The sequence below is a fragment of the Papaver somniferum genome, chromosome 6, assembly GCF_003573695.1.
Source record: "Papaver somniferum cultivar HN1 chromosome 6, ASM357369v1, whole genome shotgun sequence".
NCBI lineage: Eukaryota > Viridiplantae > Streptophyta > Magnoliopsida > Ranunculales > Papaveraceae > Papaver > Papaver somniferum.
The window spans coordinates 14,703,840-14,775,928 of NC_039363.1; the positions used below are offsets into that span (position 1 = coordinate 14,703,840).

General features: G+C 36.3%; 4 protein-coding genes across 4 annotated transcripts in view; 3 read left to right on the forward strand and 1 right to left on the reverse strand.

The window, feature by feature from the left end:
• Nucleotides 1-13,227: 13,227 nt before the first annotated feature.
• Nucleotides 13,228-17,036, forward strand: LOC113287003 (cellulose synthase-like protein G2). Its single transcript, XM_026535660.1, has 5 exons — nucleotides 13,228-13,882; nucleotides 14,977-15,126; nucleotides 15,218-15,343; nucleotides 15,433-16,230; nucleotides 16,360-17,036. The coding sequence occupies exons 1-5, from the start codon at nucleotides 13,280-13,282 to the stop codon at nucleotides 16,915-16,917; spliced, it is 2,235 nt and encodes a 744-aa protein (XP_026391445.1). The 5' UTR covers nucleotides 13,228-13,279; the 3' UTR covers nucleotides 16,918-17,036.
• Nucleotides 17,037-29,691: 12,655 nt separating this feature from the next.
• On the forward strand, nucleotides 29,692-32,195 carry LOC113290526 (O-acyltransferase WSD1-like). Its single transcript, XM_026540120.1, has 5 exons — nucleotides 29,692-30,429; nucleotides 30,528-30,606; nucleotides 30,988-31,205; nucleotides 31,293-31,430; nucleotides 32,181-32,195. The coding sequence occupies exons 1-5, from the start codon at nucleotides 29,692-29,694 to the stop codon at nucleotides 32,193-32,195; spliced, it is 1,188 nt and encodes a 395-aa protein (XP_026395905.1).
• LOC113290527 (purine permease 3-like) lies at nucleotides 32,057-33,259 on the reverse strand. Its single transcript, XM_026540121.1, has 2 exons — nucleotides 32,555-33,259; nucleotides 32,057-32,452 (listed from the first exon to the last, which is right to left on the reverse strand). The coding sequence occupies exons 1-2, from the start codon at nucleotides 33,257-33,259 to the stop codon at nucleotides 32,237-32,239; spliced, it is 921 nt and encodes a 306-aa protein (XP_026395906.1). The 3' UTR covers nucleotides 32,057-32,236.
• A 36,697-nt stretch (nucleotides 33,260-69,956) lies between these two features.
• The window catches only part of LOC113290528 (cellulose synthase-like protein G3), a 2,488-nt gene continuing 355 nt past the window's right edge, over nucleotides 69,957-72,089 (forward strand). Inside the window, exons 1-4 of the mRNA XM_026540122.1 lie at nucleotides 69,957-70,565; nucleotides 71,079-71,231; nucleotides 71,337-71,462; nucleotides 71,594-72,049. Coding sequence (XP_026395907.1) covers nucleotides 69,957-70,565; nucleotides 71,079-71,231; nucleotides 71,337-71,462; nucleotides 71,594-72,049 — 1,344 coding nt within the window. The remainder of the gene's footprint in view (nucleotides 70,566-71,078; nucleotides 71,232-71,336; nucleotides 71,463-71,593; nucleotides 72,050-72,089) is intronic.

A 72,089-nucleotide genomic window follows, 5' to 3' on the forward strand; every position in this document is an offset into this window, starting at 1 on the left:
CTCATCCATCGGTTTGCAACTGAATGCCTAGCGCAAGAAAGAAAAAACAGGTGAAAGAATAATTACACAACACCAAGAAATAATAAACATAATCTGACACTATTTTAAATAAACTTAATTAATACATATGGTTTATTTAGTATATAATACGTACTTCTTACCAACGTGTTCCACTGAGTTAACCATTACAGAAGACATTATCAAAACGAATTGCTCGGTAGTTATCAGTGTGGCGAGTTACGATATGGAAAAAGATAATTCTCTTCAATTCTTGTATATTTTATTTAACTATTGTTGAATAGTTTTATGCATAAATTTTTGTAGTGTCTAACTTTGATTCCTATTTTGATTAGGACTTGGTCAAGTTAGAATAAACACATTTTTAGATAAACTTGGAATTTCTTGTACTGTCACATGGGAAAATTCCAGTAAAGCAAACATGCAACATAGAAATTTGTGATCATAACACAATGATTGTTGGTGACATACTCGAAGCATTCTATGTTACTTCTATAGATGATATCGGTGTTGAACTACTCACTATATGGGAATGTTATCAAATATGATTGGTTAAACTAGACGGGATGGATTGAGGAAGAATAACAGTTTCTCATAAAATGCATGGTTTTGATACTGCAACCAGAACGCTCGATAATGAGCTACTCTTAGCCACATGTGGGTGTTTATAGTACCGGCATCCGATGATGTAACCTCTAGAGGCTACAACTGGGTGTTTGCTTTTAGTGAGAAAAGTAAAGTCAACTAATGGCACAAAGTCTTTCACAAAAACCTAAGATGGATTACGAAGAAACATTTTCCATGTTATGGATGCAACTATCTCTTTGGTATTTTTCTAGCAGTCTTTTAAGGACTCGACGTACATCTAGCGGATGTGGTTGCTGCGAGTATGTATGAAAGACTAGATAGAGATAACTCCATAAAAATTCTTGAAGGTTTTTCACCTATCAGTAGAATTATCATGTTATAGGATTTTGCTCAATAAGGACGAAAGTGGTCAATCGTCTAAGTGAAAGCTTGTGTTATCCAGGAATGTGTGAACCATCTTATATGCCCATATATAATGCATTTAATAGATTTTATATATTCAACATCTACTTTGTTGGAATTTCTAAAGAGTCATCCAAAGCAAAAAAATGCTTAAAGAAGAAGTTGCACATTACCAATTTTTATTTTTCAGAGATATGCATTTAATTGCTGACAATTAAAAGCATGTAAAACTAAAAACCTTAATTAATTCTCAATTTATTTGGGTCCGGGATGTCCTTGAGTTATTAAGGAATATCTTTGAACAATAAAAGATAAGAGTTACTGATCATGTTAGAAGTATGTCTACATATTTTTTTTTGTAAATCCTTTTTCATATTTACAATCTTGAAACCGATTATACCACACTTCCATACGAGTTTAGAATTGGTTCACCTGTGTACACTTGTTACTGATTGACTGGTAACTCGTATGTAGGTCCACATGTTAGGCTCAGTAATTGGCCTTACACGTGAGGGGGCGTGTGGAGTGTACACAAATTCGAACGCCATAATTCTCCCATTCTAAAATACAATCCAGGTCTCTTCTCACCATAGCCAACTTCGTTTTATTAATTTCTCCCCGGGATATATATAGGCCTTCACTGTTGGGAAAATTTATAAACCAACCAAACTTCTTTTTATTAACTTATAACAGCAACTCCTATGGACCATGGATTTTTTAGGGACCATGGATTTCCCTTTTAATTTCCCTTATTCGTCGAGTTACTGATGGGCTAATCCAAATTTAGTACCTAGGCTATTTAATCGAATGATTTTTTTAGGGACCATGGATTTTTTTGAGGGAACCATGATTTTATCAGTCCACCTTTCCTATAGTTATAATGGGTGTTCTAAAGCGTTGAAATGACTAACCTATCCTTAACCTAACTTAATTTAAAACCAACTCAATAACCACCACCACCTCCCACCACCGCCGATTACCACCACCACCACCTCCGATTATCACCACCACCAACCACTTATTACCACCACCACCTCCTCCCATCACCGCCGATTACCACCACCACCTTCGATTATCACCACCACCAACCATCGATTACCACTACCAACCACCACCACCTCTATATATATAGCCTAATTTAAAACATTAACAAAGATATTCTCACAAACCCATTAATTGTCGTTCATTTTTGGTTGAATAAATGAGAAGTAATCATCAAAATGAGTTTAAAATGGAAGTTGCAGAGAGGTTTAATGGAGGTTTTTTTTTCAGAGAAAAGTTCGGTTATCACGAATTAATTTTTTCTTAACCGAACTCAGAGTTTGGTTGATTCGCAAAAATACTTTTAACCGAACTCCTTGTATTAGAACAACATAAGTCCATAAGTTCGGTTCCTTCGCAAAATAAGGATATCACCGAACTTTAGTTTACAAAAATAATGAGAAGTCCAAAAGTTCGGTTCGTTCACAAAAATGTTAAGTTTTCTTTGTAACCGAACTCTACCTTTGAAACTTCGTAACCAAACTCTGCATAATTCGCCAAGAAATAATTTTTGTAGTAACCGAACGTTTGCCAAATTGCATATATGCATATATAAGTCCAGTTCGGTTGATTCGCAAAATATGTTGAAGTTTGCGAACCAACCGAACTTCTAACACTAGGCTACTTTTTAACCTGCAGTTCGGTTGGGAACTTGGTTCCGTTGAAGTTTGCGAACTAACCCAACACACAAGATGTACCCAAATAAATTGTTAAGTTCGAAGTTCGGTTACCTAACATTTTATCCTAGGTAAACATTACAATGTACGACCAAAACCTCCATTAACGAGCGAGTTCGGTAACCTGTGTGTTTGGAAAATGTAACTGAACTACACTTTCAGGTGTGTTCGGTTACATGTTCTTGACATATGGTAACCGAACTGGCCCAAATCTACATAAAAAAATTCATTTTTTTGAAAGTTTGGAGCAATTAAACCAACATTATCCAAGTTTGAAGCATATCTGATAACCCAAATGCTCTTCCTCCTGTTGTGGTTGGTAAAATCCATCGTTTTCATCTTGAGATTGAGTTTGGGGAAGAATACAATCACCATCTAAGAAATAACTCATATCCGGATAATTGTGAAGATTAAAAAATACTCTATGAGAGGAAGGAGATAAAGATTCAGATGTGCTATCATCAATTGAATCATCACTTGAATACTCAAGATTAGTGAACTCAATTAGGAGGGTAGTTTAGGTATTAATATAAATATATAGATAAGGGGTGACCTAGATTTACTTCTAAATGTCTTACTAAAAATAGAACCATGACCCCCCCAAAAAAACTATGGTCCCAAAGAAACCGTTCTTTATTTTGCGCTAGCGATTACAAGGGCCCAAGAAAGCTTTTGTGGATTTTGGGGTGGGCTACAGCCTGTGTAAGCCACCCCCTCCCTCTGTCACTGCACGTTAGTTTCGTGGGCTGTGCTGGGTTAGCCTAATCGGCACAGTAGCACAACACAACACGCGACACGGATAAGCACGTGGCCCAACCCAGCATAACACGTTAAGAAATCACGTCATAGCATGCACAAATACATAATATAACAAGGTATAATACATCACATTTTGTCATTTTGTGTATATTTCACAAAAGTATCACTATTCTAGCTAGTTTTTGACATTTTATACTCCCGAAGAGAACCCATCAACGCAAAATGATGAATGGAAAGTTAGCCTAGTTAAGTGAGGCTAAAAAGACCTAACAATCCTCTGAGTCACAACTAGGCGAAGAAATGTGTACCACCACTTGAGTTGCAGCTACAATACCACTTCTATTGGCAGCAACCATCATCACCATCTCAGCTCTAAGTCTAGCCTGCAACCAATTGCAACCACAAACTCAGGCCAAATGGGCAAGTCACTAACACCCACAACTTACTCGTTGCAGCATAAAACAAACAGAACTGCTAACCATCGCACCTCCATCTTCAACTGCAACTGCATCACTTGCATAGATTCAACAACATGTAGTGTGTATTGATACAACTACAAGGAATGAAGAAGATAATTTCAGCAGCAAGCTGCCTTCTCTCTGTGATACAGAGCCTAACTTTCAAATTGAAAGCAAAAACTATTTCATTCATTGCCCAACTCAATTACAAATTGGTTTCTTTAATACCCAATCGAGTTTTCAGACACCAACGGCTAAGATACATCAATAAATGACTCTATTATAATAACGGAACTCGAGGAAATGAATAACCCTGTTACAAATAACGTCTAGTGACAACTATACCCCTGTGACCAACTTAGTTAACCATGGCTCGATGTGGCTCATGGCATGGACACATGACGTTACTCTCCCCTTCAAATATCATTGCCCTCAAGGATAAAATTTGGAAATTGAGCTTTGATGTGAGAGAGGTCTTCCCAAGAGGCATCTTCAATAGTGGAGTTGGACCATTGAATCAATAGTTGAGGTACTGATTTATTACCTTTGAGTATCAGGCGAGTGTTCAAAACTACAACTGGTTCCACCACATAATGTCCTTGATCATATACTACTGGCAGTTGTGGCATAGTAGAAGCTTTTAACCTAGTATGTTGTTTAAGTTGGGATACATGAAAGACAGGGTGAATGCGAGATCCAACAGGTATTTGTAACTTGTAAGCCACTTCTCCAATTTTGTGCAGCACTTTAAAAGGACCGAAGTATTTAGCTGACAACTTGAAATTCTTGTTAATAGCTACTGAAGATTGCCTGTATGGTTGTAGATTGAGAAATACTAAGTCACCCACTGCAAACTCTCTGTCACTGCGCTTCTTATCTGCAAAAAACTTCATCCTACTCTGAGCCTTAGCCAAGTCTTCTCTGAGAAGTTGTAGCATGAAATTCCTCTCTTGAAGATAGGACTCTACAAATGCCACTGAAGTTGTTGCAGGGATAAGAAAGATAGGGTGAGGTGGTTGGTACCCATAAAGAGCCTGAAATGGTGACATTTTCAAGGAAGTATGATAATTGGTGTTTAACCACATTCAGCTAAAGGTAACCACTGGGACCATTGTTTAGGGTTGGATTTGGTCATACATCTGAGGTACTACTCTACACAAGCATTGGTTCTCCCAGTCTGCCAATCTATTTGTGGATAGTAAGCAGTAATGAGTTTGAGAGTAGTGCCTAAGCATTTGAATAGAGCCTGCCAAAATTGACTGACAAATATTTTGTCTCGATCACTGACAATTGAGCCGGGAAGGCCATGCAATTTGAAAATGTGATTCAGGAATTCTTTGGCTACTATAATGGCATTGAAACTGTGGCTTAACCGAATGAAGTGGCTATATTTAGTGAGTCTGTCCACAACAACCAATATCACACTCTTGTGATTGGATAAGGGAAGACCTTCTATAAAATCCATGGATATATCTTTCCATGCTCTCTCAGGGATAAGTAAAGGTTGGAGGAGACCATTAGGAAAAGAAGAGCTTCCCTTGTTACACTGACAAACCTCACAGGTGGATACAAACTGTAGAACATCGTTCTTCATTTTTGGACAAAGAAATGGGACTTAGCCCTTTCGTAAGTTCCCAACATACCTGAGTGCCCTCCAATTGCATAAGAACGTAGAGACTGAAGAATGGAGAGTCTGGCATTGTTGGCTGAACCAATGTGCAATCTTCCTTTATATCTGAGGATGCCTTGAGTGTAAGAGAATGGGGACTGTGCTGCGGAAACAAGTAGGTGAGAGATATGTTGTTGGACAACGACATCATTCTCATAACTGGATATAATATCATGTGCCCATTGTGGTGTGCTGCAGGAGAGAGCCTGACATTCATCATTGTAAGTGGGTAATCTGGAGAGAGCATCAGCTGCAGTATTGTCCATCCCTTTTTTGATAACATAATCAAAACCCATGAGTTTAATGAGCCATTTTTGTTGAAGAGCGATGGAGATCCTTTGATCCATCAGATACTTGAGGCTTTGGTGGTCAGTGTGTATAACAAACTTACTATGAGAAAGATAGTATTTCCACTTCTGAACTGCCATGACAATGGCTAAGAATTCTTTTTCATAAGTGTACAATGCTAGTGCTTTAGGGCCAAGAGCTTTACCGAAAAATGAGATTGGTTTACCTTCTTGCATCAAAACTGCTCATACTCCTCTTGCACAAGCATCACTCTCTAAGGTGAATTGCTTGGAGAAGTCAGGAAAGGCCAGCACTGGTGCTCTTTTCATTGCATCCTTGAGTTTATTGAAAGATATATGAGCATCTGGAGTCCACTGAAAGGCATCCTTTTTAAGCATGTTTATGAGTGTCTTGGCAATAGTACCATATCCTTCACTACACCAAATTTAACGTTTAGCAACAACTTAAATTTGTTGCTGACTGGGCTTGCAACAGATTTCTTCCGTTTCTAAACACCCTGTCGCAGTTTTTCGCAACAGCTCTAGCTCTGTTGCTAATTCCGGTCAGCAACAACAGACGCAACAGAAACAAGCTGTTGCGAAACAAAAATTTAGCGACAGAAATAAACTGTTGCTACAATGTTGCTAATTTTAGAGTTATTCTGGGATAATTTTATGAGAACATGATATAGTTGTTCTGGTTCAGATTTAGCAACAGCTGTTTGCCGTTGCCAGATTTTTATAACAACAAAAAGAAAAGGTTAATTCTTCGTTGACCTAGTCAGAATCGATTTCCCCCAAATTGTCCTGAAATACCCTAGTTCCTTGTAAGTTCCCTAACTCTTCCTGTTCTGATAATTCAATCAACTAACCCTCACATTCAACATAAAATTATAATTGAACTATGAAACACAACACAACATCCATGACGCAGCAAAAATTGTCATTTGGATATATCTATTAACTTAACATTACATCAAGGAATCTTACAAAATGTTTTAAACAGAAAATGAACTCTTAATTGTTGGATTCTATAAGGGAAAAAAATGAAATACAAATACATGAAAAGGTCAATTCTTCGTTGACCTAGTCAGAGTCGATTTCCCCCAAATTGTCCTAAGATACCCTAGTTCCTTGTAAGTGCCCTAACTCTTCCCGTTCTGATAATTCAATCAACTAACCCTCACATTCAACATAAAATTATAATTGAACTATGAAACACAACACAACACAACATCCATGACGCAACAAAAACTGTCATTTGGATATATCTATTAACTTAACATCACATCACATCAAGGAATCTTACTAAATGTTTAAACGAAAAATGAACTCTTCATTGTTGGATTCTCTAAGTTCCCTAACTCTTCCTGTTCTGATAATTCAATCAACTAACCCTCACATTCAACATAAAATTATAATTGAACTATAAAACACAATACAACATCCATGACGTAACAAAATCTGTCATTTGGATATATCTCTTAACTTAACATTACATCAAGGAATCTTACAAAATGTTTTAAACGGAAAATTAACTCTTCATTGTTGGATTCTCTAACGAAAAAAAAAACTGAAATACAAATACATGAAGTACATGCCCATATTGTTTACTTAAGCTTAAATACATGAACTCTTTCATTGCACAGAAGAGGGAAAGTATGAATACCTCTGCTCCAGTTAACTTTAAGTTCTTCCATCCTAAGGACCCTTAGTACTGCAAGAGTAAAGTTTGAGGATAAGGCTATGAGGTCGTGAATTTGAGTCATGAAACAATTATTTAAGATTTTAAGGTCTAATATGTTTCATGAACTTCACAAACAACTTCAATTCTAGTTGAAATGATCAATCATTTAAAATTATCCTTGGATAAAATTACTAGTACGGAAATTTTTCAAACAACTTGTTTACAGATTTTTACCTTGTAAAATCATCCGACGTTTTACCCTCATCACCATCTTCCAAAAAATATCCAACAACTTATTCACATCACTTCTATATGAGTTCCTTAACGGGGCAGAAAGCTCTTTACTGGTGTTTTCACCCCATAAATCTGCATGACCAATAGTAGGCCAGAACGAAAGAAAGCACAACATTATTCACACTCTGAGTTGGATCTATAAAGGGTGCGCTGTTATATACACATGTAATTTGTGTCACATGTGTACAACAATGTACACTAATATTATAAGTGTACTAATATGTACACATGTAATTTCTGTAGTAACCAACGGTCAGTGATTCATAGCATCACTGATTCGACATCCAAGAACTGATTCAACATCCAAGAAATAAAAAAATCATTGTTGACTAAAATTTGATTAAGAGCCCTAGAGTGGAATAATATGCACGCATGTAATATCTGTTACATGTGTACAACAATGTACACTTATATCATAGGTGTATCAATATGTACACATCTAATTTATCAAAAAAAGAAGAATATGAATGATATCTATGAAAATAACAATAAGTCTCTCACACAAGTTCAGCTTGTTCATGAAGGATCATAGCTCTCTTTCATTGAAGGAACTCTAGGCATATTTCACTTATTCAAAAACAAGTCAACATCGTAAAAATGAAGGAAATCAGATTCCAAATGAGACAGTCTCACACATTAACAGTCAACAAGTGTACTAACTATGTGAACATTAAATATCAACAGGTATACAACTATGTACACATTAACGACCAATATGTGTAAAACTTTGTATACGTTAACAATTCAATAACAAAATATGCACAAACTGGAAAGGAAAGTGTTTAAATTATCACATCACATAGAAATCAAGACAACACGATAGCACTAACTTAGATCATTTTTCTTCAAAAAAAGTCCTCACCTGATTCCCAGAGACTCCTTTGTTCAAGTCATCAAAGTTAGTTCCGAAATGCACTTAATTATAATACCTTCATTAGCCAGGCATCTCACAACCTGATAGTAAAATTAGATATGAGAATCAGAACATGCTAGAGCAAAATCCAACTGGTATATGGTTTCAACTTGTCAAAATCCAGGCATGATAAACCCCTAAACACCAGTACGCTATCTTTACTTTAGTAGGGTCAATGATTCCAGCTGCCCTCAAATTTTCCTAACACCAGTACACTATCTTTACCTTAGTAGCGTCAATGTATCTAGCTGCCATCAAATTCTCCTATTTACCAGTTGCGGCGTTGTACCCAAACTTGAAATTTTGGAGAGTACTTGAAGTAGAAATATAACAGCCAGTCAGCAGATGGAATACCAATAACTATTATGCTGGGAGAAGCAACTATACATGTACATGTAATCACCTCACCAAAAACGATCGAAGGACAGTAGGAGCTACCTGGTCCCAGTTTTATTATACTGATTTGGACTCACAATAGTCAACACCATAAAAATGACAATACGAATTTCAACAATTCTCCTAAATGAGCTATCAGATGTATAAAGACGGCAAGCTACATTGGTTAAGCTGAACTAACAAAAAAGTGGACTATAATATTAGCTCCTTCTAACAAGAACTGAACCCTCCCATTTAGACATTTCATGCCGAAATTTATATTATTTTCCAATTAACTCTAACTTATTATGATAAAATTTAGACTGAAAGTTCATTTTTAAACTGAAATGCATGTTTGGAAGTGATTGGTACTGGGTGGGATTGAAAACCAAATGCATATATATTTATAACACTTGTGTACAACTATGTACACATCTACAAAAAGCATGAAAAGCCAACATCCATACTCGTAAAACATGGAACATATATCCACGAGAAAGGACAATGGTGTACAACTATGTATACATCTACAAAAATCCTGAAAATCCAACATTCATACCTATAAAACATGTTATGCATCAATGAGGAGGGACAATGGTGTACCAAGATGTACACATCTAATAAAATCCTGAGAAAAAAGATGTACACATCAATTGCGCATTGCTTCCCAAATGAACAAAGACTATAAAATGATACCAATAGCTTATCTCTATCACAAAGAAGTTCAAGAACTTCTGCTCCAGACGGCATAACTAGCTTCCTCTAGCGTACAGAATTATCAATAAAATGCAGAACAAGAAGTTTAATTATAAAGTAAAAAAAATAATCCAAACTAGCTCAATAAGTTACCAGAATAATTCATGGTCGAACATTCAATCTAGCCTAATTAAGCACTACGTAAGAATTGTGCATTTAATACAGTAAAATAAATAAAAAGTTGTTCAGATTCTTCTTAGTGTTTATCGTTTACACAGTTCAAAATGTAATTCAATATCTTCGAATCAAAATAAACTTCGATTAATTGATTCTAAACCACAAAACAAGATTGAAATCATACGAAATCTACTCACAAAATTGTTCTTCAAATTGAACCCGAAAAACACAAAAAGGCATAAACAAATCTAGAAAAATCTACCAAAATCATTTTTCTAATCTTCAAATTAAACCTAAAATAAAAAGTAAACAAAAGTAGATCACAGATCTATCACAAAATCTAAAGCCTAGAGAACAAATTAATCGGAAATAGTAAGAAAAATCAAATAATCATAAAAATGGAAAACAAGAAATAAGAAACCGATCAAAAAAGAAAAACGGATCAAATTAAAACGGTAACCAAAAGATCAAAAGAAAAACCGATCAAACCGATCAAATTAAAACGGTAACCAAAAGATCAAAAGAAAAACAAACATAATAAACAAGTAGATCAAAGATACCGAATCAATGAAAAATCAATTAAAGTAATCAAAGATCAACTACTAACCTGGAAAAAAAAGAGTCGTCTTCTTAAATTTCAAAACACGATGTCTCCCCCTCTGTTTCTCTATCCTGAAATTCTCAAATCTAAAAATGAAAATTTTTCCAAAATCGAATTTTATATATGAAACAGCTTAAAAGGTTATTAAAGATATTACGAAAAAGCTTATATTTTTTGAATCGGTAAAATTTGGAGTAACTCGTCCATGTTTGGACTAAACTGTTGCAAGCGGGGTTTATTTGGACTAGAGGGTACTGGGCTTCAGATAAGTGTACTAAAACGTCCAAAGTGCACAAATTTTGGGACTAAACGTCAATTTCTACTAAAAATTTCCCGATTGAGATGACAGGCGCGCTCATAGGACTCAAACGTGTTCGCACTTTAGTGTTAAATTACTTGCCGTTTCAAGTAAGCTGTCAAATTAACTAAGCGGCAAATAACATGATATGCTAAGGGAGGAACATGTACTTCAATTTTGGAGCGACAAAGAGTTGGGTGGATCCGTACACGGAAGACACTGTTGTGCTCTTATTTAGATGAGTCTATCGCAACATAACCAATTTTCTATGCAAAATCGCAACGTAACCTACTTTTCGACGTAAATGAGTTAGAAATCAAAGTCTCTAATCTGGAATTGACTATTGCAAGATTAATTATCTATCTATCTTGGATTCATCATCATAATCTCAAATACTGCCATTTCTGTTTGCAAAAGTATTACTTATCAAATTTTTTGTATTAACCTATTTTTAGATAAAATGAAAAAGTAATACAGTAAAACCTCCGTATATTGATACTCTATATATTTATATTAATAACTTCTATATAGTAATAAAAAATCATGGTTCAAATTTGGGCTAGTTGTAAATAGTAATAATCTCCATATTTTAATATTAACAGTTTTTTGGTCCCTTCTTAAGGAATTTACCTCTATATATTGATAATTAACGCTATATTAGAGAGATATAGAGCTTGTCTAGTCCAACTTTGTGCACCTCCACTAAACCGGGATGCACATTCCGGCTTCATTAAGTGGCTGAAAAAATCAACAAAGCCACCTTTCTTTATCGCTTTGGTTTTGGTAGTTTTTCTTTTTCACTTTTTTTCTCTTTCCGTAAATTACGTTAAAAAATAAAAATAAAAATAAAAATAAAATAAAGACTCTTTCCATGAATAACGGGATCTTCTTAATTTCCTCTGCTGGTGTAAGTTGCGACCTATTTCGTTTCAGAAATTTATTTTTTCCATTGCCATTTTGATATCAAGAGACACCTGCAAATGTTCTTAGACCTCATCCCATCCCAAACAAATAATTGAAAGTTGTGAAAAGATTAGAAGGAATTTCACATTTCAACTACTGAGTTTTTATTTATCCGAATAAAATTAAATTAAAACCCAGATTCAAAACTTCAGCATAAGAAAAAACCTAAGATTCAGAGTTTATAATGGGAAGGAGTTCAGGAGAAGTCGATAAATATTACAAAATAATCAGATGTAGTTGATTTTATGCCTCTAATCTTAAATTACTTTTAACATCGAGATTTTAAATGAGAAATCAATTATATCAATGTATCCGTATTCGGTGTTTCATGGATAGAATTTCTAATTGCTGTGATGAAGAAATACTTAAACAATCATGAGTTTGATTTAATCAACATACAGAACAAGGGAGCTGGATATGCTAATGAAGTTTGGGGAACGAAGTTGTTCTTGGAGAGACGATATACAGAGTTGATAGCCTGAAAAGTCGTGCAATATACATGAAGTTTAATTTCCAAATAAAAATAAAAAAAGCAATAAAAATAAAGTTGAAAAGTAAGGAGGTTTTGTAGTTTTTTTTCATCTAATTAATGAAGCCGGAATGTGCATCCCGGTTTAGTAGGAGTGCACAAAGATGGACTCGAACTTGTCGTGTTAAAATTTTATAATGAAAAAAGACCTATCTATAACTGTTTGAGAAAAAAAGATAGTTTTTTGGGTTGTTACCACAAGTTCCTAGATACTTACATGTGCTTCTGGAACTATAAATATGCATGTACATTACCCAATGGTACTTACATACATTGAACTATATGTGTTTTGCATTTCTAGGTATACCTCTTTATATTAATAATCTCCGTATATTAATAAATTTGTTAATCTCCAAATATATTAATATATATAGAGGTTTTACTTTAGTAACATTTTTTCCGAAACCAAAGGATGTTACGCACGGTACAAGAAACAAGATAAAAAAAACGAGCATCAGCTGGCCCTGGAATGGGCCAAAATCGCCACCTTCCAACTCCACGTTCCTATACTCTAATTCACTATTTAAACTCATTACTAAATAAGTTACTACATGGGTTCCCCTGTCGCCCAAAATATAAAAATGTACGTACCTACTGCAAATACCAGAAAATTGTTGTTCGGACATCATCATATATTAATAATTAATGGGACCTCGGTGCGCTCACATCGCCTGCAGCTAAAAGACGAATACAATTGCTTCATTTTCATTTTGGCCCACACCTACCGTATCCAAATCAATTTGAAATTCCTAAAGAGAGATTTCATAAATAAGCGTCAATCAATCGAGAGTGTGGGAGTAGATTTAGAAACAGAGGAGAGAAAAAAGAGAGCGCAGTGAGTGAGAGAATGGAAAACAGAGGAGATAAAAACTCTCTTTATCCTCTGAATAGTTTTGAAATTCATCCAAGAACTAAACCAACTCGTGTATTTATGTTCATCTACCTATGTGGAATCATAGCTCTTCTTTATCATCATCTTACTAAACTCATATTCCGTTCAAATCATCTGCTTCCGTCAATCTTACTGTTGATTGCCGATTTAGTTCTGTCTTTCATGTGGATTACATCTCAAGCTTTTCGATGGCGTCCGATTCGTAGAAAAGTATACCCGGAGAATCTATCAAAACTTGTAAAAGAAGAGGATCTTCCAGCTCTGGATGTATTCATCTGTACAGCCGATCCATACAAAGAACCTCCAATGGAAGTTGTGAACACAGCTTTATCTGTATTAGCATTTGATTATCCATCAGACAAGATATCCGTTTATGTTTCTGATGATGGAGGGTCACAAATGACTCTTTTTGCGTTGATGCAAGGAGCTAAGTTCGCCAAACACTGGTTGCCGTTTTGCAGGAAGCATAATCTCAGTAAGAGATGTCCTAAAGTGGTTTTCAACCAGCATCATTCTGCTCATCTTCAGCTTGATTCTCAAGAGTTCCAAAAAATGAAGGTCAAATCTCTCTCTATATTTCTCTCTATTGCAAATTTTATAAAGTGGTCATGATTTGTGTGAAAAGTAAACCTTTTCTTCATGATTCAGACAATCATACAAGGGGGTTGTTCCACCATAATAATTTTAAATATTAGTGATCAGCGTATATACAGTTGATAGGATTTGCTAGCTGTTGCCACTCGTCACTGCTCAGTGTGCCCTTTCCTTTAGGACGCTTATTTTGGGAGTTGGGACCTGGGACCATGATATTACTACGTAGGGTAAATTATCTATGTTAAAATATTGTAAAATCTTAAACTAGCGAGTTATGGCAATTGAACATTTTTGACCATATGTGAGCAATCGATCTAGTATGTACATAAGGGGCAATTAGTATACGAGAGGTTTATTCATCCAATCATGGATCATCATCAACACGTGGATGAAGAAAATTACACTATGGGGTAGAAAAACAAGTTTACAACTAAAGCAAATTCAGTGGAAAATCCTGGCGTGTGAAGATATTCCTCGGGATGAATCCAGTCCATCAGCTTCTTGGACCAATTCATTAAAATTGAGTCTTCAACGATACGATGAAATCAACCTCTCAATTTATGTGATCTCCAACTGGTCCTCCAAAGATCTGTGAGATAGTAAATTAACTAGCCGGTGTCAACCTCTTATGCATGATAGGTTTTGTTGTTCACAAATAAGAGTGATAATCCTTGTATTTGTGGATCTTTTTTATGAACCACACTAGAGGAATAGGAAGTACCTCAATGGGGACCTGACTAATGGTCGATTTAGTCCGAGTCCCTGCCTACATCCAAATTAGGGTCCCACACATACAACACAGGACATGATGTGGAAACGAACCATTTTGGTCCATGCAGGTACTGATTTTACTAGTCCATTTACTGTATTCATGGGCCTGAAATGGTGAAGAATATTGTTGCTCTTCTGCTTCTTACTTATCAAATTTGGTTCACTGCAAACTGTTCTAAATTCTAATCATACTTTTTTTGGTTTACCCTTCTAATTAAGAGAGCTACTACATTCATTTTTTTCATGTCCTAGGAGTTTTAAATTTCGGCCTTATCGTTTCTATGCAGAGGTTATACGAGGAAATGAGAAGGAAGGTAGAGCAAGTTATGGAGCAAGGATACGTAGATGATGATATCGTTAATGAGGAAGAGAGCCAAGTTTTCCATAAATGGAGAGTAAATGAATTTACTCGCCAACATCATCCTACGGTCATTCAGGTATTTTTCATTATGTATCCATAGTTTTTGAAGTCAGTTGCCGATATATATCTTGGACAGTAATTTTATGAAATTAAGATTTGATCATAAGGTGCTCATGGAAAGCTCTAAGGATGTTGATATCTCCGGGATATCTCTACCCAATTTAATCTACCTTTCTCGGGAGAAAAGTAAACATATTCACCACAATTTCAAGGCGGGTGCTCTGAATGCATTGGTAAGTAAATGAAACCATGCTTAAAGCAAAAACACCCTCTCATGTGTATATATTCTGGCTAATAAAATTCCTTGATTAATTTAATGCAGATACGTGTATCAGCGGTTATGAGTAGCGCACCAGTTGTTCTGAGCCTTGACTGTGACATGTACTGTAATAATCATCAAGCTCCGCGGTTGGCACTATGCCATCTGCTAGACCCTAATGAAGGCTCAAAAACTGCTTTTGTTCAGTTTCCACAACGATACAGAGGGATTAATCCAACTGATATCTATAACAATGAGGTTACAAGGCCGTTCATAATAAATCCCGAAGGGTTAGATGGGATTGGTACTACGAATTATGTTGGCACCGGTCCTTTCATCAATCGAAAAGCATTTTATGGTGGCCCAACTCAACCAAAAGTAAACATATTCCCTGGATTTAACAACGACGAAAGTGGTTTGGAGAGAAAAACAATAGATTCAAAACTAATTTTGGAAGCAGCTAATAAAGTTGCAGATTGCAACTATGAACAAGGAACAAACTGGGGAAGAACTTTGGGTTTCAGATACGGATCCCTGGTTGAAGACTTTTTTACGGGTTATCGCATGCAATGTGAAGGATGGCGATCAATATTTTGCAACCCGAAGACTCCAGCATTTCTTGGAGATTTCCCAATCAGCTTAAATGATTCATTAATTCAAGTAAAACGATGGTCAGTTGGATTGATTGAGGTTGGGTTCTCAAAGTATTGCCCATTCACATTTGGTACAAGAAATCGATCCCTACTTATGGGTATGGCGTATGGTTTTTATGCGTTTTGGCCTGTATGGGCTATCCCTATTATCATATATGGTCTTCTTCCGCAGCTTTTCCTTATACACGACATATATTTGTTTCCCAAGGTATTCATCTCTATCTAGAATTGGTTTATTGCATTATGTAAAAACAGTGCAACATTTTTCTACTACCATTACTAACTACATGTTATCTGTACTCTATTAATGGATTACTAATATGTATATTCGATGCAGGTCTCTGATCTATGGTTTTACGTATATGCCTACCTCTTTTCAGCAACATATATCCAAGACCTTATCGAGAGTTATTACGTATATAATATAAATTTCAAAAAATGGTGGAACGAGCAAAGAATGTGGTTGATTCGAGGAGCAACATGTTTCAGCTTTTCATTTATAGAATTCACATTAAACCAAATCGGTATCTCTGCTCCAGATTTCAGCCTTACAAGCAAAGTCATCGACAATGAACAACAAAAAAGATACGACCAAGAAATATTCGACTTTGGAGTAGAATCGCCATTTTTCGTGAGCCTATCAACATTTGCATTGATCAGTTTAGTTTCATTTAGTTTCGGGATTGTGAAGGTGATATTTATGGATGGAAAATTGGAAGAAATGTTGGTTCAGTTGTTTTTAAGCGGATTTGTATTGGTAAATTCTTTGCCTATTTATGAAGCTATGGTGCTGAGAAAAGATGGGGGAAGAATGCCTATAAGAGTAACTTTAATATCTGGTCTCATAGCAGTTCTTCTTTGTTACGCGGCAGGGTTCGCAATAAGAAGAAGTTGATCCGTGTCGTGCCACTTGGAAAGGATTTCTTAAGTTTATCAAATGATATTTCATAATGTACATTTCGATTAACAATAAGGTTACTGATTAGTGTTTAATTAGCTAGCTTTTCAGGGTAACATGTCTCACAAAAGGGTATAACATACTTGAAAAATGTTGTGTCTTACCCTTTTTTTTTTTGGAACAACAGTTGTGCCTTACCTTGGATAGGAAGACCATTTGATTTATGAAAAATGGGTGATTTGTCCAAATATTTTTAAAACATGGTTCAAATGGACGAGTAAAAATTATTATGGGTGAAATGGGCACCAAAAAAATACCGAGGATGAAACTGGATTCATCCTGAATTATACTTAAAAAAATATCAAGGATGAAACTGGATCCATCCTAATGTAAATTAAAAATAAGAAAATATATTTAAAAATGGGTAGAATAAAACTGTTTACATCCTGACTATTTTTACATTTTTGTCCATTTAAACATTATCAAAATCTAAATGTCCTTTTCATCCAAAAATTATTGATTTTGATCTATTAACCAATTTTGTGTTTGATTTACTCTTCTCTACGGAAATGAGACTATCATCACAACATAACCTACTTTTCTACGCAAATGAGAATTGTGAAGTTGAAAAATCAGATCTCATTTAGAAATGGCTCTTGTGAAATCAGTCACGAAATTGCGGGCAACTCTTAATTGGAAAGCACGAGTACAAAAACAAATAAATAAAATAGTTTGTTGCTGAGGTCTTCAATCTTTCGACTTCCCCGCCATTTGGAGTTAATTACAGCCGTTATTGTTAGTGACACCGGCGTTACAACATGCGCTTGCCCTTAGTAAGGACCCACAACGACACCTGGCGTTACTACTTGCGTTTGCGCATAGTAAGGATTAGGATCGACAACGACACGTGGCACACAGGGATAGGCAATTGGTTGAGGCTGGAATACTGGTTGAGGCTGGACTACTACATGCTACAACTGTCTCAATTCGTCTGAATATCAGTCTTTATAAGTCTTATACACCAGCTAGAGGCTTTAGACAAGGGGACCCATTGTATCCTTATCTCTTCATCATCTCAATGAAGTTCCTCACAAGGTCTCTTTTGAATGCACAAGCGGAAAATAAGTTGCGTGGAATCAGGTTTGCAAAGAACTTTATCTTCGTAAACCACTTACTTTTCGCAGATGACTGCATTTTGTTCTTTCAAGCTGGTAAGCAAAGTATAAATCAGATTAAGGTATGTCTGGAAAACTTTAGCAATCTATCAGGTCAGATGATCCATTTTTCAAAATCATCGGAATTTATAGCAGGAGACATATCTCAACAGGATAAGTAATCCATTTTAGACCAACTTGGAGTTAAGCAGCTTTGTACTTCAGACAAGTATTTATGCTTACCCATTCTCCTGGGAAAGTCTAAAGCACACTCTTTTAAATCTATTAAAGATGCTTACGAAATTTTTTTTCAAGGATGGTGTTCAAAGACTCTAAATCAAGCTGTAAGATCGACTTTGGTTAAGTCACTGCTGAATTCAATCCCTTCTCATTACATGAGTAGTTTTAAACTCCCTAAAAACCTTATAGGAAATTAGACTCAGCTCAGAGACAATTTTGGTGGGGTCACAAGACAAATAAAAGGCTCAATCTTACATCATGGAATTCTTTATGTACCTCTAAAGATGTTGGAGGTCTCTCTTTTAAGGATTTAGAGCAGTTTAACATTGCTTAATTACTAAACTTGCTTGGAGGCTATGTACTGAGAAGGATAAAGAGTGGGTTAAAATCATGAAATCTAAATACTCACCATATTGTAGTTTTATTCATCTTCAAGAATCTCCTAGCAATTCATCTTGGATTTGGAAGGGTATAGAAGTTGGTCTACAATATATCAAACAATTTCACAGGTGGGGTAAGAGATGGAAAACAAATTTTATTATGGTAAGATAAATGGGTAATAGGGTTGAATTCTCCTCCAACTTCTAGAGACTCTTATCAGGAACCTGCTAGAATAGTATATGTCTCTGATCTCATTCTAGACAATCCTAGAAGATGGAATGAAGAGCTAGTTTGGTCTTTATTTCCTGATGAAGTTGCAATTTTAATTCTCGGAGTGCAGTTGGTTCAACAAGGTTCGGATAAACTTGTATGGGAGCCAAACAGATCTGGTGAATTCTCAGTCAAATCAACATATAAAGTACTAACACAGTAAAGTTATGCTAGCACTAGGTTTTCTCAAGTAAACTGGAAAGGTATTTGGAAATCTGAGGCACCACACAAAGTTAAATTATTTATCTGGAAATGTTTTATGGGAATAGTTCCAACAAAAACTAAATTACATTCTTATAAGTTAGACATTGAAGTAACATGCCCAAGATGCCTACAATCCCCAGAAACTTTGCGACATCTCATTATAGATTGTGATCACTCTAGATTGGTATGGTTATCAATGAATATAAATGTGGAAACCTTGCAAGCACAACAAATTCAAGTTCAACACTGGATGGTTAGTTGGTTTCAGACAGATTCAAGTTGTTCATTTAACCGTGAAGATAGGAAAATATGGATTCTGACTCTGATGACTACAGCATGGACACTGTGGAAAAATAGATATTCCAAAGTTTTTTAAAATAAAAATAAGAATATACATTTTACAGTTCACTTTATCAGGAATATGGTGAAATAATGCTCTTCATTCACTCAGTTACAAAAGCATAAACCATATGAGAACTGGATTGCTCCTCGTCTTAATTTAAAATTAATCTAGATGCCTCTTTTGATCATGATACTCACACTTTTGGCATTGGTTTGATTATCCGTGACTCTACAGAGCACTGCAGGGGAATCAGAGGCAAATATTTCAATGGAGGAATAGATGCAGAACAAGCAGAGTATCTGGCCATGAAAGAAGCCATCATGTGGGTCAGAGACTGCGGTTTAGCAATATTATTTTGGAAAGCGACTGTCAGGATGTTATAAACTCTATCAATACTGCCAAACCTTGTGTCCACTGGATGAACCAAGGCCTTGTAGATGAAATAAGGCATATGTTATCTTTTTCTTATAATGTTATGGTGAAACATGTTAAAAGATCAGCAAACACTGTTGCTCATGTTATGGCTAACACCTCTAGGTCTGACAGACTATCTTTCATTATGATCATGATATCCCGGATAAATTCTTAAGTATAATTAGGGATGATCAACAAGCCTGTCAATCTAAGCTATGTATAAATCTTAAGATATAAATATATTTCCTTTGGTTTGCATCAAAAAATTATATTTTCGGTTCATGCCAAGTAAGTATGTACCCGAGAAAAACATCCCAAACCTCTCACTTGTATAATATCTCAGTCAACAAATATGCTTCCCTATTATATTATTGACAACAACAAATGTATCCATTACCCATATGTATAGACTTGTTCCAAGACAAGTCTTTACCACGCCACGCGTAACTGAAAACCTCACTTTACAAATACGATACGATGATCCGATGAGTTAGGGACGAACCTAGAATAGCTGAATTTTTTTCCAGACCCAGACTAATACACCTGGGAAGCCTAACACTATTTTTTCAGGGTTATTTAACTTTTGATATCCAGTAAATGTCCAACACCTAGCTTTGATACCCAATATTTGAAATATTATCGGTTAGTACCTTGACCAGTGACTGACTGTTAGATACTAAGGTTGACCATATTATTTTTCTTTCTTTTTCTAATTTTGTTTTAAAAATAAAATCCGTTTGATGAGTTTACCCCTAACAAAAAATCTGTCTTCTTCCTCGCTCTTTTAATGTGTTACGTTAAATTTAATCACCCAGAAAGCGTAGGAACTGATGTGCGTTCGTCCAAAGACAATTTAAATCAATCACACATAAATGAATTGGTAAAAGAAAACATGATTATACACCATGGCAACAACGAGCTAAGCTCATTTGGGTTGTTTCATGGTTTGAAACTTCAGCTGAAGCTATTGTTCCTGTGACTGATTAGTGAATTTTTGAGATGGGTTTTGAGAAATTATTTGAAGCTCAAGAACAATACGAAGAATGGGTACTCAACCTGGAGAATTTGGCGTGGTCTTGAGGTTGTTTTGCTGTTGAGAAAAACAACCAGGTGATGTAGTTGTTGCTGTTGTTCTAAATGGTGATACATGGGATCATGTATGGTTTATGAATGATTGAATGGTTTGGTAATTGTGGGTTGTTATTAGAATTGAATGAATTTGCAGAGGACGAGATTGGATGTCATTAGAAGTTGACATTTATTCCATGTCTGAATCACCAGTAGAAGGCACATAGGGTGTTGGCAAAAATGCCAGAACCATCAGTTCTTCACCCCAGTCCACTTATTTCAAGTATTGAGCACTCAGTATTATTCATGACGCATTCCTTAGTAGCTCCGTCCCTGAAGACAATATGGACAATACAAAAGAGAAAGCAGGGGAATGGAAAGACGAGGCAAAAGATACGGCAGGTTCGATGAAGGATAAGACCATGGATTCCGCAAGTTACATGAAGGATAACGATATGGAAGAAAAGACCAAAGATATGGCTGGAACGATGAAAGATAAAGCAAAAGAACGAGCAAATAATGCAACTGAGAGTGCATCTAATTTAGGTGAGAAAGCCAAAGAGACTGTCTCAAATGCAGGAGTAAAAGCGAAGAAAAGTTAAAAATATTTGGGAAGCTACTATAGATACTAGAGAGAAAATCAAACCGACTATTGCTGGTAAAGCCGATGAGATCAGTAGTAATGATGAAGATGAAGTTGTTAATGATTTGAGGAAACGCACTGGTGGTTATGATCGGAGAGACACTAGAGATCTTTAAATTTGCCATTGTATAATCTCCGTTTCTCTAATTTTGTTGATATAGGATCTTCTTTTAGAACCGTCGGATAAAAGGTCATTTTTGGGTTTTAAAAATAACAAATTTATTATTAAAAGTAATTAACAAATTACAAAACATTATTTTGTTTTTAAGTCAACTGTTTAACTTAAGGGTCCTTAACAAGTCAAGGTACCAACCGATAATATTTTCAACATTGGGCATCAAAGCTAGGTGTTGGACATTTACTGCGTATCAAACGTTAAGTAACCCTTTTATTATTCTTTTATATCTTGTGAACCGGAATGACAACCTAGACTAAAGCCTCAGTTAGCCGTTTCACAAGTCTGTCAGTGCAATAAGTACGTCTTAGGTACAGCTCCGACTCCAATAGTTAAAATTAAAATGCAAGTTAGAATGATGTTTAGGAGCTCACGTCCTTAATCAAACCTCATAGTAACAAAAGATAACAACCGGCCTTTGACAAGCAATTTAGAATTAATCAAATGTTGTTAATTGATTATTAGAAAGAAAGAGAGATTGATAATCGTTATTATAAGAGTACAAGTTGAATTAGTGTATGTAAACTATGAGGCACATTGGAAAAATGCTTATGATTTATGAAGCAGAGGGGTCACCATGCCCGACTTATCAAAATCGGAAAAATGCGGGGAAATGCCCCAAGGTACCCCAAAATGGTGGGTGCTCTATTATGCAGCCATGTGTTATAATTGGTCCGTCACATGTCACTCACGTGTTTACATGGTAAGTACTAAAATATTTTAATTAAGAATTCCCAGCGTGTGCTTCCCGCGGACCTATTGGAGAAATCTAAGGGATGCAAGAGACGGATTGAGATTCAACATGTGGCAATCTATCCAAATGAACGGGCAGAGATTTTATTACCGTTTAATTAAAATTTGAATTATTGTTCAACTGTATAACTCTTAAGAGCAACTGCAGTGTACGATTAAACCCAAATTTTTAATCGAGTGGGCCGGCGTAGTGGGACGGACCATCGATCAAAATTTGATCAAAGAGTAAAATCCAGACCAAATTTGGTTGGCGATCAAGACCAAACCCAAATATAGTCGGGCGTTTATATAATGTCCTCCTACACTACGGGCGTTGATATAATCTCCGCCTTTCATCGCGCGTTGGTATACATAAAGCCTCTCTTTAGGCGTTCATATAATGTACACCCCACTCCTAAAAGTTTTTCAAATCTTTCTTTGGGGCGTTATCTTTATCAACGCCCCACTTCTTTTTTTTTTTTTTTTTTTTTTTGTGAATCTCCCCGCCCAAACTCAGGCGGGATCTTTACAAACGCCCCATTTTAGGCGTTATCTTTATCAACGCCTGATTCCAGGCGTAAGCTTTATCAACGCGCGACCAAATTTACTCTTTCCCCACTGCGTCACACGACGGACTAAACCCAAATTTGGTTTTTTTTTTTAGTCTTTGGTCATACTCGCACCACTGTGGACGCTCTAACTCAATCTCACATCCGAAGCAGTTGACTATGCCACAAATAGATCTACATAACGGAAAACTCTAGAACTCGCACGCTTAACATGGGCCGGATATGGGACAATTAATTCAGAATTTTGATCATTTCCCTTTTCACCATTAAGATTGTGACACGTCATGTCCCAAATCTGGACAAACCCCTGCTATCCCAGCTATAGCAAGGTACATACACACCGAGTCATACCATTAAAGCAGTTGACTTTGCCCCAAAAGACCTATATAAACACCGAGTCATACCATTAAAAGTTTTAGAAATTAAGCATTCTTACAATCCTGAAAAACCTACCTAACATTACTCCCTCTAATTCGGAAAAAAAAATTATAATTTTTTTGTTTTAGCATAAAAATATGTCAAATTGGAAAAGTAATAGTATCTATTTTCCATAAACAGATGAGGTATTATTAGACTACAACTAAAACTAACTGTTAGAGAATTGCTCGGTCGAACTCGCATTCGTTGCTATCTCAAGTATGTTTGTCAATGTTAGAGATCAAAACTATAAGTCTTGATTTCAATTCTACTATAGCTAAGGTCTCGGACTAGGATAAAAAATGTAGTTGAGCTCAAGAACTCCATGGCAATCATCATACAAGACGAAGGAATACTCAAGGAACCGATGGATCTTCATCGAATAAAAGGTATATGGAGACTTGAACTTATCTATCACTCAAAAGTATATCTACTCTATCTCCTATCTTGAGACAAAAGTCGTTTTGCTATATAGACTTAGATTATACACATTTGGTATTTCGAGCCGAGTTTACCTCGCCTATCTATTTCTCGAAATATGTGTTGGTAAAGCTTTCGCTTTAGCCAAGTTCATCTTTACCTAGTGACGAAAGTCATGTTATGTTTCAATCACTTTGAAAATTGCTCTGACGAAAAATGGTTTGTGAATAACAACTATATAACGTCTTCTGCGAATTTTTCATTGATTGAAATGAGAGTTTAGATTGTATAACCATTGATGGATATAAGCATTTTTGTGGAAACACATATATGTATAAGTCCTATTTCTTGAACCAAAGTTTGCGAACTTTGTTGATCAAGAAAACCAGAATTGTTTGCACAGTTTGCGAACTCAGTCCGCGAACTGGCGGAAGTTCTCATCCGAGAATATCTGCTGGAGTTTGGAAACTCACTCAGCAAGCTCAGTCCGCGAACTAGTGAAGTTCTCAAACCCGAGAATTTCTACTGGAGTTTGTGAACTCCATCCGAGAACTTAAGTTCGCGAACCCAGTACGCGAACTTGAGTAGGTTATATCTAAAAATGATTGTTCTTGAACTCATCTTTATTGATTAAGGAATGCTTTTGCAAACCGTGGCTATAAAGTTTATGAACCGATTCGAGTGAATTAAATCGTTTTTACTTCGATTGTGTCTTGTGAAGTTACATAAGATCTAAGGAATTGAACAACTCTCTAACTAGTTCATTTGAGTCATTTGAACTAGTTATGGTGAAGAAGAATATGGTTGATATGAAAGTGATCATATGGCTAACCATTTGGTTAACTATTGTTGAATCAACTAATGTACAAGTTTGGGTACGGTTACACAAGCCCAGGAACATGCATTTCATTTGTGTATGACAAGTTATGTTTTCGATCTAACGGTTGATAAATATTAGCTTGAATCTAATCATTTTTTCATCTAACGGTGAATATTGAATGCTTTGTTACTAAGATAACATTGATTGCAAACCCTGATTTGAAAGACTATATAAGGGAGAACTCTAGCAACTGGGAAAACTAATCCCCACACATTTTGTATGATACTAGTTGTGCTAAGCTAGAGTCGATTCTCCTTTAACCTCTGGTTTTATTTTCTCAAACCGGGTTAACGACTTAAAGACTTCATTGGGATTGTGAAGCCAGACCGATACTACTTTTCTTGTAGTTGTGTGATCTGATCTTGCCATTTCTATCGTACGATTACAATTGTAATAATTGGCTTGAGATTTCTATCTCCGATAGGCAAGATAAAAAGTAATCACAAACATCTTCGTCTCATCGTTTGTGATTCCACAATATCTTTTTTCGCTGCGTCGACTAAGACTATTCTGAGGTGATTGATAATACTAGGTTGTTCTTCGGGAATATAAGTCCGGATTATCAATTGGTTCCTGCTCACCTTGATTTATCAAAAGACAGAACAAAAATCGTAGGTATATTCTTGGGATACGGATTTATCTATTACCGTAAACTTTTCTGTGTGATACAGATTTGTTTATTAAAGTCTTCGACTTTGGGTCATAGCAACTCTTAGTTGTGGGTGAGATCAGCTAAGGGAATCAAGTACGTAGCGTCCTGCTGGGATCAGAGACGTAGGAGCATAACTGTACCTTGGATCAGTGTGAGATTGGTTGGGGTTCAACTACAGTCCAGACCAAAGTTAATTTGGAGCATGCTAGTGTCTGTAGCGGCTTAATACAGTGTGTATTCAATCTGGACTAGGTCCTGGGATTTTTCCTGCATTTGCGGTTTCCTCGATAACAAAATTTTGGTGTTTGTGTTATTTCTATTTCCTCATTATATTGTTTATCTTTATAATTGAAATAATACAGGTTGTGCGTTAAAGATCATCAATTAGAATATCCAACCTTTGGTTGTTGATTTACATTGATTGATCCTTGGAAATTTGTCTTTGGTACCATCCAAGTTATTCCTTGTATTTGATTAAAGACTCGCTGATTCTATTATCTCGAGTAAATCAAATCAAGAGAGAGATATTAACTCCTCGATACACTTTAATCTAGATTGAGTCTGATTGTCTAGCTGATTCTCTACTAAAGTATATTGGAGTTAGTCCATACAGATTGCTAAGAGAAATATTGGGTAGTGTTGTTAGACCCCCGTTTTTTCACTAGCAAAAAAAAAAATGAATTTGAGTTGCCCAACATATCAAAATGGTGTACCTGCGGAAGAAATAAGCTTTGCATCATTTCTAACGATAATAAAGTTGGCCAACACAATGCAATTTGATTAACACACCTCCTGTCAGATTAAACATCGAATTAACAACCAAATAATAAACATCTTCTAAATTATGGATTTTTTTCTTTTTTCTTTTTGTTTTGAAACATTTCGTGGGGTTAAGGAGAGACCCCAACCAAACAAGGAAACTGAAACCAAAACTAACTAACACGAAAATACACAAAAAACTTCATATCCTCCTCAATAATTTCCTTGAACTCCTCAGAAAAATCATCGGGCGCGATCTCAACAAAAACCTCAGCGGGATGCATAGCAGCAATAAGAAAATTAGCCACATTATTATTGTCTCTATGTACATGGCTCACTTTAAGTCTACGAAAAGATCTTCACAAATAAAATATATGTCTCCAGATATGTATATACCCCCGAGTATGTTTAGGATCCTTGCTATTAAATATGTTATAAACAACCATACAACCAACGACAATGTAAATTCTTTTAATCTTTTCTCTAGTTTAAAGAGAGCTCCAGAGCTAACTCAGCACCTTTAAGTTCCAAATTCACAACAGTATCAGGACCTGAACCACCACCAACAACAGCTTCAGGAAACCCATCAGAATTCTGAATAATTGCACCAAACCCTACAGACTAATCCCTCATTAGCCCATCGATAATAATTATTACCTCATCCACAGCTAGATACATCCATATACAAGGGATAACTCTCTGTTGACTAAGTATGCAAGAAATACTCCATTTATCCAAAAAAGCTTTAACTGACAGCGAGTCCATATCAAAGAAAAGACTAGCTTCCACTTTCAATCTCAAATCAGTTACTATAAAAAACTTATAGAATCAACAATATTTACCTTGTCCATATGCAACCTCTTAGTTCTCTCATTTCAGATGTGATATACAAAGCTACTCAGAGCCAATTTCCTAGTGGTATTACAGCTCATATCCTTACAAAATTTACCATACACCACTCAATCTCTTGCTGCCAATCCAAAGAACAACACATGGTATACCCCATCTTATACATAAGACCCTTCCAAATAGTAGAAGAAAAGATGCAACTATAAAACAAATGATACTCATTTTTCACAACCTTCTTAATTACAATATAAGCAACTAACAATATTTATACTACTCCACTGTGATAGATTTCTTCTAGTTTTGCATAGTCAACCAACTTATAAAAGAATTGCAAGGAATAGTACTCTTGAACCAAACAAGGTGAACCAATCCACCACTCTCCCCTACTGAGATATAACCATATAAGTATCTTTCATTGAAAAGTCTTCATGTTTACTAGCCTCCCAAATCAGTTTATCCTCCTCTCTAGAATCCACTTCTACTTATTTTACGTGATCTAGCAGATTAATACCATCAACATCCTCCGGTAAAGTCCACTTATCCTCGACAATAAAATCAGAGACGGAATAAAAACCCTGTTGAAAGAAATAATCAAGATCACTAATAAGTATCTGATCACAAAGTCTACCTCTTGAATACCAGAAGCCAAGCAAGAAACTAGCAGCATGACCATCCCCCAAATAGTTCCTATGAATGGCTTAGCTAAATCTATGCAAGCTAAAATTCTACTCCAACTCCAAGAAAAATCTTGCGACACTTCTATACTCCAGGAATATTTGGATTAAATCAAGTTTACCTTAACAAATTGAGTCCCAACAATTTCATTCATTGAAACCAAATCCCGTATGTATCTGAAATTGGCAGCATATTGGTCAGCACAATATTTTTAACACCAAGACCCCCTTCAGCATATGGCTTACAAATCTGAATCCAAGTGATTGGATTAATTATGTCTCTTTCCAAGGTCAGTACCATCCCATAAAGTTCTTATGAAAATAAAATTAAGTTCCTTATAGACCCACTTAGGAAGTACGAAATAAGAGAACCAAAAGTATACCATACCATACAAAACAACTTTTATATAAGCAATAACCTAGGGGGATAAGCTAAAAATCTAGTTTTCCATGATATAATTCTCTTAGTTACCTTAGCTAACATAGGAAAACAGTCAGTATGCGATAACTTAGTAGAAATAAGTGGTATACCTAAGTATCGAACAAGGAGGGACCACTCAGCACACCCAACAAAAAGTAAAATATGATCCAAAAATTCTCGTTGGATACAAGAGTGATAAAGAGAAGATTTTTGCATACTAACCTCTAATCCAGAGCTAACACTAAACTTCTTCAAAGAATCTTTAATCACCTCAGCAGCCTCAAGAGTACCTCCAAAGAAGACCAAAACATCGTCGGCGAAGCTAAGATGGGTCAATTTAGTAGATTTACATCTTAGATGAAACCCATACTTGCAACCACTTTCATTTGCAAAAGAACACTTAACATCTCCGTCACAATCACAAAGAGGTAAGGTGATAAAGGACAACCTTGGCACATCTCCCTCTTAGCACCAAAGAAACCATATGGTGAACTATTAACCAAAATAGAAAATTTGGAAGTATAAATGCACAACATCTATTAGCCAATTAATGAAATCAATAGGAAAACCAAACTTTTCTAGCGTAACAAATACAACATTCCAGCTAACAGAGTCATACGCCTTCTTCAAGTCTTTTTAGAGCACATCTGGATGATCCTTGTGCTTATGATAGTCCTAACCAACTCATGGGAAAATATTATATTGTCTTGAATGGACCTACTAGAAATAAAAACCAATTGATTCGAACTAATCAACCCTCTCATAACTACTTTCATTCTTAAAGCCAATATCTTAGTTATGCATTTATATATTACATTACAACAAGAAATTGAGCTAAAATCACTAACAGAGACAGGGTTATCTACTTTAGCAACAAGAGTTATAAATGTACTATTTACCTCTTTTAACAGCTTTCTTTTGTTGAAGAAATTCAAGATAACAACTACAAAATCATCCCGAAAAATATCTACTTGGTTGTGAATCCTACGTGGAAAATGACATTTTCTTTCACGCACATTCTATTAGTAAAGTTTTTACCAACACCAGGTTTTTAGGTCTCTCTTACTCTTTTTTTTCTTTTTCAGATAAACGGATGGTGAAGAAAATATCAATCCACTTGTTTACACACGAGGCGCTTTAATTAAACCGGACATGTCGCTATGATATGAAGTCCAGATGCCAACATTTATCGCTCATTATTAATCAAAACTTTAAAAGAGGATAAGATTAAGAGTAATTGTGGAATTACACACTGCGTTGACTGGTCAAAATATCTAACAGAATAGTGCATTTTTCCAAACTCTGAGAAGTCGGGGCATGTCTGCAAGATGCCCCCTCGTTGCCGATTGATTCATTCATAGCAAAACAAATAAATAAATAATGGTTAGTTAAGTGCAAATGATTTCTTTTCTCAATTTCTCCTCTCTGTGACTTCAGCCTTTCTATTTATATGGCAAGCCATTTATATATCGATGACAGGTACTAGTCTAGCATCAAAGCGCCGCCATGAACAAAGAGGAGCCTCTGACCCCGTTTGGGCGGATGTTCTCGCAAGAAGAAGGGAATCAAGTTATCAACTGTGCGATGAATCTCAAAAACCCAATCAACTTAGAATCCGTTAAAGCTGAATTTAAAAATTCCATCCTGATTCAGCACCCAAGATTTCAAAGCGTCTTAGTAAGAAACACGACTAATGGTAGAGAATATTGGAAAAGAGGTGATGTAAATTTAGACAAACACATATTTCTCATTCAAGACATCGACCATGGTGATTCTTCGACGTCCAGCATCCTTAGCAATGACGAGATCGTGAATGGGTATCTGGCAGATCTTACTGTTTCATCGCCTCTCAGCATTGACAAACCATTATGGGAATTACATGTACTGAAGGATCAAAACTGTCTAGTATTGAGAGTTAATCATGCTCTAGGTGATGGGGTATCTATAATGTATTTGATTTTAACTATGTGTAGGAAAGTTGACCAGCCTGATGAATTACCCAGCATCCCTAAACACAACTACAAAACTAGTAGGATCAATATGTGTGAAATGATATGGAGATTGGTAATGAAGATATGGTTAACTATTGTTTATTTAATGGGTTTCTCACTTAGATGTTTGTTTATGAAAGATGCTAAAAGCAAAATTAGTGGTGGGCATGGTGTTGAACTATGGCCTAGGAAGCTTGCTACTGCTAGGTTCAAGTTAGACGACATGAAATCTGTCAAGAATGCCGTGCTTAACGCTGTTAGTATCGTCCATCTTTTATCCGTCTCTCTCCATCTTGTAGTGTGTTTTCTCGGTCAATTAGTTTTCAGAATGTGTATAAATTTATTTGGCAGACAATCAATGACGTTCTTATCGGAGTTGTTACATCTGGATTATCGCGATACTTGGATTACCATCGAACCCCGAACTCAAGTAAGTCCCAAATTTATTTCCCTCTCAGAAAGCTAATTACACCTCGGACTCTCGAGCAATTAATGCTACTGTACTTCTCTAGTGTTGATCTGAGCTAATTCTTAAAGAATTTTTTGTTTAGCACCCAAACAGGGACTTCAAATCTCGGGAATGGCAATGGTTAACCTTAGGGAACAGCGTGGATTGCAGGTCCAAAACATTAACGACTTCAAACTCTTTCTTATTGCATAATTCTGGCTGGCCTGCTATATATAATAGTGCACTAGTAGCAGACTTCTATCTAAAGAAGATGCACGGTACAACCCTTTCATCGAAGGGATGTTAGCATAATCACCTTAATTACTTGCATCTATTTCTCATATAAACGTCTTACTTTTACAGGATATGGCAAATTTGGTGAAGAACAGTTGGTGACAAGTTGGTGGGGTAACATATTCGGATACATTTTACTCCCAATTTATCCCCATAAAAGTGTTGGTAACAATCCGCTTCGATATGTCATGAACGCCAAAGAAATACTTGACAAGAAGAAACTATCGTTTGAAGCTCATCTCACTTGCGCAATTACTAAATCTGCAATGTCACTTTTGGGTCCCAAGGTTGTTAAACTACTAATCAAGTGATCAGATTTTGAACCATCGAGAATGTACTTATCAACTTTAGATTTGTTTTATTGTGTGTTGCAGGTCACGTATCTGCTCACCAACAAGGTTGTTTGCAATACAAGTTTTACGATAACCAATGTCGGTGGTCCGCAAGAAGAGGTCATGTTTGGAGGAAATCCAGTAACTTCACTACGAGCAACTTCGTTAGGTTTACCCCATGTAAGCAGCTTTTTTCAATGATGATTTGTTTCAGCGGTTCTGTGTCTGGGTTCATTGGATTCCAAGTAATTAAACTGCAGGCACTCACAATGCATATGATAAGTTACGCTGGAAATGAGAAATGCAAATTCTTGTGGCTAAAGACATTATACCAGACCCTCAGTTCCTCGCAAAGTGTTTTGAAGATTCATTGCTTGAAATGAAGGAGGCTTCTACTGCTTCTGTTAAGACATGATCAGAAATTCTAAAGTACTGGTGTGGTACTCCTCTTGCTGAAACTACTCGTGATAAGTGTGTATCTTTTTTCTTTTTTTTTTGGTTAACAAGATTGCTGAGGGGGGATACTAATTCATAGGAGACAAAAAATTCTTGGTATCGTGTTATTTTATTTTAGTTTGCTTGTATTAATAATTGATTTATGCATGTTCTCACCGTTGAATTAGATTTATAATTTTGTTCGCGGATGGCACGTATCGGGTAGCATTGAAATGGCACGGGAAAAACTAAGAACTTAATAAATTAATTAAATTTTTTTAATGTGCAAGCATTTCATCATCTTTGGCCCAAAAGGCCAAAAACTGAATATATCAATTACATGATCATTGGACAATTCTTAATTCCCGTTCTCTAAATTCATACCCAAAACTTGGTAGTCAAAAAATCAGTATATTAAATTACTGGTTTGAGGAGGGAGGTTTTCGTCTTGCTTTAATTCGGAACTCTGCTTCTCCGCTTCTGTGTTCTTTGTAGCCTCCGTACAAGTAAGAGATGAAACCCTATAATGAGAGGAATAACGCAATACCTTTTTAAGATTTGAAGCTCTCATGGTAGAATACGACAGATAGGATCTCCGTAACGGGTAGCATTACGGCAGCGATAATACCAGCAAGCAAAGATGTTGAACAAAAGATAACTCCTGCTGTCCCGACGAAGTAAATCTGCGACATAATGGCAATAGCTACTAGCACCACGTAATACTTGACCTCCCCGAGCTCATACTCTTTACCTTCTCTTAATATTTCCTAATTCAATTCATATTAAATATTAACATCCAAACAAATTGTAGTGTGACAAATTATCTGATCAAAAAAAAAAAGGTAAGAAAATCCAGAATAATTTGATACCTTGTGATCATTGTTTACAATCATCTCAACAATGCAGAAAAGGGAAGCAACCACAGCCGTCACAATCTGCATTTCTATCACTAAACTGTAAGTTAAGGATTGCTTAGCTTTAATGTACACCAACTCCGCCAATGGGAACAACAGTCCACTGATTACAGAAGCTCCAACCGTGAGAAAAAAACCCAAGTAGTAATCTCTGTTAGACTGATTTACGGGTTTATCATTGTTCGAATGAAGACCCAGAAGCACGGCTCCAACTGTTAATAGCACAACTACATTTATAGAATACGGAGTGAATTTTTGGTTAACAAGAACAAATGCGAAACCATCCGTAAAAGCCAAATGAGTGGACATTATTAATGTAGATGTCGAGACGGGAAGAAGGGAAACACCATGAGTATATAAGTAATCGTTTAACCCCAAGAGGAGACCGATAAAAGCGCTAGCAATTATCAGAGGCTGTGTAATGGTGAAAAAAATTTCTCTGCCATTTTCAACACCGCCACGGCGGCGATTGAAGATGTATGAAACCGAGAGAGGGAGGATTAGAATCGGCCAACCTGCACTTGCTAGCATACTCGCGAACCATATTCGCTTACCACCACGGACGAAGTAGAGACGGATTAGAAGCGGACCTCCAGTGGCACCAATTGCTAATAAGATGCAATTAAAGATCATAAGGTACTTTCTCCTGACAGTATCCATGTTGTTCCAAGTAATCAGTAATGCTTTAGAAGCTTAGTTCCTTCTGGTCGCAAACATTATGCAAATTAAAATTTTAGTACGGTGGGGACTGTAGTTTAGGTAGGTTTCCGGTGCATAATTTAATGTTTGAATGTCGATATTGCTACAGTTGCATTGCACGTTAGCATTTAATAAGATTTTAGCAGATTTGACAATCAAATATACCATTAACGAGATGACCACTTGCATGGTGAGGGGATCGAAATCCAAACTAATTATGACTAATCCTTCTAATCGCACTATGTTTATCTCATAGGAACGGAACAGAGGCTAGACTATATTAGTAACAAATAAATCCTTTGTAGGTAAGAAGACTCGAGATATTTTTGAGAAAAAAAATTGCAAGGTATGAGACGACCCAAAACACACTTGATCATGATCAAAATTTTAAGCCTACTTGGATATTGGTGATATAAGCGTTCCTAAATGATTTTCGATTTAAACCACGGTTTTTGTTCTTATTTACACCACTCTTTTTCATTTTTGTTTAATCTTAAGAAATTAAAGACGACATCGATCTGTTTAGGTCGAGCTGATGGAGGAGTTCACAATAATTGGGGACTGTCAATTTTTGATTATCAAACCAATATTGTAAAAGATGACCTATTTGTATCCAATTTGATCGAATTGGAATGTTATTGAAAAATACGTGACAGACATAAAACGCATTTTGATCATACAGAAGGACTATCTTCGGTTATCCAATTATTTCATACAGACTTGGTCGTAATTAATCGCCTAAAGCTTTAGGGTAGTGAATCTCACGTCTTGTCGCGATGAATGCCAACCAAATATTAAGAAAATTAGAGAAAGCAACTGGCATTACTCCCGGGCCAGCTGAAGTTATTATAATGATCCTACGAGCCTACGAGGTATTGCTATAAGAGCAAGTCTTAGGGTGGAATTCTTCCATCTTCCACGCCATCTCAGCATATGGGATTGTGGATGGAAGCGCAAGTGCAATGGTGGAATAGTAAAAACGCTATTCTTAATGGAGCTAAAAAAACGCAATTAAGAATGAAACTTTTTTTTCAGCCGTTAGATTTCAACAATTCATTTTAAATCTACGGATAAAAAAAACGCAATTAAGAATGGAGCTAAAAAAAACGCAATTAAGAATGGAGCTTTTTTTCAGCCGTTAGATTTCAACAACTCATTTTAAATCTATGGATAAAAAAAAATGCAATTCTTAATTGCGTTTTTTTAACTCCATTCTTAATTGCGTTTAACGCTATTCTTATTAGCGTTCAGATGGATTCCACGAAACCGTGGAACCTTGCTTGGATTTTCTGTGGAAGACCCCAACTTGGAAGCCACTAGACTTGACATTGCATGGTTTATCCACACTTGGAATAGTTTGGATTCCACCATAAGACTTGCTCTAATACCCTTTGATGGACCATATATATACTCAATTATTAATAGACAACGGAATCACTTTAAAATTTGTTTTCTCTTTTTTTTTTTCTTTTCCAGATCTATTTTCTCTCTATGTTTCTTCTTCTTTTTTTCTTATGAAAAAGATGATGATGAAGGCGATGATGATGAAGACGACGACGATGATGATGATGTTGATGATGATGATGATGTTGACGATGATGAAGAAGATGATGGAGATATTTACGTTTTTTTGTTGCTATTGTTTTTTTTTTGGTTGAAGATGATGAAGATTTTTTGTTTTTTCTTTTCTTTTGATGTTGCTGTTGTTGAAGATGATGAAGAAGATGAAGATTTAAGTTTTTCTGATATTTGTTCTTCAATTTCACGTGAACTTTCAATTTTTATGGATTTTTGTTGTGCGTTCATATTTAAGAATGAACTTTGTTTTCGATCTTGAATTATTAGGTGTTCATTCGAAAGAATGAACTCTGTTTTTTTATGTATGTTCATGTTAAAGAATGAACTCGGTTCTAGGTTTGAATTAGGTGGTTTTTGATAGAGTTTCATTTTGACGAATGAACTCTGATTTTTGTTAATAATAATGAATTTTTATTGGGTGTTCATTTTGACAAATGAACTCTGATGTTTGTTCATAATAATGAACTTTTATTGGGTCTTCATTTTGACGAATGAACTCTGATTTTTGATATAATAAAGAACTTTTATTGGGTGTTCATTTAAAAATGATCTTTGATATAATAATGAGCTTTTATTGGGTGTTCATTCGAAAGAACGAACTTTGATTTTTGTTCATAATATTGAACTTGATTGGGTGTTCATTTTGACGAATGAAATCTGATTTTTGTTCATAATAATGAACTTTGACTGGGTGTTCATTTGAAAGAATGAACTCTGATTTTAGTTCATAATAAAGAACTGGGTATTGATTTTGAAGAATGAACTCTGTTTTTTAAGAATGAACTATGTTTGTTCGTATTAATGAATTTTTTGTTGTGTTTTCATGTTTAAGAATGAACTCGAATCTACAAAAGCATTACCAAACACCTGATAGTTCATGTAACATAATGAACTCCTACAAGAAAAAAAAAGGGAGTTTAGAGTTCATCAGAGGGCATGAACTCAAATAATTATGGAAATAGAAAAGTTATGAAAATTAATGCTAAAATAGTATGAAAGAATATTTTTTTCCATTTTCTATTTTCAAATAATTATGGACCAAACAGGAAACGGTTTTCCCAAAGGACCAAACAGATTTGAAACCACCTAAAAAAGGACCAAATGATTATTTCCCCATTAAAAATTAGATTCAAGTTCATTCTCATATACTGATAAGCACATGAAATAGGAATGGCATGTTTTTAGCCAACAATCTTCAGATGATAAGCATACAAAATAGTCATGGTATGCTTAATTATCAAACTTTAGAAGATCATTGTTGAACTTACCTGAGTCTGGCCTGGTCCAGCATTACTTAAGCTCGTTTCCGCCCTCCCGCCAATGTCCATTTCTAGAAACACTAACAAGACTTTGCTTTGTAACTTAATTGTTTTTAACTTCTTTGCTCGTAACTGGCGAGAAGAGGGAAAAATATTTCGGATACAAATCTACTTTGTTAGTAATTGGCGAGTAAATTTGTTAATCACTTGTAGTTATAAAAAGGTCGCTCATGTTGTTTTTTTGGGAATGACGTCAAATGAGGGAGAGTTCAATTTTAACTTGAGCTTGATTGATATATCTTTGTGAGGGAGTGCGGGTGTGGAATTATAGGAGATGCTTGTACCTTTATATCTCATTGATGAAGAGGATAACTTTACTTGGTGAAGTCGTCTAAATAAAAATCTGGTATGTTATTCACTAGTATCGATAACTCTTTTGTGTAATTCATTAAGGTCCCTTGTTTTTCACCTTTGCCAATTTTGTTGACAAAGATGGGGAGAATTATTTAGAAGTATTCTACTATGAATATGGCTTTTCGGAGCATTATGTAAGGGAGGGTTGGATAATAAACTATAGGTTTTACCTATTATGCAAAAGACAGAAGTAATGACTAAGAGGGAAACATATCACCATAGTATTGCTTCAAATTTTTGGTACAATTGGACTTTGAGGAAGGTAACAATAATATGTTTCAAGATAACAACCATTAAGTTGAGTGATTTTATCATTCTAGAAAATCTCTAACGAGTATTCTCATAAGTTGTTATCACTACGGATCTTCAACGACAAAGGTACTGAAACGATCATATGTAGAACCATATAATAACTTGAAGAACGAAGAATTCAATACAATATTGAAGAACCAAGAAAATCAAGCATGATGTATTTTGAGCTGAAAGGTTTATTTATTTTGAACCCATATGTATTGATAGTTTTGTCACTAAATTTGACAAAGGGAGAGATTGTTAGAGCACTGTTCTCTCGAGCTTGCAAGTTTTGCTATTTCAAGTTTGTTTTCAATGTTACATGCACAAAACTATATCTTGATTTCTAGTCTACTAAATTCAAGTCTTGGACTAGGATTAAAGTATAGTACTTAAGCTAGTATCAGACATCACTAATTAACCCTCGAAGAATGAAGACTGTAGATCAAACGAAGACACTTGGAGAACTTCATCAATAAAAAGGTATGTGAATACTGAACCATCATATTTACTCAGACATTACCATTCTATCTTTATGAGACCATGTCATATAGTTTTAGCGGATTTCATATTGGAAATAAAAAGTTTCTAGTCAAGATTTTCTTGTTAAATATCTCGAAATAGGACTCAAGCAATGATGTTCATAGATCCTTAGCAATCTTAGTTAAGAGCAATTTATTGTTCAAGGAGTATTTTTGTTTCAAGTTGACCATTTGGAAATTACCCAAGCAATGATATTTCATATTTATGGCGATTGGGAGTGTGTCAAATCATTGAAAGAGAGCTTTCATAATTACTGGTTCTGGACACAGGGTAGGTATGCATACCCAGTACGCATACCCTAGTCAACTGAGTTCTGTAATATAGGTAGGTGCACTTACGCCTACCATAAGGTTCCAAATTCGTATAAACATGGGAGGTATGCATACCCAGTACTCGTACTCCAGGGGCCTAAGTTCGTGAATGACTTATGGTATGCAGACCATTACGTGTACTCTAGCTCCCTAAATTCACGAACTAGTCCACATATACGTGTACCCCTACATATATCTACACATATGAATTAAGCAGGTGCTCATAAACTATTTTTTCAAATGCGTTTGACAATGCTACAACTCTCATGAACACTTCTTAAACATCTTTGATCACTAAATCACTTTGTGTTGTGAATCATGATTTAAATCTTAAGTGTTAATGAACATGATTATTCTTATACGTTCATATTTGCATATTTTACGTGAACTATCTTTGTATACGGTTCCAGTACCCTGGACCATAATGTATATAATTCTATGTAATTTCAAGGCAAACTTCTCACATGCTTACATGAACTAACTCCTAACAAGAGTTTCATCTAAACTGAGAAATCGTTTGCTTGAATCTCAAGTTATCTTAGCTTAAATTCGAAAATACCTATAGTCTTGAAAGTCTTTAAATACAGAGACTCAAACAACTGAGAATTTCAATCCCTGACACTTCTGTGTCCTAGTTTCTTTCTATAGTCGTCCTCCACTAACCTAGGTTTCTTTTGAGAAACATAATTAAGTTTACGACTTAAAGAATTCACCCAGGGATTCGTGAAGCCAGGTTTGACTATCTTGAACTTGATAGTTCGTGTATCCTGATCTTATTCTTATTGATCGTCGAGGTTTTTTTAAATCTTTGATAAGGAACGAGATGTATCGCAAAGTTCTATTCGTCTCAGACTTTGTGATTCCTGAAGATAGATATCTAAAACCTTTCTTTGCTGATCAGTTTAAGATTTTTCTTGAGAGGTGGTTCGTAATCCAGGCTTCTCAGCTAACTGAGTATAAGTATTCCGGATTCGTAAGGTTTTCTAGCTTTGTCTATTGCAAATATATTTCCAAGCCTTGATCCAAACGATCCAAAGGTAAATCAAATAGGCTTATCTGTTAGATACAAATTGGTCTCAAAAGTCTTCACTTAGGTTGAAGAAACTCTTAGGATGTAAAGGACGCCAGCTAAGGGAAATAATTGTGTAGAGACTTGCGAGGTTAAAGAGGCATAAGGAGCAAGACTTCTAATGAATTTCTTAAGTGGTTAATTCGGTATCAACTACATTCCATTTTGAGGTCTGATAGTAGGCTAGTATTTGTATCGACTTAATATAGTTTGGTGTTCAAAGTTGGACAAGATCCTGGGGTTTTTTTTGCATGTGTTGTTTTCCTCCTTAACAAAACTTATGGTGTCTGGTGTTTTTCCTTTTTCGCATTATATTGTTTTAATCTTTATAATAGGAATATCACAAGTAGTGTGTATTCAGTCTAGGTAGCTTAAGTCCTTATTAATTTTAATCAATTACGGGACTTTCTCTTGTAGAATTCGTATCTTGAAACATAGATAACAAGTTTCATACTTGGCGGAATTCGGATTTTCTTGCTTTGGATACGACTAGATTGGCCTTGGATATTGATTTGTGAGATCGTCTTAAAACTCTTCTACACAATCAGGTTCACGGACTTTGTTCTCTAGACATATTGAAGAGATAAGATAAAAAAAATAAAAAATAAAAAAGAATAAAAAATAAATAAAAACTATACGCATATTGTTCAAGGATCTCTAAAAACCTACTTGCAATTGTATTAGGTTTTTTTCCATACATGTTGCCTAATGAAAAAGTTGGTAGTGTACTTGGTCCCCTCTCTTTTTTATATGTTTATCTATTGGGATATGAAAAGTATATAAAATTCCGAATATGAAAATGATATTTAGAAATATTTCGGTTTCGGGATCTCACCTTGAGTATCAAGGAAAAATATTGAACATTAAGAATTAAGAGTACACATGTTCAAATACTATGTCGACTGTTTATGAAATTTCCAAATTAACCAAACCACATTTCCGATAGCTATGAAAACCCTAAGATAACAGCCAAACCAGAAATGTCTATTTCGGTTAAACTGAGGATCGGTCCTAGTAGTGATCCTTTCGGCCGGTCCTGGTAGAGATCCTTGGTAAAGGATTGGTCCTACTAGAGATTTATCCTTAATTAGGATCCGTCCTTGAATAGATCATTTGATTATTTTCAACAACGAAACAACTTTTATAAGTTCACTTCCTTAAATTCATGTAGATAAACATAGTCTTCAAGGTATGAATCAATCTGAAAGTTCAACACACTAATTGACAACGCAAGTTATCAACTAGTGTTATGTCAAATCTACGAAGTCCAAATAACTAAACTATACTTCGTAAGTTATTTCTTTTGATAAATAATGAACCTTTTCATCAATGGAAATTAGAGGTTACAATGAGTTTAAGATCGAAAATAAGAGAATACGAAGTATCAATAACATACGATAAAAGTACAATATACAAAAATCTGACAAGAGAAAGAGAAGGACTATCGTAGTAAGACAAATACAAGTATAAATAAGATTCGATTAAATCGTAGAACAAATGGTTTTTTTCGGAATTAAAAAACAATTTAGTTTGTTTGTTTTCTTTAAAAATATATGCTCCCAAAATAGGAATGATTTGCTCAAATATCTTGTAACTAGTGATGAAGCTTCCGTCGTCAAAAAAATTACTGACGAAGATGAAGATTTCGTCGTTACAAAGCATTACTATTGATCATAGAACCCAACCCAATAACCAATAACCACCATTAAGATGAAGATAAACCCCAAAAGAGTAGATAAAACCACCATAATACTATAGATAAGTAGAAAACATAATAAAAATTAAGCTAAAACTAATAACTAACCTAGAAAACAAGAAATAATAATGAAATCTTCTTAGATCCGGTCCAAAATGGACCCGATCTAAGCAGAGAAGGATTATTCTTGATGGTTTTGTTGAAGAAGAGAAGAAGGAGTGATAGAGAGAGGAAAGAGATAGGTTTACATCCTTTGTAGTTTGTACGATACTTCGTAATCCAATATACCAAAGTTGTGTAAAACTCCTTGACACTTTGATCATAATGAAATGATCAAGTCACCAATACTAGAGATGTATAAGTAAACTTCGTATATTAAGTTTTCAATCTAAACGACTTGAAAGAAACGTACATAGAAATGCAACAAGTCAAGTCTGTATTACTAACCTCGAACGGAAGGATGATGTGCCCGTTGAGGCCACGTCTTCAGGTTCTTCAGAGTAACACGAGTGAGTCTCAACATTTCTATTTTTCCTAGTCTAACCTAACGGAGTTAACTCTAGTCTTCAAATCAAGCAGTTTTGGATCTAAAATATGAAAATCAAGCTTGACATACCAATGCTTACTGAGTTCAGCTGAGCAACGCTCTAACACTTTTTATTGACGCATTTTATATTTTCACTTGGAGGTATTTGAATACACATTGAGAAGTCACTTTTCGACTTTACTAGGTCAAAAATTCATAACTAAGTTTAGCGACAGTTTAAGAATGACATTCAGAAGCAAAAAACTTGATCTTTTGTGAAGTAAAATCTTTTTACTTCTAAAGGGTGTTTGGATAAAGACGCTGAAGTCAAAAGGAAAAAATATTTTGCTTCATAAAAGGTTAACTTTTTTTCTTTTTCTTAAAAGTCCTTATGAAAAATTATTCCCGCACTAAGTTTTGATTTTTTACTTTTAGAAATCGAAAAGTAACTTCTTAAGTGGTATCTAAACTGGCTATAGAGTGTTTGGATAAACTCGCAATAGTTGTCTGTGTACTTTTAGAAGCAATAAAATCCGAAATTAGGTCGGTAATAAACTAATATTTGAAATTGACTTTCTGAAACAATTAAGTTTTTGTGAAACAATTTCTTTTCATCTCTTATGAAATTGACTATTTTTTCCAAAAAAAGTTAAAAATCCAGAAATTAATGTGAAGAATTTTAAATGGCTTTTAAAAGCACTAGAAAATTACTTTTTGTTTAGACTTTCTTGTGTCGGGAATGACTTCTATTAAAAAATGAGTCACCGGGGCCGTATAGATAACAGGGATCAAGACTCGCAGGAATATCAACACTATCAAGAGGATAAGGTCGCGGTGAACAACTCCTTCGGAAGTTAATCCTTATAATTGGGAATTGGCTCAACTACTGTTTTTTACCCAATTACAAAGACTAGGAATGCTACATATCTAGAATATGTAAACCTTGACTAATCGTCGCCTATATAGATAAAAAATACTACCTCTTTTCAAAACAAAAACAAAATCCAATCCATACACCCTTTTTACATTTTTATAGACAAAGACCAAGGCATCTGTATTGTACCCTTCGTTGCTATGAGCACTAATTCTCATGCCAGAGCTCAGCCATCACTGAGATGGAATTCCCCCACTGAAACAAACCATCACTAATTCTTGGTACTTCCCCAATATCACCCCCCACAACCCGCTCTGCCAAAAAAAAGAATCCCCTTCAAAGCTCAGTAGAGTTTGCTCCTTGATTTCATTTGGTTTATAATCCCTGGGCTATCGATTTTGATGGAAGAAGGATGATTCTTAGCAAGTAAACCTAATTTCCAAATTCTGTTTGTCAAAGAATGACCTAACAAGGTTTGGACTGTTAAATTCTGTGACAAGCAGAATTACGAAATCAAATATGGGTTGATTTTGGGGACGAAATTATTCTGCCGTCTCTCATTTCTGCTACACTGTACTTCCTTTGCTTTGTCTTCTTTTGATGTTGATTCAATTATAATTTTGATTAATTGAATGCTGAAATGGGAAGTCTGGGTTCCATGATGATCATTTTTTTATGTAGAAACCTCTATCACTGATAGATTAATGGTTCTCGATCACTTACATTTATATTTGGACAACTCTAATAAGTGGGTATTGTTTAGTGTTGTTGTGGAATTCAATGCCTTCATTCATTACAGATTCGGTATCATGGTTCATGTCTAACAAATTAAAAAAATCAGGGGTATAAGACTACAAGTTACATAAACAAAGCATATTAATTGATACCACAACTTTTAGATAGTTGCACCCATTTAATTTTGCTTTGGGATATTGTTATGTCCGGTCTTAGATTGTTTTTTTTTTTCGCATTGATGTATTTGTTTTCTTATCTGACAATTTTGGTTATAAACTATAAACACTTGATAGACCTATGGTTCAACAGTTCACTCAGCTACATTTGGCACGTTAGGATTGGAACGTGTTAGTTGAATCAAGTATAAAAATTATGTGATTGTATGTGTGTCCGTTTTGCAGGAATTGAATTTCATTGTGGAAAAGCAAATACAGTAAAAGGAAGAACATACCGAGAGTAGTCAGGTTCAGTCGGAGGAATGCCTTCAGGTGCATCAGAGGATACATACACACCCACGTAGCAATGAGGTATGATCGACCGATCTAAGCTGTTTTTTTGCACCTTCAGGTGCATCGCTCAGGCATGCAGAATTCTGTGGATACCAAAATATGGATCGCCACGTGGACATAGGGAAGACACGAGGATCCGGCCTGAAGATCCTGCACGTGACACAAAAATCCTCGTCAGTGACTCGTCAAATCAAGTCAGAGTCACTATTATTGACAAATTGACGAGGTAAAAGTCTTGTGCGAGATAGTGTTTCGTCACGAAGTAAACTCCACGAGAAACATGGGTTATGAGGGATCCATGGAGTACCCTACAAGGCAAGCCACGAAGTAGAAGAGGACGAAGAAAGATTACTTGGCAGAAAAGGCAAGCCGCGAAGTAGATAAATTATGGAGCAAGAAAAGAGATAGGTGTCCCGACAGACCCATGTGAGAATAGTGAAAGAAGGGGAAAAACTTTATGGAAAATGGTTCGGGCGAAGTATAAAGCACCTCCGCGAGAATGTTGCGAAGTAAAATGAGATGTAACCCATTAGGATTGATTAACCTATCAATAAAGGCCTTTGGGCAAGATTAGGGGGATCGGATTTTAGTAGAGTGAGAGAGCTAAGTCTAGAGTGAGATTAGGGTTTCCTTGTATTGAAGAGCTTGTATGTTTGGTACTTTGAATGATTTCATCAATAAAAATCTTTGTGTTTATTTTACTTAGCATGACTTAGATCTTGGTTACTATCACTTTAGGTGTGCTACTGCGTTTCCAGTAGTTACATTTTGGCGTCCAGCAACAGGGAACTTAGATTGGGGATTCATCCTCATCTAAGGAGTGGAGAGGAGATGAAGTTGTAGGAGAAAGAGAGATCTTAGTGAGACATCCCATTTAAGACTAGAGTTTAAAGGATAGCCGGTAGTGAAACTAGGATAGATTGATGACTAGAACACCAGATTGAGTGGCACACATGATAGCGACGAGGAAGAGCAAATGATTGGAGGCCAAAAGAGGAGGAAGAATGGAAATAGGAGGAACATCGTCGGCAAGGAGGAGCAAACGGTTGGAATCCCTGAATAAAGGGGAGGAGGGAGAAACGCCTGTAGAAGATGAAAGACGAGAATTCACAAGGCAACATAAAGCCAAGCCGAGTGTAGAGGATGAATCCATGACAGAACCAACTCAAACTGTGAAGGCCGGGACTACTACAAAAGGGAAAACAAATCGAGAAGAAGTGGAAGGGAACAAGGATGATAAAGGCACGATGTCAAAAGGACTAAGTAAGGCAATCCATCGATACAAGAGGCGAGTGAAGTACCAGCCGGAAAGGCAGGCGGGAGTGGAAAAACGAGGCAGTCAGGCGAAACGAGAGGAATGCGAGCGTGGCGGAAAAATGAAAGTCGGAATCTCGCAAGAAGAAAACGCTAGTTCAGAAATGATAACGTCTTCTTCTCGGAAAAGGACCCTATATGGGGAGGAGAGTCCTTACGGAGATTACAAAGAAGAGGACGAAAGAAGGTTACTAGAGGGATACGACCGAGAAAGAGACCTGAGGACGCAGTTAGTGGAGGCGAGAACGGAAAATCATAAGCTAAGATACGAAAAATGGAGAAGGCGAAAGGAGGAAAACGAAAGCAAGAGGCGAGAAAGAGATATTGATGAATCGGTAAGAGAAATTATGGATCACGAAATCGTACGAGAATTGCGAAGATTGAGGATTCAGATGGGAAATTCGCAAAGGCAAGGCCAGTTTCAATGGATGGAGAAGAAGGTTATGTTGACTTCTAGGGTGAAAACAATGTCGGAAGGAGAGCTGAAGCGGGTTGACCGAAAGAGGGAAAGGTCCTTGCAGAAGGATCGAAAGCCGCAAAGTTATAAAGCCAAAGGACACCAGTTGAGGAACATGAAGCCAACAAAGCAAAGAGTGAACGCTTGGACAAAGTTGGAACTCTCAAATATTAACGCAACTGTGGAGAGGATATGGGAGGAAGTGATACTGACTGAAGAAATTCCAACACCACTGAATTTAGGAAGAGAACCAATTCTTAAGAAGAGTCATGAGTTCTGCATATATCATAGCTTTCATGGACATCATACGAATATTTATAGGAGCGTTAGGAAGATCATATTCCACCTCATGGAACAGGGAAAACTCGCACATTACGTAGAAGGTCGGAGGTTACCACAGGCACCACAACATCATTATGAGGACTTGACGGGACAACATCAAGATAAATCAGACCAAGGAGGGAAGTCGTTTGGTTGAAATTTTTTAGTACATTCGAAGGAGGATTTCCTCAACTTCCATGATAACGTGCTCTCAAGGGTATGCAAGGTGGACTATGAAGGAAATGAAATATTTCCAGTAGAAAAGAAAGAGCCACTGGAGGAATGGCAAAAGAGAGACATATCATTTTCAGCATGAGATGCGCCAGAAGGAGGGGCACATCATATGAATTCGTTGGTCATCACCTTGACCATGTGTAAACATTCGTTAGAAGAAGAAAGTCAACGAAGAATATGGGCCGTGGACAAAGTCTTGCTAGATATGGGGAGTTCGGTAGATGTCCTCTTATACCATACGTTGAGAGCCCTGGGGTATGAGGATTCTGACATGATACCATCAGCATATACACTTTACGGATTCAATGGAGTGGTGACAAAGCCGAAAGGCGAGATACGTGTGAGGATTCTCGCAGGAAAATTAGAAACAATGGTTACCGTTTGCGTGGTGGATGTGGAGTCACCCTACAATGCCCTCATGGGCTGACCATGGATCCATGGGATAAAGGGGGTAGCGTCAACTTACCACCAATTGTTGCGATTCCCCATGCCTAGTGGGATTGGCGAGATACGTAGAGATAGAGAAGACGCGGAGGAATGTGGCGAGAAGGACATTGAGAACTAAGAGGGGAGATTGAAAAAGAAGAAGGAACGAAAGAAGAGAATACTCGAGTTGAAAAAAGAGGACGAGCTAAGGGTATACCTAGCAAGGGCTAAAGAAGGATGGGCAATACCCATCGAGATACCAGAAGAAGAGGGAGAGCTTGTCAAACCGATAAAGGAGCCGACACCACTAGGAGAACCGGTCATGAACTTTACTGCGGTAGAACCAACAAAGGACGTAAATTTGGGGACTGATGATGAACCCAAGATCTTAAATATTGGGACGAAAATGGACAAAGAAGAAGAGGCGAGGCTAGTGGAATTATATAAAAAAATATGATGACCTGGAGGAGATGCCAGGAATTGATCCCCAGGTAGCATGTCATAGATTGGAGCTTCAAAAGGCAATGGGAGATTCCACAATCATGCCCGTCCGGAAACGAATAAAGAAGATGGCCACAAAATATCATGAGAAAATCGAAAAGGAACTTCAAAAGATGATGGATGCAGGAATCATAAGGCCGGCAAAATATCCAGATTGGATTGCGAACTTGGTGATCGTTCCTAAGAAGAACAATGGAATAAGAATATCTATCGATTTTAGAAACCTGAATACCGCGTGCCCCAAAGATAGCTTTCCTCTACCAAATATGCCACAGATGGTGGAATCTGCATCTGGATACAAAAGGTTTTCATCTATGGATGGTGATAAACAAATTTTTGTGTCCGATTTGTCTCGATTTTATTTATTGTTACGGCTCATTTTTGTACTTATTATGGTGTTTTATTTATATGTAAGTATTTTTGGCCAATAAACATTTTTGGAAAAAATTGGCTCGAAAAGTTGTCGGAAAGCACCCGGAGGATAATTGCCATTCGGACTCGAACTTTGGATAAGGGGTAACCTAACTACTAAGGGGAATCCCATTTCCAGGCAGTTCCTAATCGCACCCCTACCCTGGATAAGGGACAACCATCTTCAACATTTCAAAAACCAGGTTTTGGCGGTAAAATAGCTTCAGTGATGAACAATTTTGGAAATCGTGATTTGGAGGAGTTTGAGGTCGATTAAACCTCTGATTTTTATAGGATAGACTCCTTATGGGTCTAGGAATCTGATATGGATGGTTAAATCGATTAGACTGGGCTCAATCGACGGATTTTTATGACAACAGAAATATATGGAAAGTCACGTGTGTGATCTGTTTTACGGAATTTTAGAGAGATTAAAGTGTTGTAAACCTTCCCAAAGATTTGTATCTATCTAAGGAAGAGTTTAGAATAAAAAAGGAAAGCTCAGAAACGCGTAGAAATTCTAAAAAAAGAAATTGCCGCAACTTTGCCGTGAAGAGAAGGAAAGAGATTTTGGAAGATTTGGTAGAGATTTAATCGGTATTTTTGATATAAATAGATGTCTTGGGTCATATAGAAGGGGTGTCGAGAGTTTGGGAACCTAAGGAGAGCCAGAGAAGAAGAAATCAGAGCTTTACCAAACTTTGTTTCTGCTGCTACTGCTGCTGAAGAGGAAGAACGCGAAGAACATTGACGCACGGGAAACAGTCGCAGAACAGTGTCGTTGTTTAACAGCTGAAGAATATTAAGCTGTGCAGGGCAGTCGTATTCTAGGGTCTTAATATCAGCGACAAAGCAACAATACTTACAACAGTTTTCTGTAAGAGTTCCATTGTAACAGCTGTTTTGCAACACCAATACACTGTTGCAAACAGTCTGTGTCATTACTTTTCACTCTTTTAATCATCTTTTGAGCAACAAACACGTATTTTGAGATCATAATTAATATAAGGAGCTAAACCCCATTGTTGAGGCGATAGATGAATCTATTTTTCCAACAAAAACTGGTATATTCTATTTTATCTTTTTATTTGCAATAATTATATGATTATTTGCCTTGAACTATTAATGAATATGATTTTTATTTGAGTGATTGTGATCTATTTTGATGGAGTATGCTTAGTTTTAAGAATTTTGATGCTTCATACTTGGTATTTACAATTACTACTTTTGAAAATCTACTTGTTGCAATATTTTAGAATCAAATTAAACGAGAAGATTGCATAAATATAAGTATTGGTTTAATCACTTTGAACTTGGAAAATAGTGGAATCTTAGCCTCAGTGTTTCTTTTAGTATTGGTATCATCTTTGATTGAGTTTGCTATAACTTTTAGTGAGTTTTCTATTTTAATATTCGAATTTAAGTCTAATTAATATCCTTCACAAGTATGAGAATCGAAACACTTTTACCACTATCTAGAAATCACATCAATTTTTATTTGATAGACACATTTTTGTGTCCGATTTGTCTCGATTTTATTTATTGTTAGGGCTCATTTTTGTACTTATTATGGTGTTTTATTTATATGTAAGTATTTTTGGCCAATAAACATTTTTGGAAAAAATTGGCTCGAAAAGTTGTCGGAAAGCACCCGGAGGATAATTGCCATTCGGACTCGAACTTTGGATAAGGGGTAACCTAACTACTAAGGGGAATCCCATTTCCAGGCAGTTCCTAATCGCACCCCTACCCTGGATAAGGGACAACCATCTTCAACATTTCAAAAACCAGGTTTTGGCGGTAAAATAGCTTCAGTGATGAACAATTTTGGAAATCGTGATTTGGAGGAGTTTGAGGTCGATTAAACCTCTGATTTTTATAGGATAGACTCCTTATGGGTCTAGGAATCTGATATGGATGGTTAAATCGATTAGACTGGGCTCAATCGACGGATTTTTATGACAACAGAAATATATGGAAAGTCACGTGTGTGATCTGTTTTACGGAATTTTAGAGAGATTAAAGTGTTGTAAACCTTCCCAAAGATTTGTATCTATCTAAGGAAGAGTTTAGAATAAAAAAGGAAAGCTCAGAAACGCGTAGAAATTCTAAAAAAAGAAATTTCCGCAACTTTGCCGTGAAGAGAAGGAAAGAGATTTTGGAAGATTTGGTAGAGATTTAATCGGTATTTTTGATATAAATAGATGTCTTGGGTCATATAGAAGGGGTGTCGAGAGTTTGGGAACCTAAGGAGAGCCAGAGAAGAAGAAATCAGAGCTTTACCAAACTTTGTTTCTGCTGCTACTGCTGCTGAAGAGGAAGAACGCGAAGAACATTGACGCACGGGAAACAGTCGCAGAACAGTGTCGTTGTTTAACAGCTGAAGAATATTAAGCTGTGCAGGGCAGTCGTATTCTAGGGTCTTAATATCAGCGACAAAGCAACAGTACTTACAACAGTTTTCTGTAAGAGTTCCATTGTAACAGCTGTTTTGCAACACCAATACACTGTTGCAAACAGTCTGTGTCATTACTTTTCACTCTTTTAATCATCTTTTGAGCAACAAACACGTATTTTGAGATCATAATTAATATAAGGAGCTAAACCCCATTGTTGAGGCGATAGATGAATCTATTTTTCCAACAAAAACTGGTATATTCTATTTTATCTTTTTATTTGCAATAATTATATGATTATTTGCCTTGAACTATTAATGAATATGATTTTTATTTGAGTGATTGTGATCTATTTTGATGGAGTATGCTTAGTTTTAAGAATTTTGATGCTTCATACTTGGTATTTACAATTACTACTTTTGAAAATCTACTTGTTGCAATATTTTAGAATCAAATTAAACGAGAAGATTGCATAAATATAAGTATTGGTTTAATCACTTTGAACTTGGAAAATAGTGGAATCTTAGCCTCAGTGTTTCTTTTAGTATTGATATCATCTTTGATTGAGTTTGCTATAACTTTTAGTGAGTTTTCTATTTCAATATTCGAATTTAAGTCTAATTAATATCCTTCACAAGTATGAGAATCGAAACACTTTTACCACTATCTAGAAATCACATCAATTTTTATTTGATAGACACATTTTTGTGTCCGATTTGTCTCGATTTTATTTATTGTTAGGGCTCATTTTTGTACTTATTATGGTGTTTTATTTATATGTAAGTATTTTTGGCCAATAAACATTTTTGGAAAAAATTGGCTCGAAAAGTTGTCGGAAAGCACCCGGAGGATAATTGCCATTCGGACTCGAACTTTGGATAAGGGGTAACCTAACTACTAAGGGGAATCCCATTTCCAGGCAGTTCCTAATCGCACCCCTACCCTGGATAAGGGACAACCATCTTCAACATTTCAAAAACCAGGTTTTGGCGGTAAAATAGCTTCAGTGATGAACAATTTTGGAAATCGTGATTTGGAGGAGTTTGAGGTCGATTAAACCTCTGATTTTTATAGGATAGACTCCTTATGGGTCTAGGAATCTGATATGGATGGTTAAATCGATTAGACTGGGCTCAATCGACGGATTTTTATGACAACAGAAATATATGGAAAGTCACGTGTGTGATCTGTTTTACGGAATTTTAGAGAGATTAAAGTGTTGTAAACCTTCCCAAAGATTTGTATCTATCTAAGGAAGAGTTTAGAATAAAAAAGGAAAGCTCAGAAACGCGTAGAAATTCTAAAAAAAGAAATTGCCGCAACTTTGCCGTGAAGAGAAGGAAAGAGATTTTGGAAGATTTGGTAGAGATTTAATCGGTATTTTTGATATAAATAGATGTCTTGGGTCATATAGAAGGGGTGTCGAGAGTTTGGGAACCTAAGGAGAGCCAGAGAAGAAGAAATCAGAGCTTTACCAAACTTTGTTTCTGCTGCTACTGCTGCTGAAGAGGAAGAACGCGAAGAACATTGACGCACGGGAAACAGTCGCAGAACAGTGTCGTTGTTTAACAGCTGAAGAATATTAAGCTGTGCAGGGCAGTCGTATTCTAGGGTCTTAATATCAGCGACAAAGCAACAGTACTTACAACAGTTTTCTGTAAGAGTTCCATTGTAACAGTTGTTTTGCAACACCAATACACTGTTGCAAACAGTCTGTGTCATTACTTTTCACTCTTTTAATCATCTTTTGAGCAACAAACACGTATTTTGAGATCATAATTAATATAAGGAGCTAAACCCCATTGTTGAGGCGATAGATGAATCTATTTTTCCAACAAAAACTGGTATATTCTATTTTATCTTTTTATTTGCAATAATTATATGATTATTTTCCTTGAACTATTAATGAATATGATTTTTATTTGAGTGATTGTGATCTATTTTGATGGAGTATGCTTAGTTTTAAGAATTTTGATGCTTCATACTTGGTATTTACAATTACTACTTTTGAAAATCTACTTGTTGCAATATTTTAGAATCAAATTAAACGAGAAGATTGCATAAATATAAGTATTGGTTTAATCACTTTGAACTTGGAAAATAGTGGAATCTTAGCCTCAGTGTTTCTTTTAGTATTGGTATCATCTTTGATTGAGTTTGCTATAACTTTTAGTGAGTTTTCTATTTTAATATTCGAATTTAAGTCTAATTAATATCCTTCACAAGTATGAGAATCGAAACACTTTTACCACTATCTAGAAATCACATCAATTTTTATTTGATAGACACATTTTTGTGTCCGATTTGTCTCGATTTTATTTATTGTTAGGGCTCACTTTTGTACTTATTATGGTGTTTTATTTATTTGTAAGTATTTTTGGCCAATAAACATTTTTGGAAAAAATTGGCTCGAAAAGTTGTCGGAAAGCACCCGGAGGATATTTTCTATTCGGACTCTCACTTTGGATAAGGGGTAACCTAATTACTAAGGGGCATCCCATTTCCAGGCAGTTGCTAATCGCACCCCTACCCTGGATAAGGGCAACCATCTTCAACATTTCAAAAACCAGGTTTTGGCTGGAAAATAGGTGCAGTGAAGAACAGTTTTGGCAATCGTGATTTGGAGGAGTTTGAGGTCGATTAAACCTCTGATTTTCATAGTATAGACTCCTTATGGGTCTAGGAATCTGATATGGGTGTTTAAATCGATTAGACTGGGCTCAATCGACGGATTTTTATCACAACAGAAATATATGGAAAGTCACGTGTGTGACCTGTTTTAAGGAATTTTAGAGAGATTAAAGTGATGTAAACCTTCCCAAAGATTTGTATCTATCTAAGGAAGAGTTTAGAATAAAAAAGGAAAGCTCAGAAACGTGTAGAAATTCTAAAACAAGAAATTGCCGCAACTTTGCCGTGAAGAGAAGGAAAGAGATTTTGGAAGATTTGGTAGAGATTTAATCGTTATTTTTGATATAAATAGATGTCTTGGGTATAGAAGGGGTGTCGAGAGTTTTGGAACCTAAGGAGAGCCAGAGAAGAAGAAATCAGAGCTTTATTAAACTCCGTTTCTGCTGCTGCTGCTGCTTGAAGAGGAAGAACGCGAAGAACATTGACGCACTAGAAACAGTCGCAGAACAGTGTCGTTGTTTAACAGCTGAAGAACATTAAGCTGTGCAGGGCAGTCGTATTCTAGAGTCTTAAAATCAGCGACAAAGCAACAGTACTTACAACAGTTTTCTGTAACAGTTCCATTGTAACAGCTGTTTTGCAACACCAATATACTGTTGCAAACAGTCTGTGTTATTACTTTTCACTCTTTTAATCATCTTTTGAGCAACAAACACATATTTTGAGATCATGATTAATATGAGGAGCTAAACCCCATTGCTGAGGCAATAGAGGAAGCTATTTTTCCAACAAAAAGTGGTATATTATATTTTATCTTTTTATTTGCAATAATTATATGATTATTTTCCTTGAACTATTAATGAATATGATTTTTATTTGAGTGATTGTGATCTATCTTGATGGAGTATGCTTAGTTTTAAGACTTTTGATGCTTCATACTTGGTATTTACAATTACTACTTTTGAAAATCTACTTGTTGCAATATTTTAAAATCAAATTAAACGAGAAGATTGCATAAATATAAGTATTGGTTTAATCACTTTGAACTTGGAAAATAGTGGAATCTTAGCCTCACTGTTTCTTTTAGTATTGATATCATCTTTGATTGAGTTTGCTATAATTTTTAGTGAGTTTTCTATTTTAATATTAGAATTTAAGTCTAATTAGTATCCTTCACAAGTCTGAGAATCGAACCACTTTTACCACTATCTAGAAATCACATCAATTTTTATTTGATAGACACATTTTTGTGTCCGATTTGTCTCGATTTTATTTGTTGTTAGGGATCATTTTTGTACTTATTATGGTGTTTTATTTATTTGTAGGTATTTTTGGCCAATAAACATTTTTGGAAAAAATTGGCTCGAAAAGTTGTCGGAAAGCACCCGGAGGACATTTGTTATTCGGACTCTCACTTTGGATAAGGGGTAACCTAATTACTAAGGGGCATCCTATTTCCAGGCAGTTGCTAATCGCACCCCTATCCTGGATAAGGGCAACCATCTTCAACATTTCAAAAACCAGGTTTTGGCGGGAAAATAGGTGCAGTGAAGAACAGTTTTGGCAATCGTGATTTGGAGGAGTTTGAGGGCGATTAAACCTCTGATTTTCATAGTATAGACTCCTTATGGGTCTAGGAATCTGATATGGGTGTTTAAATCGATTAGACTGGGCTCAATCGACGGATTTTTATCACAACAGAAATATATGGAAAGTCACGTGTGTGACCTGTTTTAGGGAATTTTAGAGAGATTAAAGTGATGTAAACCTTCCCAAAGATTTGTATCTATCTAAGGAAGAGTTTAGAATAAAAAAGGAAAGCTCAGAAACGTGTAGAAATTCTAAAACAAGAAATTGCCGCAACTTTGCCGTGAAGAGAAGGAAAGAGATTTTGGAAGATTTGGAGAGAGATTTAATCGTTATTTTTGATATAAATAGATGTCTTGGGTCATATAGAAGGGGTGTCGAGAGTTTTGGAACCTAAGGAGAGCCAGAGAAGAAGAAATCTCACGCTGGGCTGCTTGAAGAGGAAGAACGAAGAAGAACATTGACGCACAAGAAACAGTCGCAGAACAGTGTCGTTGTTTAACAGCTGAAGAACATTAAGCTGTGCAGGGCCAGTCGTATTCTAGGGTTAAAATCAGCGACAAAAACAGTACTTACAAGTTTTCTGTAACAGTTCCATTGTAACAGTTGTTTTGAAACACAATATACTGTTGCAAATAGTCTGTGTTATTACTTTTCACTCTTTTAATCATCTTTTGAGCAACAAACACATATTTTGAGATCATGATTAATATGAGTAGCTAAACCCCATTGCTGAGGCGATAGAGGAAGCTATTTTTCCAACAAAAAGTGGTATATTCTATGTTATCTTTTTATTTGCAATAATTATATGATTGTTTGCCTTGAACTATTATTGAATATGATTTTATTGAGTGATTGTGATCTATTTGATGGAGTATGCTTAGTTTTAAGACTTTTGATCTTCATACTTGGTATTTACAATTACTACTTTTGAAAATCTACTTGTTGCAATATTTTAGAATCAAATTAAACGAGAAGATTGCATAAATATAAGTATTGGTTTAATCACTTTGAACTTGGAAAATAGTGGAATCTTAGCCTCAGTGTTTCTTTTAGTATTGGTATCATCTTTGATGGAGTTTGCTATAATTTTTATGAGTTTTCTATTTTAATATTAGAATTTAAGTCTAATTAATATCCTTCACAAGTCTGAGAATCGAACCACTTTTACCACTATCTAGAAATCACATCAATTTTTATTTGATAGACACATTTTTGTGTCCGATTTGTCTCGATTTTATTTGTTGTTAGGGATCATTTTTGTACTTATTATGGTGTTTTATTTATTTGTAGGTATTTTTGGCCAATAAACATTTTTGGAAAAAATTGGCTCGAAAAGTTGTCGGAAAGCACCCGGAGGACATTTGTTATTCAGACTCTCACTTTGGATAAGGGGTAACCTAATTACTAAGGGGCATCCTATTTCCAGGCAGTTGCTAATCGCACCCCTATCCTGGATAAGGGCAACCATCTTCAACATTTCAAAAACCAGGTTTTGGCGGGAAAATAGGTGCAGTGAAGAACAGTTTTGGCAATCGTGATTTGGAGGAGTTTGAGGGCGATTAAACCTCTGATTTTCATAGTATAGACTCCTTATGGGTCTAGGAATCTGATATGGGTGTTTAAATCGATTAGACTGGGCTCAATCGACGGATTTTTATCACAACAGAAATATATGGAAAGTCACGTGTGTGACCTGTTTTAGGGAATTTTAGAGAGATTAAAGTGATGTAAACCTTCCCAAAGATTTGTATCTATCTAAGGAAGAGTTTAGAATAAAAAAGGAAAGCTCAGAAACGTGTAGAAATTCTAAAACAAGAAATTGCCGCAACTTTGCCGTGAAGAGAAGGAAAGAGTTTTGGAAGATTTGGGAGAGATTTAATCGTTATTTTTGATATAAATAGATGTCTTGGGTATAGAAGGGGTGTCGAGAGTTTTGGAACCTAAGGAGAGCCAGAAGAAGAAATCAGAGCTTTATTAAACTCTGTTTCTGCTGCTGCTGCTGCTTGAAGAGGAAGAACGCGAAGAACATTGACGCACAAGAAACAGTCGCAGAAGTGTCGTTGTTTAACAGCTGAAGAACATTAAGCTGTGCAGGGCAGTCGTATTCTAGGGTCTAAAATCAGCGACAAACCAACTACTTACAACAGTTTTCATTGTAACAGTTGTTTTGCAACACCAATATACTGTTGCAAATAGTCTGTGTTATTACTTTTCACTCTTTTAATCATCTTTTGAGCAACAAACACATATTTTGAGATCATGATTAATATGAGAGCTAAACCCCATTGCTGAGGCGATAGAGGAAGCTATTTTTCCAACAAAAAGTGGTATATTCTATGTTATCTTTTTATTTGCAATAATTATATGATTTTTGCCTTGAACTATTATTGAATATGATTTTTATTTGAGTGATTGTGATCTATCTGATGGAGTATGCTTAGTTTTAAGACTTTTGATTCTTCATACTTGGTATTTACAATTACTACTTTTGAAAATCTACTTGTTGCAATATTTTAGAATCAAATTAAACGAGAAGATTGCATAAATATAAGTATTGGTTTAATCACTTTGAACTTGGAAAATAGTGGAATCTTAGCCTCAGTGTTTCTTTAGTATTGGTACATCTTTGATGGAGTTTGCTATAATTTTTAATGAGTTTTCTATTTTAGTATTAGAATTTAAGTCTAATTAATATCCTTCACAAGTCTGAGAATCGAACCACTTTTACCACTATCTAGAAATCACATCAATTTTTATTTGATAGACACATTTTTGTGTCCGATTTGTCTCGATTTATTTGTTGTTAGGGATCATTTTTGTACTTATTATGGTGTTTTATTTATTTGTAGGTATTTTTGGCCAATAAACATTTTTGGAAAAAATTGGCTCGAAAAGTTGTCGGAAAGCACCCGGAGGACATTTGTTATTCAGACTCTCACTTTGGATAAGGGGTAACCTAATTACTAAGGGGCATCCTATTTCCAGGCAGTTGCTAATCGCACCCCTATCCTGGATAAGGGCAACCATCTTCAACATTTCAAAAACCAGGTTTTGGCGGGAAAATAGGTGCAGTGAAGAACAGTTTTGGCAATCGTGATTTGGAGGAGTTTGAGGGCGATTAAACCTCTGATTTTCATAGTATAGACTCCTTATGGGTCTAGGAATCTGATATGGGTGTTTAAATCGATTAGACTGGGCTCAATCGACGGATTTTTATCACAACAGAAATATATGGAAAGTCACGTGTGTGACCTGTTTTAGGGAATTTTAGAGAGATTAAAGTGATGTAAACCTTCCCAAAGATTTGTATCTATCTAAGGAAGAGTTTAGAATAAAAAAGGAAAGCTCAGAAACGTGTAGAAATTCTAAAACAAGAAATTGCCGCAACTTTCCGTGAAGAGAAGGAAAGAGATTTTGGAAGATTTGGGAGAGATTTAATCGTTATTTTTGATATAAATAGATGTCTTGGGTATAGAAGGGGTGTCGAGAGTTTTGGAACCTAAGGAGAGCCAGAGAAGAAGAAATCAGAGCTTTATTAAACTCTGTTTCTGCTGCTGCTGCTGCTTGAAGAGGAAGAACGCGAAGAACATTGACGCACAAGAAACAGTCGCAGAAAAGTGTCGTTGTTTAACAGCTGAAGAACATTAAGCTGTGCAGGGCAGTCGTATTCTAGGGTCCTAAAATCAGCGACAAACCAACATTACTTACAACAGTTTTCTGTAACAGTTGTTTTGCAACACCAATATACTGTTGCAAATAGTCTGTGTTATTACTTTTCACTCTTTTAATCATCTTTTGAGCAACAAACACATATTTTGAGATCATGATTAATATGAGTAGCTAAACCCCATTGCTGAGGCGATAGAGGAAGCTATTTTTCCAACAAAAAGTGGTATATTCTATGTTATCTTTTTATTTGCAATAATTATATGATTGTTTGCCTTGAACTATTATTGAATATGATTTTTATTTGAGTGATTGTGATCTATCTTGATGGAGTATGCTTAGTTTTAAGACTTTTGATTCTTCATACTTGGTATTTACAATTACTACTTTTGAAAATCTACTTGTTGCAATATTTTAGAATCAAATTAAACGAGAAGATTGCATAAATATAAGTATTGGTTTAATCACTTTGAACTTGGAAAATAGTGGAATCTTAGCCTCAGTGTTTCTTTTAGTATTGGTATCATCTTTGATGGAGTTTGCTATAATTTTTAATGAGTTTTCTATTTTAGTATTAGAATTTAAGTCTAATTAATATCCTTCACAAGTCTGAGAATCGAACCACTTTTACCACTATCTAGAAATCACATCAATTTTTATTTGATAGACACATTTTTGTGTCCGATTTGTCTCGATTTATTTGTTGTTAGGGATCATTTTTGTACTTATTATGGTTTTTATTTATTTGTAGGTATTTTTGGCCAATAAACATTTTTGGAAAAAATTGGCTCGAAAAGTTGTCGGAAAGCACCCGGAGGACATTTGTTATTCAGACTCTCACTTTGGATAAGGGGTAACCTAATTACTAAGGGGCATCCTATTTCCAGGCAGTTGCTAATCACCCCTATCCTGGATAAGGGCAACCATCTTCAACATTTCAAAAACCAGGTTTTGGCGGGAAAATAGGTGCAGTGAAGAACAGTTTTGGCAATCGTGATTTGGAGGAGTTTGAGGGCGATTAAACCTCTGATTTTCATAGTATAGACTCCTTATGGGTCTAGGAATCTGATATGGGTGTTTAAATCGATTAGACTGGGCTCAATCGACGGATTTTTATCACAACAGAAATATATGGAAAGTCACGTGTGTGACCTGTTTTAGGGAATTTTAGAGAGATTAAAGTGATGTAAACCTTCCCAAAGATTTGTATCTATCTAAGGAAGAGTTTAGAATAAAAAAGGAAAGCTCAGAAACGTGTAGAAATTCTAAAACAAGAAATTGCCGCAACTTTGCCGTGAAGAGAAGGAAAGAGATTTTGGAAGATTTGGGAGAGATTTAATCGTTATTTTTGATATAAATAGATGTCTTGGGTCATATAGAAGGGGTGTCGAGAGTTTTGGAACCTAAGGAGAGCCAGAGAAGAAGAAATCAGAGCTTTATTAAACTCTGTTTCTGCTGCTGCTGCTGCTTGAAGAGGAAGAACGCGAAGAACATTGACGCACAAGAAACAGTCGCAGAACAGTGTCGTTGTTTAACAGCTGAAGAACATTAAGCTGTGCAGGGCAGTCGTATTCTAGGGTCCTAAAATCAGCGACAAACCAACATTACTTACAACAGTTTTCTGTAACAGTTCCATTGTAACAGTTGTTTTGCAACACCAATATACTGTTGCAAATAGTCTGTGTTATTACTTTTCACTCTTTTAATCATCTTTTGAGCAACAAACACATATTTTGAGATCATGATTAATATGAGTAGCTAAACCCCATTGCTGAGGCGATAGAGGAAGCTATTTTTCCAACAAAAAGTGGTATATTCTATGTTATCTTTTTATTTGCAATAATTATATGATTGTTTGCCTTGAACTATTATTGAATATGATTTTTATTTGAGTGATTGTGATCTATCTTGATGGAGTATGCTTAGTTTTAAGACTTTTGATTCTTCATACTTGGTATTTACAATTACTACTTTTGAAAATCTACTTGTTGCAATATTTTAGAATCAAATTAAACGAGAAGATTGCATAAATATAAGTATTGGTTTAATCACTTTGAACTTGGAAAATAGTGGAATCTTAGCCTCAGTGTTTCTTTTAGTATTGGTATCATCTTTGATGGAGTTTGCTATAATTTTTAATGAGTTTTCTATTTTAGTATTAGAATTTAAGTCTAATTAATATCCTTCACAAGTCTGAGAATCGAACCACTTTTACCACTATCTACAAATCACATCAATTTTTATTTGATAGACACATTTTTGTGTCCGATTTGTCTCGATTTTATTTGTTGTTAGGGATCATTTTTGTACTTATTATGGTGTTTTATTTATTTGTAGGTATTTTTGGCCAATAAACATTTTTGGAAAAAATTGGCTCGAAAAGTTGTCGGAAAGCACCCGCAGGACATTTGTTATTCGGACTCTCACTTTGGATAAGGGGTAACCTAATTACTAAGGGGCATCCCATTTCCAGGCAGTTGCTAATCGCACCCCTACCCTGGATAAGGGCAACCATCTTCAACATTTCAAAAACCAGGTTTTGGCGGGAAAATAGGTGCAGTGAAGAACAGTTTTGGCAATCGTGATTTGGAGGAGTTTGAGGGCGATTAAACCTCTGATTTTCATAGTATAGACTCCTTATGGGTCTAGGAATCTGATATGGGTGTTTAAATCGATTAGACTGGGCTCAATCGACGGATTTTTATCACAACAGAAATATATGGAAAGTCACGTGTGTGACCTGTTTTAGGGAATTTTAGAGAGATTAAAGTGATGTAAACCTTCCCAAAGATTTGTATCTATCTAAGGAAGAGTTTAGAATAAAAAAGGAAATCTCAGAAACGTGTAGAAATTCTAAAACAAGAAATTGCCGCAACTTTGCCGTGAAGAGAAGGAAAGAGGTTTTGGAAGATTTGGGAGAGATTTAATCGTTATTTTTGATATAAATAGATGTCTTGGGTCATATAGAAGGGGTGTCGAGAGTTTTGGAACCTAAGGAGAGCCAGAGATGAAGAAATCAGAGCTTTATTAAACTCCGTTTCTGCTGTTGCTGCTGCTTGAAGAGGAAGAACGCGAAGAACATTGACGCACAAGAAACAGTCGCAGAACAGTGTCGTTGTTTAACAGCTGAAGAACATTAAGCTGTGCAGGGCAGTCGTATTCTAGAGTCTTAAAATCAGCGACAAAGCATATAACAGTTCCATTGTAACAGCTGTTTTGCAACACCAATATACTGTTGGAAACAGTCTGTGTTATTACTTTTCACTCTTTTAATCATCTTTTGAGCAACAAACACATATTTTGAGATCATGATTAATATGAGGAGCTAAACCCCATTGCTGAGGCAATAGAGGAAGCTATTTTTCCAACAAAAAGTGGTATATTATATTTTATCTTTTTATTTGCAATAATTATATGATTATTTTCCTTGAACTATTATTTAATATGATTTTTATTTGAGTGATTGTGATCTATTTTGATGGAGTATGCTTAGTTTTAAGACTTTTGATGCTTCATACTTGGTATTTACAATTACTACTTTTGAAAATCTACTTGTTGCAATATTTTAGAATCAAATTAAACGAGAAGATTGCATAAATATAAGTATTGGTTTAATCACTTTGAACTTGGAAAATAGTGGAATCTTAGCCTCAGTGTTTCTTTTAGTATTGATATCATCTTTGATTGAGTTTGCTATAATTTTTAGTGAGTTTTCTATTTTAATATTAGAATTTAAGTCTAATTAATATCCTTCACAAGTCTGAGAATCGAACCACTTTTACCACTATCTAGAAATCACATCAATTTTTATTTGATAGACACATTTTTGTGTCCGATTTGTCTCGATTTTATTTGTTGTTAGGGATCATTTTTGTACTTATTATGGTGTTTTATTTATTTGTAGGTATTTTTGGCCAATAAACATTTTTGGAAAAAATTGGCTCGAAAAGTTGTCGGAAAGCACCCGGAGGACATTTGTTATTCGAACTCTCACTTTGGATAAGGGGTAACCTAATTACTAAGGGGCATCCCATTTCCAGGCAGTTACTAATCGCACCCCTACCCTGGATAAGGGGCAACCATCTTCAACATTTCAAAAACCAGGTTTTGGCGGGAAAATAGGTGCAGTGAAGAACAGTTTTGGCAATCGTGATTTGGAGGAGTTTGAGGGCGATTAAACCTCTGATTTTCATAGTATAGACTCCTTATGGGTCTAGGAATCTGATATGGGTGTTTAAATAGATTAGACTGGGCTCAATCGACGGATTTTTATCACAACATAAATATATGGAAAGTCACGTGTGTGACCTGTTTTAGGGAATTTTAGAGAGATTAAAGTGATGTAAACCTTCCCAAAGATTTGTATCTATCTAAGGAAGAGTTTAGAATAAAAAAGGAAAGCTCAGAAACGTGTAGAAATTCTAAAACAAGAAATTGCCGCAACTTTGCTGTGAAGAGAAGGAAAGAGGTTTTGGAAGATTTGGGAGAGATTTAATCGTTATTTTTGATATAAATAGATGTCTTGGGTCATATAGAAGGGGTGTCGAGAGTTTTGGAACCTAAGGAGAGCCAGAGATGAAGAAATCAGAGCTTTATTAAACTCCGTTTCTGCTGTTGCTGCTGCTTGAAGAGGAAGAACGCGAAGAACATTGACGCACAAGAAACAGTCGCAGAACAGTGTCGTTGTTTAACAGCTGAAGAACATTAAGCTGTGCAGGGCAGTCGTATTCTAGAGTCTTAAAATCAGCGACAAAGCAACAGTACTTACAACAGTTTTCTGTAACAGTTCCATTGTAACAGCTGTTTTGCAACACCGATATACTGTTGCAAACAGTCTGTGTTATTACTTTTCACTCTTTTAATCATCTTTTGAGCAACAAACACATATTTTGATATCATGATTAATTTGAGGAGCTAAACCCCATTGCTGAGGCAATAGAGGAAGCTATTTTTCCAACAAAAAGTGGTATATTATATTTTATCTTTTTATTTGCAATAATTATATGATTATTTTCCTTGAACTATTATTGAATATGATTTTTATTTGAGTGATTGTGATCTATTTTGATGGAGTATGCTTAGTTTTAAGACTTTTGATGCTTCATACTTGGTATTTACAATTACTACTTTTGAAAATCTACTTGTTGCAATATTTTAGAATCAAATTAAACGAGAAGATTGCATAAATATAAGTATTGGTTTAATCACTTTGAACTTGGAAAATAGTGGAATCTTAGCCTCAGTGTTTCTTTTAGTATTGATATCATCTTTGATTGAGTTTGCTATAATTTTTAGTGAGTTTTCTATTTTAATATTAGAATTTAAGTCTAATTAATATCCTTCACAAGTCTGAGAATCGAACCACTTTTACCACTATCTACAAATCACATCAGATGGATATTGTGGATACAATCAGATACCATTGGCGGAGAAAGACCAGGAACATACGACTTTCTTTGCTCCTAGAGGGTTGTACTGTTACACAAGGATTCCTTTTGGACTGAAAATACGGGGGAGACATATCAACGGATGGTGGAGAAAATTTTCTCCAAATGGGCACACATGAAGTTAGAAATTTATGTGGATGATATGTTGGTCAAGACGAAGGATTCAGGAGACCATGTGGAAGACCTGAGGGAGATCTTTGAACAGATAAGAAAATACAAAATGAAGGTAAACCCAATGAAATGCATATTTGGGGTTGAGTCAGCGAAGTATCTGGGGCACATCGTTTTACGAAAAGGCATAGAAGTTGACCTAGCAAAAGTCCATGCTATATTAGAAATTCCCTCACCTGCCACCATAAAAGACGTGCAGAAATTAAACGGGCAGTTAGAATCTTTGGAAAGATTTATCTCATGGTCCTCAGACAAATGTAAGCACTTTTTTGACATTTTGAAGAAAGGAGCAAAGTTTGCGTGGACGCAAGAGTGTGAAGAGAGTTGGGAGAGCAGAAAGGTGGAATACCTAGATTGATCAATTTAAGTTAAAGTATGAAGTACAGACTTCAGCGAAGTCGCACATAGTCGCAGAGTTTCTCGCCGAATTTCCATCGGGAGAAGACGAAAGCATAGAGGAAATGATGGATGTAGATGACAGCCGGCGAGACCCTATGGACTTGTTACAGGAGAATCATCCCAGAAGATGGGTAAAATTCGTTGATGGATCATCAAACAGTTATGGAGGAGGAATCGAGATAGTATTCACTTCGCCCACGGGGATCAGGATAGTTTTCTGCTTTCGGTTGGAATACAAAGCAACAAATAACGAGACTGAATATGAAGCAGTAGTAAAAGCTTTAAGGATCGCGATAGAAATAGGATTAGACGAAGTAAGAATTACTAGTGATTCGCAGTTAGTGGTTCGCCAAATTGAAGGGAGATATAACGTCGTTGATCCGGTGATGCAAAGGTATCAGCAACTCGTGAAAGAATGCTCAGTAAAGATACGAATCCTTATTTGGAGAAATATGGGTCGGACAATAATAGACATGCGGATGCTTTTGCCTTCATAGCCTCAATGACTGAGGATCCAAAAATCGGGCATTTCATGATTGAGCCGTTAATGCAACCCTCAGTGAGCAGAGAGGGAAGGGAGTCCCAAGTGATGATGATAGAAGAATGAGATGTGGAAATAAGTGATGATGATTGGAGAGCCCCCATCTATAACTATTTGATGAAAGGATATATCCCGCGAGACAGGCAAGTGGAAAATAAAATTAAAAGTAAGTCCACGAATTACGAGGTACGAGAAGGAAACATGTATAGAAGATCTTATTTGGGTCCTATGATGAGATGCTTGTCGCAGAAAGAGGGGATATAAATCATGAAATCAATTCACTATAGGGGTGCTGGTAACCATAGCGGGACCAGGTTACTAGGTTTCAAAACCAGGATGCAAGGGTATTTTCGGCCATATATGCACAGGGACGCGAAAGATATCTCCACGAGGTGTGAAGCTTTTCAAAGATTCGGGAAAAGGATACATGCACCATCCACGATCTTAAACTCTGTATTGAGTGTATGGCCCTTCGCCATGTGGGGAATAGATATCGTGTGACCATTTGTAACCGGGACAAAGCAAATGAGATACCTGATAGTGGAAACAGATTTTTCACAAAATGGGTGGAAGCCAAAGCCTTACAGCACAAGCGATATGGTGACGTGTACGATTTCATCTTGGAGCATATTATTTGTAGATTTGGAATACCAGTCATGATCGTTTCAGACAATGGCAAACAGTTTGAAGGAGAAAATATAAGAATGCTACTCAACGCATTCAAAATTCAAACCGGGAAGTCAACTCAGTTATACCCACAAAGCAACGGGCGAGCGGAGGCTATAAACAAGACGCTAGCAACAACATTGAAGAAAAAGTTGGACGGTCATCATAAAGGATGGTGTGAACATATTCCAAACGTGATATGGTCATATAGAACCACCAAGAGGGATGCAACGGGGATGTCGCCTTTTTGTTTGACATATGGATCTAAGGAAGTTCTACCTGCTGAAATCATCCTTCCGACCACGAGAAGATAAGCATGGGAGAAAGGGCTGAACTCGGATTTGATTCTAGCGAAATTAGAAGACTTTGAGGAAAGCAGGGAATTTTCATTACAGCATATGGTAAATTATCATCATAGGTTGTCAAGGGAGTATAACAAAAGAGTAAAACCCTGGAGCTTCATACCTGGAGAGCTTGTGCTGCGAGAGATACCCTCATATCAGAAGGGATCAGGAGGAAAGCTAGATCCTACGTGGGAAGGTCCTTATATCGTGAAAAGGGTAGTTGGCAATGGGGCATACGAGTTGTCGGACTGCGAAGGAAATGACACAGATGAAGAAGGGAACATAATATACGGCGAGATCGAGAGGCAAGACCGAAAATTGGATCACCCTTGGAATCCAATATATATCAAGAAGTATTATCCGTGAATGTAAGTTGTAATGCAGAAAAGGAAATAAATGTGTAGTTGAATGGGGTTTATTAATGAAATATCTCTTCCATAATCATCTTATACAAAAAAATAAAAAAAAAAAAGACTTTTGAAATCAGCAAACAAAATTCATGAGATAACTAAGGAGAAATAAGTCCTCACATTAGGAGGCAAATAAGATTCATGAATAAACAGTTTCTATGGAAACTTAAAACCTTCGCCTAGGAAGGCTGGGAATCCAAGGCATGCACCCTAGTTCACATGAAAGTGCAAGAGGCATGACCTAACGCATGTCGGGAACAACTCTCAGAGAGATAAGATAGGGTCAATGATAAGACATTTCCATTGAGGGTCCCTTTTTATGATGGCCTTCAGTAAGGGGTGCACAAATATGACCAAGGCGCCGACGTATTCGGTTGAGCTGCGGGTGCCTGGGATGTCTGGAGCGTCACCGGACATGTCTGTTTGGCAAGTCTTGGCTACGATGCACTCGATCCAAAAGAAACCCCACTTAGGGTGTGGCTTCGTAACCCCAAGCCATATCGGCGAAGGAGATAAGAAGCCACGAAAACAACTGATTGTCGTAATAACTGGATGGGAGGAGACCAACATGCATGTTAGGGTTACCCACCTTGAAGGGGCAATCAGGGGAATGTAAAGGGATGGCACCCTCTAGATTAGGGAGTTGTGTGACCAAAGAAAGACGGCAATATCATGGGGCTAATGTTCACGGGAATAGGTAGGCATGCCGCATTGTCGCGGAGAAAAATAAAATAAATGTTAAGACGAGGTAGATGGATTATTATTCGCAAGGGTAATAAGCGCCTGACACTTCGTCGAATTAAAATCCCTCAAAAGGGATGAGGAAAAATAAGACCTTAACTAGGAGGCGTAATAAGACCTCGTAGAGCCATAAGGTAAACATAAATTTGCGCAGACCCAACAAGGAAGTTGGAACTGAAAGTAACAACGGCTAAGAATGAAATTTGACTAATAATGCGACACTGTATTGATCATCTAATACTCAACAAGAACAAGAGGAAAGTATATACTTTTATAATTTATGTTCTTCTTTAGCATTAGCTGATCAAGACTCAACGTCTTTTCAAAGTATATACTTGGTACGAAGTCCATATTACAAAGGTAAAGGCACGAGATAGAGGAAAGTCTATATTACGAAGGTAAAGGCACGAGATAGAGGTAAACAGAAAAATACAAGATAAAGGTAAATACATTATTTACATACAAATAGTCTCCCCCCCCCCCCCCCCCACCCCCCACCCCCACCCCAAGATTGGGAGTATTAAGCCGAAATAAGAGTTAAGATTACAACATTAACAAAGTTCAAAATATTCATGCGTCCTCAATCATCCCTTTCATGATCCTCGTCGGATTATGTATCCTCGCAATCATCCTCTTCATGAACCTCGTTGTTTTCAGTATCCTCGCCAGTAGGGGATGACTCATGGACAGTATGAACTGATTCTTTGGCAGCGGGTTCAGGCTCGTCATCAGAAAATACTTCAAGATCCAGAGAAACACGAGGAATACCTTGTGAATCACAGAACTCGTTAAAGATCTGGATTTTCTCGTCCTGGTCATTTCTGCGAAGACGCTTTGCCATCAGGGTTGCGTCTTACACCATCTGATCGAGATCATCTTGCATAAACTGAACATCCTCTTGGAGAGTTGAAACCTTATTAGAAAGATTGAAGGAATGAAGGAATTAAACAGGTAAGTCCTCATCAAGAGAAAGGCAGTGCCAAGGTAACACACAAAACAAGACTCACGGCGAAGATCAAATGAGATTTTCCTTTCTTCTGCAAGTTGCTCCTCTAGATGGAGAATATGAGCATTAGACCTTTTTATCAGTTCACGAGTCTCCCGAAGCTCCACGAGATGAGACATACTACGATGTTATTCCTAAAAGATGGAAAATTTGCTTTAAAATTCTGCGAAGTACCATAAGGGGAAAATGAATGATTAACTCAGGACAAAGACTCACCAAACCCATTATGGAAGAATGTTGCTCCAGAGAAAGGTTCAAAGAAGCGTTCAAAATAAAGGATTGATCTTCAGCCAAAAAATTGTTAACACTAAGGGAAACCAAAGAATCGGTAGCCTCAGACCTTAAGGAGGGATTTTCGCGAGTCGAAGCAAAAATTTCGCTTAAAAATTTAAGGTTAGGAAGAAGATCAGGCTCCTCCACTTCGTTAGCTTGCTGAGCCCCTCTAGACGAAGTAGGTTCGGGAAAAGGGGCACTATGCGAAGGGACAGCTTCGCCAGATGAACGAGGATGATGATGAGGAGAGCAATCAGAGTGAGGTAAAATCGAGGGATGGGCTTGGGCCAAGCTGTCCACATCCAAGCCGTAACGGCGACGCTGCGAGGTGCGAAAGGTGGGAGGATCGTCCTGAAATCCATGATGTTAAGGGGTGACGCGAGAAGAAGAAAGCAAGATTAAGGAAGAAATGGATAACTGGGGAGTGGTAGAAGGAGCCCCAGAACGTTGGCGTTTCCTCAAATTCTTAGCAGGACCATCTGTTGTTTGAGGCTCATTCTCCTGAAAATGGGAAGTCAGGAATCGACAAAAACAACGACCAAAAGGGATGCCATGAGATACGAACCTGTGTTTGGACTGATTTTTTAGAGCGGTCCTTCAGCATACCAGGCGGGGGAAGAGGATACTGAGGCAGGAACATGGATGTTAGGAGACAATAAAATAAAGGCAATGGGACCAAAGAAAAATAAGACTAACCTCGTTGGGCATCTTATGCCAGTGAAATCGACCTGCGTCATACGCCGTGAGATGGGAATGTTGAGGAAGGGGACCAGTGCGAGAAGACCCATTCTCGTCGAGACCCCACACTAGAGGACCTTCAGCTATTAAAGGGAACATCATCCAATCCTCATCACTAGAAAGACGAAAATACTTATTCCGTTTCGTACCAACAGGATCAACATCTAAAAGAAGGGCCTTGGACGGGTCATCCAAAGTTTTGCGAGAAATCTTGACGCCCCACTCCTGATAGGCTCTCGTGGTCATATCTTGGCCAGTGTAATTCACGGAAAAAGATTCAATGTTGTAATCCGCGGGAACAAAACTTTGCACCAAGAGTGGAATCTGGGAAGTATCGCCATTAGACCTTCTGACGAATTCATTAGCAATATGTATGGCATTTCTACTCAGTTGATAGACGCCTTGCTGAAGCTTGACTAGGATTTCATAAAAAAAACGGTTCTTCGGATCATACAAGGGAAAATAAAGACCCGCTCTCAGTTGACCAGCGGTGATGAACATCTTTGTAGAATACCAAGTTTCCGTTTGAATCCATCGGTAATTTAATTCCATGAGTTTGGTTGCAGTAATAAGAGGAGAAACGGAGGAATCAATCACCGGAGATAGAGAAATACCCAACTTCTAAAGATCGACTTTAAATTCCTCATAAGTTGTGGATGTAGTAGGATTGGGAACTTTCTTGGGAGCCATTGGAGGAGAACGAAACGAAACCTAAATTTACAGAAGGCATGAGAAGGAAGAAGAGAAGGTAAAGGTTATAAGGGACAGAGAAAAGGGGGTATTTATAGAGATGACTGGTCAAACCAAGCTACCCACGATCGAAGAATCCGAACCGGTGATTAGCGGTTACACGAGAAAAGGACCACGTGGAAAGCATTGATAAGAAGGAGTGGCGGTTATCTAACTTCAAGCGGTTCTTATTCTTCTTTCCCTACGATCGAGAAGAATAAGAAAAGGCAAAATGTGGATACCAAAATATGGATCGCCACGTGGACATAGGGAAGACACGAGGATCCGACCTGAAGATCCTGCACGTGACACGAAAATCCTCGTCAGTGACTCGTCAAATCAAGTCAGAGTCACTATTATTGACAAATTGACGAGGTAAAAGCCTTGTGCGAGATAGTGTTTCGTCAAGAAGTAAACTCCACGAGGAACATGGGTTTATGAGGGATCTATGGAGTACCCTACAAGGCAAGCCACGAAGTAGAAGAGGACGAAGAAAGATTACTTGGTAGAAAAGGCAAGCCGTGAAGTAGATAAATTATGGAGCAAGAAAAGAGACAGGTGTCCCGACAGACCCATGTGAGAATAACGAAAGAAGGAGAAAAACTTTATGGAAAATAGTCCGGGCGAAGTATAAAGCACCTCCGCGAGAACGTTGCGAAGTAAAATGAGTTGTAACCCATTAGGGTTGATTAACCTATAAAGGCCATTGGGCAAGATTAGGGGATCGGATTTTAATAGAGTGGGAGAACTAAGTCTAGAGTGAGATTAGGGTTTCCTTGTATTGAAGAACTTGTATCTTTGTTACTTTGAATGATTTCATCAATAAAAATCTTTGTGTTTATATAACTTAGCATGACTTAGATCTTGGTTATTATCACTTTGGGTGTGCTACTGGGTCTTCAGCAGTTACAAATTCACAGTTGCTTATGCTACTGTCAAGAATCGGGCAGGCTTAAGGTCAAGAATCGGTACATAGAGAAACATGTAAGCTTTCCCTGTTTTCCAAATTTATGTATCTTTCTTATCTTTGGCTACGCTTATAATCTTTAATTTGTGTCCACAAGTTAGTGTTGGTGTCGCATATATGGCATACTGTAATAAAATATCTTCTCCAAATTTTGCTGTAGTTATTAGTGCCAATGTATTTTTTTCCTTTTATGTTTTCTTATTGTTTGTTAGGAACAGATGTGAGAGAGTGAATATAGTAATGTTGCATGGCAGTTTAGAATGTTGAATCATCAGGATCAAGTGGTAGGTGCATAGTGCTGGTAACCCCACTAATCAGGAGAGTTTTCCAAATATATTTTATTTTCATTCTGGAATCTGGACCACAACGAAATTAAACAAAAGTAAAATTCTAGATTCAATAAATAAGCGTCAAAGAATCAATCGGTAGAGAATGTGAGTTAGTAGATTAGAATCTGAGATAGTGAGAGAGACAATGAAAAACGGAGAGAAAACCTCTGCGTTTCCTTTGAATAGTTATGAAGTGCATCCAAGAACAATACCTAGTCGTGTATTCATGTTAATCTATGTATGTGGAATCATAGCTCTACTTTATCATCATCTAACCAGTCTCAGAATCCATGTAGATTTATTACCATCAATCCTTCTGTTAATTGCTGATTTAGTTCTATCCTTCATGTGGGTTGCATGTCAAGCTTTTCGATGGTGTCCAGTTCGTAGAAAAGTTTATCCAGAGAATCTGTCAAAAGTCGTAGATGAAGATGATCTCCCAACTTTAGATGTTTTTATTTGTACTGCTGATCCATATAAAGAACCTCCTATGGAAGTCGTGAATACTGCGTTATCTGTTTTAGCATTTGATTATCCCTCAAATAAGATATCTGTTTATGTTTCTGATGATGGAGGATCTCAAATGACTCTTTTTGCATTGATTCAAGGATCAAAGTTTGCCAGAGAATGGTTACCATTTTGTAAAAAGCGTAATCTCAGTAAGAGATGTCCTAAAGTGGTTTTCAACCAGCATGATTCTGATGCTGATCAGCTTAGATCATGTATCCCTCAAGAGGAGTTTCTGAATATGAAGGTCAACTCTATTTCTCTTTGCAATCATATAATAATAATGAGTTCCATGGATTACTGAGCATAATTGATCCTATTTGCTGTTTTCATTTATGTGTCCTTCTGACTTATTATGTTGGGACCACGATACTACTGAATATTTTTGTATAATATCTTAAAATAGTAAGTTCAAGGCAATCGGATATGTTCGAAAATTAGTTCCGCCTATGGACTTGTATACTTCCATCAAAACCCTACCACTGCTCTAATTAACTAATAGGAGTTCCTCATACAATCGAATCCAATCTAGGGTCCTGCCCTAGTCACACATGACAAGATTAAGAAACAACCCGTCTGGAAGTTAATACAGGAATCAATAGTTAATGCAGGGCCATGTTGGTCCATTTTAGTGGTACTCACTCTCTGTAGTTATGAGCCTGAAAATGATAAATTCTTGCTATTGTACTACTTCTTAATATTTTTTGCCTAACTACTGTATTAGTGTTTAAATATCGGCCTTCATTTCTTTTCTTTGCAGATTTTATACGAGGAAATGAGAACAAAGGTAGAGCATGTTATGGAACAAGGATGTGTAGACGATGATATGCTCGTTAATGAAGAAGAGCGTCAAGTTTTCAGTAAATGGAAAGTAAATGGATTTACTCGTCAAGATCATCCTACAATCATTCAGGTATTTTTTGGATCATATAAAGTGATAGAATCCCTTGACATGCTTATAAACACTTTGTTGCCGAAATCTTTGAAAGTAATCTTATAAATTTAAGTTTTTGATTAGATGCTCCTGGAAAGCCTCAGGGATGTTGATGTCTCAGGGACATCTCTACCTAATTTTATCTACCTTTCTCGACAAAAAAGTAAACATATTCACCACAATTACAAAGCGGGCGCTCTGAATGCATTGGTAAGAAAAACCATCTTCAAGGCAAAAATACCTAAGATTTTAAACTCACAAGGAATTGGTATATATGTGTATCTCTTGTTTATGTGTAAGTATATTTTGCTTAATAATATTTCTTGATAAATTCGATGAAGATACGTGCATCGGCGATAATGACTAGCGCACCAATTGTTCTCTGCATTGACTGTGACATGTACTGTAATAATCCTCAAGCTCCACGTCTAGCACTATGCCATCTACTAGACCCCATCGAAGGCTCAAAAATTGCTTTTGTTCAATTTCCTCCACGCTTCAGAGGGATTAATCCAAGTGACATATATAATAGTGAGTTCACAAGGCCGTATATAATAAATCCTGAAGGGTTAGACGGGATTGGTGCTGTCAATTGTGTTGGCAGCGGTCCCTTCGTTAACCGAAAAGCACTTTATGGTGCCCCAACTCAATCGAAAGTAAACATATTCCCCGGATTCAACGGTGATCGCGAAGGTGCTTTGGATAGAATAACAATGAGTAGTTCAAAACTAATTTTGGAAGCAGCTAGTAGAGTTGCAGATTGCAATTATGAACAAGGAACAAATTGGGGATTAACTGTAAGCTTTAATTCCTTTTTTAGTTGCTTATCTTAACTAC

What these genes read in the sequence shown, in the direction of transcription:
- LOC113287003 (XM_026535660.1), top strand. Translation starts at nt 13,280, where the DNA reads ATGGAAAACAGAGGAGATAAAAACTCTCTTTATCCTCTGAATAGTTTT. An exon ending in AAGAGTTCCAAAAAATGAAG is followed by an intron (nt 13,883 to 14,976) that starts GTCAAATCTCTC and finishes GTTTCTATGCAG; the next exon opens with AGGTTATACGAGGAAATGAG. An exon ending in ATCATCCTACGGTCATTCAG is followed by an intron (nt 15,127 to 15,217) that starts GTATTTTTCATT and finishes TTTGATCATAAG; the next exon opens with GTGCTCATGGAAAGCTCTAA.
- LOC113290526 (XM_026540120.1), top strand. Translation starts at nt 29,692, where the DNA reads ATGAACAAAGAGGAGCCTCTGACCCCGTTTGGGCGGATGTTCTCGCAA. An exon ending in TCAAGAATGCCGTGCTTAAC is followed by an intron (nt 30,430 to 30,527) that starts GCTGTTAGTATC and finishes TTTATTTGGCAG; the next exon opens with ACAATCAATGACGTTCTTAT. An exon ending in TGTCACTTTTGGGTCCCAAG is followed by an intron (nt 31,206 to 31,292) that starts GTTGTTAAACTA and finishes TGTGTGTTGCAG; the next exon opens with GTCACGTATCTGCTCACCAA.
- LOC113290527 (XM_026540121.1), bottom strand. Translation starts at nt 33,259, where the DNA reads ATGGATACTGTCAGGAGAAAGTACCTTATGATCTTTAATTGCATCTTA. An exon ending in TTGTAAACAATGATCACAAG is followed by an intron (nt 32,453 to 32,554) that starts GTATCAAATTAT and finishes GAATTGAATTAG; the next exon opens with GAAATATTAAGAGAAGGTAA.